The sequence below is a fragment of the Heloderma suspectum genome, chromosome 6 (assembly GCF_057233095.1).
Source record: "Heloderma suspectum isolate Gila_16-S chromosome 6, 16-S_ref, whole genome shotgun sequence".
Lineage (NCBI taxonomy): Eukaryota > Metazoa > Chordata > Lepidosauria > Squamata > Helodermatidae > Heloderma > Heloderma suspectum.
Genome location: NC_139463.1, coordinates 84,001,566 through 84,073,654, shown reverse-complemented (window position 1 = coordinate 84,073,654; position 72,089 = coordinate 84,001,566). Strand labels below are relative to the sequence as shown.

Here is a 72,089-nt window from a genome sequence, read left to right as displayed (position 1 = left end):
CTGGGATTGTCTGATATTTGGGAGCTGCAAATTTTACACTTTGTGGTGTTCCTTCTGATTTATTTGACAACTGTAATGAGGAATCTCCTCATAATCATACTTGTAGCCCTCAACCGTCAACTTCACACCCCGATGTACCTTTTTTTGATTAATTTATCCATGGCAGACATTGGCAAAATCTCAGTCAACATCCCCAAAGCCATGAGCAACTCCCTCATGAACACCAGGACGATTTCATATTCAGAATGTGTTTCCCAGGTCTTTTTCCTAATCTTCTTTGCAATGAGTGACCTGTTACTCCTCACATTCATGGCATATGACCGATACATTGCCATATGCAATCCACTACGGTATGAGACAGTGATGAACAGGGGAGCTTGCATTCAAATGGCAACTAGTCCATGGATCACTGGTATTTTCTGTGCTGTGTTACATACTGGGGGCACCTTTTCCATAACTTTCTGCTCCAATGTCATTAACCAGTTTTTCTGTGAAATACTACATCTGCTCAAACTCTCCTGCAGTGGTAGTTATATGATAGAAGATGGGGTCAATTTATTTGCAGCATGTGTAGCTTTTAGTTGCTTTAGCTTCATCATTTTTTCTTATGTACAGATCTTCACGAATGTACTGAGAATTCCTTCAATTCAGGGAAGGAAGAAAGCATTGTCTACCTGCTTGCCCCACCTTATCGTTGTCTCCTTGTTTATCTGCACTGGTACCCTTGCCTATTTGTGTCCAACTAGTGAGGCTGCAAAAGATGTGGTTATGATGATTTCTGTCCTGTATTCCGTGTTGCCACTAGGGGTGCACGAAAGTCTCTTACCTGGTCTTGCAGCTTTTCGCGGTGGGGGGGAGGCGCTTCGCTGCTCCCCCTGTGAAGTTCAGGCCGGGGGGGGGAGGCTTCCCGCCTCGCCTGGCCGAAATTCAGGCCGGGGAGGAGGCGCCTCGCCTCGCCCGGCCACGAAATTAAAAGTAAAAAAAAAAAAAAACACCCCCGTGATAAGCTACGTGATGATTAACGTAGCCTATCATGGCTAGATCTGCAAAGTCAGCCATGATAGGCTACGTAAATCATCATGTAGCCTATCACGGGTGACTTTAAAAAAAAAACACGCGCGTACACAAATGGCGGCCCCCATAGGGAGGTGCCATTCGCGTTCCTTATTTGGTCGCTGTAGTCTACGTAATTTTTACGTAGACTACAGTGACCAAATAAGGAACATGAATGGCGGCTCCCTATGGGGGCTGCCATTATCCGTATGTGCTTTTTTTTTTTTTAAGTCACCCGTGATAGGCTACGTGACGATTTACGTAGCCTATCACGGCTGACTTTGCAAATCTAGCCGTGATAGGTTACGTTAATCATCACATAGCCTATCACGGGGGCATTTTTTTTCTTTTATTGGAATGGCAGCGGCGGCAGCCAGTCGAAAGACCGGCTGCCGCTCCAGCCCCGGATGAAGACCCGACGAACCGCTGGCCAGACCCGCCGCTGGGAGGGACATTCACCAAGGGTAAGTCCCGTCCCGGGGGGGGTGCGGGGGCGGGGGGGTGCAGAGAATTTCTCCCCGAAACTTTTTCGGGGGGCCGAACACGTTGGCGCTCGGCCCCCCGAAGTTTCGGGGAGAAATTCTCCACCATCCCTAGTTGCCACCCATGATGAATCCAATTATCTATAGCATGAGAAATCAAGAGATCAGAACTGCACTGTCCAAATGTTTTGGATGGAATTCATACTCCAAGCATCAAATGGCATTCATTCTTATGTAATGTAGTGTATTTGTGGTATATAACCTTTAAAACCATATGTGCTCTGCAATAACAGCACTGAATTGTTATTTTTTTTTAAAAAAAAAAATCTATAGGCTTTCTTCTCTTCCATGAACAAATGGAGTATATATGCTTTCTTATTATAGGCCCAACACACTTATATTTAAATGACTATAGTTCTGCTGGGCTGGAATGCTTGTTCATACAATTTCTCATATATTTTGGATTTTTTATTTTGGTTGGTTAAAATGTTGATTGTTTCCCAAGCCATGGCAATGTTAATGTTTCATAGATATTTTAATTATTGCAAATGATTTGCAGCATGATCCAATAGTTGAAAATAAACCATTGAGATCCAGTGTGGTGTAGTGGCTAGAGTGTTGGACTAGGAGTCAGGAGACCCAGGTTCAAGTCTTCACTCAGCCATGAAGCTCACTGGGTGACTTTGGGACAGTCACAGAATCTCAGCCCAACCTACCTCACAGGGTTGTTGTTGTGAGGATAAAATGGAGAGGAGGAGGATTATGTACACTGCCTTGGGTTCCTTGAGGAGGAAAAAATGTGGGATATAAATGTAATAAATACATACATACATACATAAACAAAATAGCATAAAAAACAAAATATACCACAACAGCACCTAGGGATGGTGGAGAATTCCGCCATGGATTTCAATGAGGCTGAATGCACTGGCATTCGGCCCCCCGAAATCCGTGGCAGAATGGCCTGCCCCCCTGCCCCCCCACGGATTCCCCCTGGGATGAGCCTTACCTGGGGCAGATGTTCCGGACGGCAGCGGCTCTGGTGGCAGCTCTGCAGCCGCCATTTGCATCCTGGTCTTTGCCGTGATAGGCTACATAAGTATTTACATAGCCTATCACGGCAAGCCAAGCAAAAACAACAACAATGGCATATGCAAATGGCGGCGGCTACAGCAGCCGCCATTTGCATTCCCTATTTTTCGCCATTTTATTCTATGTAAATATTTACATAGGCTATTACAGTGAAAAAAAGGGGAACACAAATAGCGTAGTAGGCACTATTAGCGTTCCTTTTTTTTGCCGTTTTAGCCTATGTAAACATTTACGTAAGCTATTACGGCGAAAAAAAAGGAATGCAAATAGCGCCCACTACACTATTTGCATTCCCCTTTTTTTCACCGTAATAGCCTACGTAAATATTTACGTAGGCTAAAAAGGCGAAAAATAGGGAACGCAAATGGCGGCCACCATAGCCACCGCCATTTGTGTACGCTGTTTTTGTTTGTGTGTTTTTTTGCCCAGCCGTGATAGGCTACATATATACTTATGTAGCCTATCACAGCAGCCTGGCTGGATGCAAATGGCGGACACTATGGTGGCCGCCATTTGCGTCTGCAGCAGTCCCTCTGCGGCCTGAACTCTGGCTGCGGACGGGCCTGGCTGGCTGCTCCGCAGAGCCGCCGTGGAGTGGAGCCAGCTGAGCAGGATTCTGGGGGGAAGACTGGATCACCTTCCGCCCTGTTGAGGATTCTGGGGGGAGGGACGGAGTGCCTCCCCCCCACTGCGAATCAATTCCGTGAAAAGGTAAGTGACTTTCGTACATCTCTAACAGCAACTGGATACAAAAGCCGATAGATAATTAAGTGAAATATAGATAATAATACACATAAAGCATTCAGTAATTAGATCTGCATTATACTACATATGCAGATGCCTATATTTGGAATGGGAAGCATAATGTACTGTTACAGTCATTGAATCTAATAACGTGCATGTGTTGTGCAACAGTGATTAGGATCTACATATATGGATGCTGGAACTTGCCGTCCCAGTTCCGGGCAGGAAAAGATGTGCCAGGAGCTGGTAATAGCTGCAGTTACTGCCACTTCTACCTTTCCTTTTACCTGACTAAAGTTAAGTTTCTTCACTTTGGGGCTGGGACAGAGGAAGGAGGAAGTGACGTCTGCGGCTGCAGGGGTTTCTGAATCCCTCTGAGGGCTTTTCATGTGTTCACTTGGATCATATGCAAAGACCTTTTGTATCAGCCCTATTAGGGGATTCTCTTGGGTAGATCAAACACACAAAGAGGGAGAATTCTCAGGCCCCTCTCACTCATCACATCCATCACCCTTTACTCATGGAGAGCCAAGTCTGAAGAGGAGATCCTCTTGTATTTGCAGAGGCTCTCTGTGTGAGCCAGAATGATAATTTCCCACTCGATTCTGCCTACCATTAACTGCCCTGCCTTCCTCCCCGCTAGCCACAATATACAACAGCTGCCACTGGTATGTAGGAATATAAGAAACTGCAACTGAAGGATTTCACTAGCCTTATCAAAAAGGTGTGTGTGTGTGTTTAGCCTCTTGAAATTCTGGAGATACCTGTGTGGGAAAGACCTTCAAAGCTGTGGTTTAGGTGACATTCAGTGACACCTAAGGGAGATCTGATGTGGAACACTGCCAAGAAATGCTCACTTCATGCCAACTTTAGCATAGTGAGAACAAAGCACAGACTAGCTAATGATAACAAGACTTTAATAACTGTCCAGCAAATAAACAATAGTTAAACTTAAGTCTGAATAGGTAACTGTAGGAGACATCTTGGCCTTGCTGCAGCCTGGTTCTGCTGGCCAGGAGGAGAACTGTTGTCTGCTTAGCAGCTTGCTCTGAACTGAAGCCCTACTCCAATAGTGATGTGATAAGGCTTTAACAACCGTAGGAGGGGAACATCATTTAAGGGGGTAGTAGATGCTCAAATAAACAACACTAACATTATAAATCTTCAGGAAAAAAAGGGAAGAATGTTTCTTTTCTTTTCTTTTCTTTCCTCTTTTCTTTTCTTTTCTTTTCTTTTCTTTAGGCAAGCCTTTGGATAACATTATTTAACCTGAACTTGACAAGATAATGAATGAAAAGGTAGTTATTAATAGCTAGACTAGGGATGTGGGAACCCACCCTTGTCTGGGTTGTCCAGTCACCAGCGTAGCCCTGACCCCATTTGCCGGTCCCTGGACTGTGCTCAAGCCCTCCCGCCCTCAGTGAGCAGCCCACACTCACCCCAACAGCCTCATCGAGCTCCAGTCACCATTTTTTGAAAAATGAAATGGCAATTGAAAAAAATGCGCATAGTTGCATATGTGTGAAAATGCACATTTTTTTGTGAATGCATATATTTGTGTATGTGCAAAATGCGCATTTTAGCAAAGTGCCCATTTTCGTGCCTACGGAAATATGCACATTCACAAAAAGTGCATTTGGGGGCATATGCAAATATGAACATTCACAAAAAGCACATTTGCGCACATACACAAATATGCGCATTCACAAAAATGTGCATTTTCCTGCATATACAAATAAGCACATTTTTGCATTTGCCATTTTACTTTTCAAAAAATGGTGACTGCGGAGCATTCAGCGAGCCACCCACACTTTCCATGGTAGCCTCGTCAAGCTCAGTGATCACCATTTTTTGAAAATGCAAGCTCAGCCAGCAGATCAAGGAGCTGCTCCTCAAGTCACTGGCTGTCGCAAGCCAGCTTTTCTCTGCTGTCACATTCCTAGACTGAGGAAAGTGAAGGGGGCGCAAAGCCCACTGTGCTAAAGCCTTGAGGCCTTGTCCTTGAGGCTGCTGCTGAGTTGCTCTCCTACCTCCTCTCCCTTCTCTAGGGATGGTGCAGGTGCCCGATTAAATCCAGGAATCCAGTGAAAACCCCCCTGCCTGCACACCTCAGCCATGCTCTCCAAGCCCCTGCCCATGATCGCTCCCTGCCCACATTTGGCAAGTAGCCCACACTTGCCAAATGTGGGCAGGGGGTGATCATGGGCAGGGGCTTGGATCACAAAAGCCCGGTGATCACAAAAATCTCATATTTGGGCGGCCTGGCGAACACTTGATGAAGCTGAGGGGCCATCTGCCTTCACAGTGAGCTGCTATTGTTCTGCAACAATGGCGGCTCGGGCTCTTCCAGGAAGGTAATGTTGTGTAATTGGTGGCTGTAAAAGGGACATTCACACAACATTAACAGTTGCAACTGCTCCATTCATACCTGCAATGTTGCATAAATGGCTCCTTTTCAGCCACCAATTGTGCAACATTACCTTCCTGGAAGAGCCCGAGCTGCCATTGTTGTGCAAAATGGTGGCTTGCTATGAGGGCAGATGGCTGACAGGGGTTCGCCGAGGCACAGGGCACTTGACAAGCGGGTCCACGAGTGCCCCGCAGCTTGGCGAGGCGGTCTGGGAGAGTGGGTGAGGGGGAGTCTGTTGGAGTCCACTACACCCCTGGACTCTGATGACATCCCTAGATTGACTTATAAGAAATATGAAGAAGACCAAATACCTAGGGGTGTATGAATCCAACTTACCAATCCGTGGGGGGGCATCCACTGGGGGGGAAGGGGATCCGTCCCTCCCCCCCGGAATCCTCCCTGGCTGGCTTCGCAGCAAGGCCACGGAGCCGCCAGCCAGGGCCAACTGCAGCCGGACTTCTGGCCACTGTCAGGCTGCGGCCACTATGCTGGCTGCCATTTGCGTCCCTGCCAGGCCATGATAGGCTATGTAAGTATTCACGTAGCCTATCACGGCAAAAAGCAGGGACGCAAATGGTGGCCGCTACACCATTTGCGTCCCTGGTCCTTTTGTGATTGGCTTTGTAAATATTTATGTAGCCAATCACGAAAAGAGCAGGGATGCAAATGGTGGCCGCTACGACGGCCGCCATTTCGTTCCTCAGCCCGGCTGTGGAAGGAGACGACGACCTGACCTGGAGCAGCCACTGCTGACAGGTAGGGTCCATCCTGGGGGGATTTCGGGTGGGGGGGTAGTCTGTTCCACCACGGACCCTATAAATAAAGAAATCCAGCCACTTAGTATTCTTCAGAAGGTCATGACCCCTTCTTCCCCTGGCTCCTCCCCTTTCCCCAACCCAGATTCCTTTGCATCTTGCAAGAGTCATGCACCAACCTGCATAGTAGGCTACCTTGCAAATATTTATCCAAAATAAATAAAGGTATTTGTAGGGATGTTGGAGAAATCTGCCACGGATTCCAGTGAGGCCAGATTCTAAATATTCTGGCCTCACTGGAGTCCGTGGCAGATTTCTCCAACATCCCTACAAATACCTTTATTTTGGATAAATATTTGCAAGGTAGCCTACTATGCAGGTTGGTGCACGACTCTTGTAAGATGCAAAGGCATCTGGGTTGGGGAAAGGGGAGGAGCCAGGGGAAGGGGTCATGACCTTCTGAAGAATACTAAGTGGCTGGATTGGGTCCCACAGTGGGGCATATCTAGGCCCTGGGCCTAAGGTTCTCAGCTCCTGCTATAAATGGATCTGGATGAGGAGGATGAAAGTAAATCCAACTGGGTAAGCATTGTACGCTCCTGGTGATGACTAATGATGTCATGAGGGAGCTCAAGTTTGTTCTGGAAGGAGGTATAAGCCTATTATATAAGGATTATATAACAACTAATGAACACAGGTCTCTTATGAATACTAATACCAGTATTTTAAACTCTACCAAAACTTCACAAGAAGGAACTTCTACCACCAGGTTGCCCTATAGTCTCAGGTTGTCCGTCTGTCCATATTCCCTAAGAATATGCTGCACGTCTATAAGTGGGAGTCCTTGAGCCTAATCAATAACTACATGGATACAGCTGAAACATTTTGGCATAGGTATATAAACTACTACAAATTTAACATCTCACCACTCACAGGATTCATCATTTTCAGGGGTCTCTGCAGGCACTTTTAGAAATACTGTGTAAGTAAAACATATATTTACATGCACTTGTCCTTTTCTTCTTTGATTTGGCCCCCAAAGAAAGCCCATACATATTATTCAGGGACAAAATGTGTAGGGCTATTCTATTCCTTAGCGTAAAACGACGTACAGTTTTTCATCATCCTGAGACTTTGTCCCTTTATTCCATTTGGCATCCATAAAAGACAAAAGAAAGAAAGAAAATATAATTGGTCTATTATTCTGAAGAAGAACAGAAACAAAAAATGCAATCTGGAGTTTTTGTCAACAGCGAGGTTGTATATATGATATGTACAATGCATTCTTGATTATATAGTTGTTTGTATATTGAGTACTCACACCTGATGCATAGGCACTCAATTACCTACTGATAAATTGCTATGTTGTTCTATATGATGTGTATGGCATTCTTGCATTCTTATTTATATGATTCTTTGTATATTGAATATTCACACCTGATGCATAGGTGATCAATTATCTACTGATTATTATCAGTTTTCATTGACTCTTGTACTCTTTGTGCTTATAGTATATACATGTTTTTAATGGTCCTTGACATGTCTAATTTTGTATTTCTGAGGGACCTCTCCCTCCCCACTTTTTTTCCCACCTAAGTTGAGAAGTTCACCACTGCTCATACTATTCATTATTAATCTACTACATTGGAAGTTTGGCCCTCTAACCCATTTGCGTTCATTCCTATATTCAGATGATTTTAGAGACTGAAGTTCCAAAATACTTACATGAACATTTGCCAGTTATTCTTTAAAATTCTCCAGAATTAAATGAATTATGTTTTTTTCCTTTCTCTCACAGGTCTCATGAGTCTTAGGAATACTTACAAAATGGATAACCAAACCTACATGTCAGAGTTTCTGCTTCTGCAAGTTTCCAATATTCGAGAACTGCAGATTCTTCATTTCCTTCTGTTCCTGGTATTGTATTTGACAATTATTTCAGGGAATCTTCTCATAATCTCTGCAGTGGCATTTGACCAACACCTTCATACTCCTATGTACTTCTTTCTGATGAACCTGGCCATACTTGACCTTGGGCAAGTTTCAGTCATCATGCCCAAATCCATGGCCAATTCCCTCATGAATACCAGACACATTTCTTATTCTGGATGTGTTACGCAAGTTCTTTTTCTGACATTCTTCTTTGGTTCTGATTTCTTTCTCCTCACAGTCATGGCATATGATCGATATGTTGCCATTTGCAATCCTTTGCAATATGAAATAGTGATCAACAGGCAAGCCTGTGTCCAAATGCTTACTACTACTGGATCACTGGATTTTTCTATGGGGTGTTACATGCTAGTGGCACCTTTGCAGCCCCCTTCTGCTCTAATATTGTCAATCAGTACTTCTGTGAAATTCCACGGTTACTTAAGCTGTCCTGCTCTAATTTATATCTGATTGAAGCTGGGGCTGTCATATTAAGTAGTAGCATTGTGTTTGGTTGCTTCATCTTCATCATCATCACTTATGTACAGATCTTCACTGTCGTGCTCAGAATCCCATCTGCCCAGGGAAGGCAAAAGGCCTTCACAACTTGCCTCCCTCACCTCGTTGTGATCTCCACATTCTTATTTTCTGGATTCTTTGCCTATCTGTGGCCTACTTCCAACACCTCATCTCATCTAGATTTGGCAATTACTATCATGTATTCCATGGTTCCACCCATGCTGAATCCAGTAATGTACAGCATGAAAAACAAAGAAATCAAGGCTGCCTTGGCAAAACAATTAGGCTTTAGCTACTTGGCAAGGAGCACATTCTCTAGTTTTCTTCTGTAAGTGGTTGTTTCCGGTTGTTTCAGCCTTCACTTCAAAATCAACACTAGAGATCAACCCTGAGGGAACTCACTGCTTGAAAGTCTCAAGTTACTAAGAGCCCTACCTGTAACCATTAGTCTGTGTCTTCATAAGGATGGGGAATGAATTTATTCAGTTCATGTTTTAGTGTGAACTTAACTAATTTCACTTTTTGAAGCAATATGCCCAACTTGGCCATGGAAGCTCACTGGGTGACTTTGGGCAAGTCACACACTCTCAGCCCACCTACCCCACAAGGTTGTTGTGAGGATAAAATGGAGAGGATTATGTATGCCACCTTGGGTTCCTTAAGGATGAAAAAGGGCAGGCTATAAATGTAATAAATACATAGATAGATAGATAGATAGATAGATAGATAGATAGAATACAAAAATGCATATTTTAGGGGAATGTGAATGCAAATATGCATATATGAGTGAAAACAACATAAAAAACTTTACATTAGGACATTTGCTTGCAGAAATTGTGTATATTAAGCAAAATTGTGCTTAAAATGCATGTAATAGGAAATATGTACACACAAATACGTACACATTTTCATGCAAACTGGGTGTGGGTGGCAGGGAGAATGAAAGTTTGGGCCGAACACCATTTAAGATTGGTTCATCCTGAACTTTGAATTTTCCCAAACATAAAATTGGGAAAAATGTGAAACTGGGAGAAATCAAAATTGAGAGATTTGTCCTTCTCTATGTGTGATATTATTATTAGGTGTGACATGATTGAAACAGGAACATACAAAGCTTCATTATAACTGGAAATGCCAGAGATTAAACCTGGGACTCTACACATGCGAAGCATGCACTCCACAATGGAGGTACAACACTTCCCCAACATTATACCACCTTTCTTCTCCTTCTCCTTCTCCTTCTCCTTCTCCTTCTGTAAATACATTTTAATTTATGGCATTGCAATAACTTAAGCTGATAGTAATAGAATTAAAAGTCATTATAATGTGCTTATTTAAATATGCACAAATTCGGGCTGGGAAAGCTTGATATATGGAATATTAGAGGCATAAATGGGGTGTTAATGCCTCTGATATTGTGTAGATCAGTCTTTCCCAGCTCAAATTTATTTACATAGCCTATCACGGCAGGGGGGAAAAAAGCCCCAGCGTATGTAAATGGTGGTAGCTGCTGCCATTTTCATACGCTGTGGTTCCCCCCCCCCGCCGTGAAAGATACTTATGTAAATACGTAAGTATTTACATAGCCTATCACAGCCTCCACAGGGATGCAAATGGCGTCCCTGCATTAGCCGTGATAGGCTACGTAAGTAATTACGTAGCCTATCATGGCTGAAGAAGGAGGAAGCGAATGGCAGCCTCAGGACGGCCGCCATTCGCACAGCAGCGTGGACAGGAGCAGGTAAGTGCTCCGTTTCGCACGCCTTTCGTGGGATGGGGGCGGCGGGCTCTTTGTCCTGTGCGCCTTTCGTGGGTTGGGGGGGCAGGGGCTTTGTTCTGCAACGGGTTTCTGGGGGCCGAATGCACTGGCATTCGGCCTCACCGAGATCCATTGAGGAATTCTCTGACATCCCTAGCAAAAAATAAATGAACGCAAATAGTGTCCACTATGCTATTTGCGTTCCCCTTTTTTTCGCCATTTTATCTTACGTAAATATTTACATAAGATAAATCGGCAAAAAATAGGGAACGCAAATGGCGGCTGCCGTGGCCGCCGCCATTTGCGTACACTGTGGGTTTGTTGTTTTTTTGAGGTTAGCCGTGATAGGCTACGTAAATACTTATGTAGCCTATCATGGCTGTCTGGCTGGATGCAAATGGCAGCCGTTACAGCAGCCGTCATTTGCGTCCACACCAGGCCGTCCGTGGCTGGAAATCCGGCTGCGGACGGCCCTGGCCGGCTGCTCCGCGGCCTGGCCATTGAGGATTTTGGGGAGGAGGAGTGGATCGCCTCCCCCCACATCGAGGATTCCAGGGAGGAGGGACAGAGTGTCTCCCCCTGCACCGTGAAAGATTCCGCAAAAAGGTAAGTGACTTTCGTACATCCCTATTTTAAACCCAAATGCTGGTTGGGTTTAAATATTGTATCCATATTATTATTTATTTTTTTTTTATGTCACAAATAAATACATAAGCCATTAAATTATTAGAGTTGATGACTTCGCTACTGCCTAAGGGCTCCCCCCTCCCTGTTTACTTGATGCCAGCAAGCCTCAAAACACAGCAAGCGTGTAAAACAACAACAACCAACCAACCTCCCCCTTCCCACCGCAGTCCCCCCCTCAACAGGCTAATTACAAAAAGGAAGTAGTGACATGAAAATACAGGGGGGGGGAAGGGAATCTAGGAAAATACCTCCACCTCCAGGAGGAATCCTCACCGGCCAAATCCTCCCACCAGCCAGCTCCAGAGCACCAGCGATACGGCCGCCATTGCCATATCCCTGGCTGGGCAGATTGACTGCAGATGCAAATGGCATCCACTACTCCATTTGCGGCCATAAAGGTCTTAGTTTAAGGCAAATGCAGCCGTAAATGGCTTCGGAGCCAGCCGGCGGCTCCGCGGAATTGCCACAGAGTAGAGCCAGCCAGCTAGGATTCCAGATGGAGGGAGGATCACCTCCCCCCCCGGAACCAGAGGTAAGCCTTCTGCCCATCCCTAGTGTATGAGCATCTATTTATAACACAACTGTGTTGTCTGAGCCCAAGGGTAAACCATCCCCAAAATCTGTTTTCCCTATACTAGTCAGGGGCTGTATAGACCTGATCTACCAGGAACTCTACTCAATTTCAAAGAACCCAAATTAGGGGTGTACGAAACCCCACTTACTTGGCTTCACTGGGGTATGCAAGTGGGTGGAGGTGATCCATTCCTTCCCCCCGGAATCCAGCCCGGCCAGCTCTACTCCACGGCCAGTCTGCGGAGCCGCCGGCTGATAGGGATGGCAGAGAATTTCTCCCCGAATCTTCAGGAGGCCGAATGCCAATGCATTCGGCCCCCCAAAATTGGTGGGGAAATTCTCCGCCGGCCCCCTTCCCCCCCCCCCAGGATGGGACTTACCGTGGCCGAATGTCCCTCTGGGCGGCTGGTCCCGGCGGCGTTTCGGCAGTGTTTCATCGGGGGCGGGGGCGGTGGCTGATCTCCCAACCAGCTGCCGCCGCCGCCATTGCAAAAAAGTAAAGTAAAAAAAAAACAAAAAACCCGTGATAGGCTATGTAACGATTTACGTAGCCTATCACGGCTAGATTTCCAAAGTCAGCCATGATAGGCTACGTAAATCGTCACGTAGCCTATCACGAGTGACTTTGAAAAAAAAAAAAAGCCCGTATGCAAATGGCGGTGGCCCATGGGCGCCGCCATTTGCATTCCTTATTTTGGCATGTCTAGTCTACGTAAACATTTACATAGACTACGGCGAAAATAAGGGAACGCTATTTGCGTTGCCCTTATTTTCGCCAGAGTCTATGTAAATGTTTACGTAGACTAGACGTGTCAAAATAAGGAACGGAAATGGTGGTCCCCATGGGAGCCGCCATTTGCGTATGCACTTTTTTTTTTTCAAAGTCACCTGTGATAGGCTACGTGATGATTTACATAGCCTATCACGACTGACTTTGGAAATCTAGCCGTGATAGGCTACATAAATCGTTACGTAGCCTATCACGGGTGTGTGTGTGTGTTTTTTTACTTTTTTTTTCGCGGCCGGGTAGATGGGGTGCTTCTACCCAGCCTGAATTTCACCAGCGAGGGATGGGGTGCCTCCCCCCCGGCCTGAATTTCGGGGGGAGAACCGAAGCGCCTCCCCCCCACCGCGAAGCAAGCTTCGAGAACAGGTAAGGGACTTTCGTCCATCCCTACCAGCTGAGCCAACCCACAGCAGGGCCTCCAGCTGCTGCCGGGCTGCTGCGGATGCAAATGGCGTCCTGCTTAGGGATGTCATTTGTGTCCCTATGCCAGCCCGTGATAGGCTACGTATATATTTACATAGCCTATCACGGCTAAAGCAGGGACACAAATGGCATCCCCTATGCCGTTTGCATCCCTGCTTTAGCCGTGATAGGCTACGTAAATATAACATAGCCTATCACGAGCTGGCATAGGGATGCAAATGGCGGCCACTACGATGGCCACCATTTGCGGCCTCAGCAGCCCGGCAGTGGCCGGAGCCGCCTCCGTCACTGCCAGCACCGCTTTATCGGCCGCCAGAGCCGTCGCTGCCTCTGGAGCTGCATCCAGTTAGGGTCTGTTCATGGGGCTTTCTTGGGGTGGTGGGTTGCCCCCTTCTGCCACAGATTCCGGGGGCCCGAATTCACTGGAATTCGGCCTCCCTGGGATCCATGGCAGAATTCTCTAACATCCCTAACCCAAATAGATTTTTGGACCAAATGTAATTCCTACAAGCAACAAGATATTAGTTTTGATGCCTTTTTTATTGCATCTGAAATGGATCTGTATGGTTTGCATGCCTGATTAAGCCCCATGGTAAAAGATAATAAATTTGATTGCATGGATCTAATTATGGACAACCCCATGCACAATTTGCTGAATGGACACTGATGTTGTAAGCATTCTTACAAATATACTGCCACCATTACTACTACTAGATAATGGTGGTGCTGCTGCTGCTGGTGATGGTGGTGGTGGTGATGATGATGATTATATACCACACAGGTCAGTGTTGCCAGATTTACAAATAAAGTTGAGCCATTCTTACCATTTGTTTAAACCATTGAGTGGACAGTTGAGTAGACAGTAAGGATGGCGGAGAATTTCTCCATGAATCTCCGGGAGGCCGAATGCCAACGCATTCGGCCCCCCGAAATTGGTGGTGAAAGTCTCCGCCCCCCCCCGCCCCCCAACCCGGGATGGTACTTACCTCTGTCGAATGTCCCTCTCGGCATCGGGTCCCGGCGGCGTTTCGGTGGCGTTTCGGTGGGGGCGGCGGCCGGTCTTCCAACCGGCTGCTGCCGCCGCCATTTCCCCATAAGGTTTTTTTTAAAAAAATACATGTGATAGGCTACGTAATGATTTACGTAGCCTATCACAGCTAGATTTTCAAAGTCAGCCATGATAAGCTACGTAAATTGTTACATAGCCTATCACGGGTGACTTTAGGGGGGAAAAAAAAAAGCACGTATGCATTTGCGTTCCTTATTAGGGTACGGGTAGTCTACGTAAAGATTTACGTAGACTACAGCGTTGCCCTTATTTTCACCGTAGTCTATGTAAATCTTTATGTAGACTACCTGTGCCCTAATAAGGAACGCAAATGGCGGCGCCCATGGGCGCCGCCATTTGCATACACACTTTTTTTTTTCAAAGTCACCCGTGATAGGCTACATAACAATTTACATAGCCTATGATGGCTGACTTTAAAAATCTAGCCGTGATAGGCTACGTAAATCGTTAGGTAGCCTATCACGTGTTTTTTTTTCCCCATAACTTTTTTATTTCGCAGCCGGGGAGACGGGGCGCTCCCCCCCCCGGCCAAAACTTCGGCGGCGATGGATGGGGCACCTCCCCCCTGGCCTGAATTTTGGTGGGGAGGGGCGGGGTGCCTCCCCACCCGCCAAGAATTTTCAGGGGGAGAAACGAAGTGCCTCCCCCCCACCCCGAAAAAAGCTGCGGGACGAGGTAAGGGACTTCCATCCATCCTTAGTAGACAGTCCATTTCTGGCCTTTCCTGAGCCGAGTATCCCCTAATATGGCTGCCTGGGTTCCCTGTCCCTAAACCCAGCTCTGCCCCTGGGAGGGATTATGGCTGCATATACTACTACTGATGCGTATTATGGATATATTCACCTATAGCAGGTTCCTTAGAGGACCCTTTTTTAATTTTACATATTCACCTGTAAGAGGTATTTGAAGGACCCACTTCCTCCCACATATACCTATCTGTCAGTTGCTATTGTCTCCAGAGGACCTGTTCTGAGTTCTTCCATAAGGACACGTATGCTTAGTAGGGACCCATGATAGGGTCTTTTTAGTCACATCACCCAGATCGTGGAACTCTTTCTTAAGGGAGGCCCCATTTTCTGATGTCTTTTATTTATTTATTTATTAAATTTATTAATCGCCCATCTGACTGGTCACCCAGCCACTCTGGGCGATGTACAACCCACCATAAAACAATTTAAAACAATAAAATTTTACCATAATTTTTTTTTTTTAAATACCCTAACCCACCCCAAATGCCTGCCTGAACAACCACGTTTTTAATGCACGACGGAAGCTCATTAAAGAGGGGGCATGACGGAGTTCCCTAGGGAGGGAGTTCCACAGAGTGGGGGCCACCACAGAGAAGGCCCTCTCCCTCGTCCCCACCAGTCTAGCTGTCCTGGCTGATGGGACAGAGAGAAGGCCATCTGAGGCTGATCTTGTTAAGCGGCCTGTCTGGTGTTGCTGGAGGCGCTCCTTAAGATAGGCTGGGCCGCAACCATATAGGGTTTTAAAGGTCAAAACCAACACCTTGAATTTGGCCCGGAAAACAACTGGTAGCCAGTGCAACTCCTTCAGCACTGGAGTGATGTGATCTCGCCGGCGGCTGCCTTTAATCAGGCGAGCCGCCGCGTTCTGTACCAGCTGCAGCTTCCGAACCATCTTCAAGGGTAACCCTACGTAGAGCGCATTACAGTAGTCTAAACGAGAGGAGACCAGGGCATGTACTACCGATGGGAGCAGATGGTCGGGAAGGAAGGGGCGCAGCCGCCGTATCAGATGGAGTTGATACAGCGCTGTCCAGCTCACAGCTGACACCTGAGCCTCCATGGACAGCTGGGAGTCCAAAATGACCCCCAGGCTGCGGACCTGGTCTTTCAAGGGTAGCCGTACCCCATTCAACACCAGGTCAACATCCCCCAGCCTCCTCTTGTCTCCCACCAAAAGTACCTTGGTCTTGTCAGGGTTCAGCTTCAGCTTATTCCTCCCCATCCAGCCACTCACTGTCTCCAGACATTTGGACAGGGATTCTACGGCCAACCTTGGTGAAGATTTGAATGAGAGGTAGAGCTGCGTGTCATCCGCATATTGATGACACTGCACCCCAAACCTCCTGATGATAGCCCCCAGTGGCTTCACATAGATGTTAAATAGCATCGGGGAGAGGATGGAACCCTGTGGCACCCCACAAGTAAATGGCCACGGGTCTGAAACCTCCTCTCCCAGTGCTACCGTCTGGTACCTGCCGGAGAGGAAGGACCGGAACCACCGCAATACAGTGTCTCCAATGCCCAACCCCTCCAGGCTGTCCAGGAGGATACCGTGGTCAACGGTATCAAAAGCCGCTGAGAGGTCGAGGAGAACAAGGAAGGAGCATTCACCCCTATCCAGAGCCCTCCTCATATCATCCACCAGAAAGGCCGTTTCTGTCCCATGCCCAGGCCTGAAGCCCGACTGAAATGGGTCTAGATAATCAGTTTCTTCCAAGTGTGCCTTCAACTGCACCGCCACCACCCGCTCAATCACCTTGCCCAAAAATGGCAGATTTGAGACTGGGCGAAAGTTGTTCAGAACTTGAGGATCCAAGGAGGGCTTCCTTAAGAGCGGTCTTATCACTGCCTCCTTGAGGGCTGATGGCATCACTCCCTCCTCAAGGGAGGCGTTCACCACTGCCTTCATCCCCTCACCCAGTCTCTCTCTGCAGCTCATAATGAGCCAAGATGGGCAAGGATCAAGTAAGCAGGTGGTCGGCCTTACAGATGAAAGCACCTTGTCCACTTCATCAGGAGGAAGAAGCTGGAACCGATCCCACAAAACCGGTTTGCCACAGGCCACCTCTTGCTCACTAACTGTATCCACAGTGTGCAGAGTAACACACCTAATCTGATCAATTTTAACTGCAAAGTGCCTTGCCAAAGCCTCTCAGGAGGCCTTAGAATACTCCAGTGGTTCCGGAGCCACAGGACCGACTAGGCTCCGGACCACTTGGAATAGCCTCCTGGAGCAGCACTCTGCAGATGCGATGGAGGCAGCATAATATTCCTTTTTTGCTGCCTTCACCACCACGTGATAGGCTGAAGATACAGCTCTAGCCCGTGTCTGATCGTCTTTGGAGCGAGACTTCCGCCACCGGTGCTCTAGCCGTCTCACCTCCTGTTTCAGAGCTCGTAACCGCGGATTGAACCATGGTGCAGTCCGAGCCCTGTTCAGGGGGAGAGGGCGTTTCGGAGCCACCCGATCTAATGCCCCAGTGATTGCGGCATTCCAGCCACCCACCAGGGTCTCGACCGAGTGACTGTTGGCATGCCCCAGAGAATCCCCAAGCGCGTTCAGGAATCCATTTGGATCCATAAGATGCCTGGGGCGGACCATTTTAATGGGTCCTCCACCCCTGCAGAGCTTTTCCCCCCCTTTTTTTTCAAAGTCACCCGTGATAGGCTACGTGACGATTAACGTAGCCTATCACGGCTGACTTTGCAGATCTAGCCGTGATAGGCTACATTAATCATTACGTAGCCTATCACAGGGGCATTTTTTTTTTCTTTTGAAGTTCGTGGCCAGGGAGACGGGGCGCTTCTCCCCAGCCTGAATTTCAGCCGGGCGAGGCGGAAAGCCTCCCCCCCGGCCTGAATTTCAGCTGGGCGAGGCGGGAAGCCTTCCCCCCCGGCCTGAACTTGGGGGGAGCAGCGAAGCGCCTCCCCCCCATCGCCAAGCAAGCTGCGAGACCAGGTAAGTGACTTTCGTGCATCCCTAATGACAATGTGAAGACCTTGGGTGCAATCCTAAGAATCCCCTCAGCACAGGAAAGGGAAAAAGCCTTCTCCACATGCCTTCCCACCTCATTGTTGTCTCTGTCTTCATATTTACAGGATTATTTACCTACCTGAAGCTTCCCTCAATCTCTTAATCTGATATGGATTTGGTATTTACTGTTATATATTCCCTTGTACCACCCATTCTGAATTCAGTGATTTACAGTATAAGAAACAAGGGCAACAAGACAGCCCTGTCAAAAATGTTAGGCCTGAGGTTCTCTTCTACAAATGCATCCTCTACCTTTCTTCCATAAATATAGATTCTGTATTGCTTCAATAAGTTCATTTCTTACTTATTGTAAGAAAGGAAAGGAAAGAAGGTGGAAGGTAGAGGTGAGGTGCAGGCCAAAAACCATATTCTTTCACTCCAGACAATGGTGAGCCCTGTGCCTAGGATGTGTGGAGAGATCAAAGTCTTTGAAATGCAGCCCCATTAATATAGGTCAATGGGAGCCATCAAACTGTATGGGAGATGTATAGGAAAGGGCTCTCATTGGTGGCACAGTTGACGAAGAGGTAAACCCTTCTCCTTCCCAAGATACTGGAAGTAATTTGCCCTCTATTCAACTATCTTCTCATTCACAGCCCCGTTAGCACCTTCCATATAAGTTGTAGAGGACATGAATAAAAATTAACTGCTCCCCCCCACACACACATTATCTTCTTCCCACCTCTTGTTTCACTTTTGTCTTCTATCTTGTTATTTATCATCATTCCTATCTGACTAAAAACAAACCCAGCAAAAGAAAATGAAAGCATTCTTGATATGATCATAAATGTATGTATTTATTTAAGCATTTATTTGGTGCTTTTCAGGCTACACCCTCATAAAGCACCATAAAAACAAAAAGCATGGTCAGAATGAAGACATAAGAGCCATAGAAGCAAGCACTCAGAATAATTTGCAAAGGAGCAAGCATACATAATACTCTGCAAAGCTGTGTTGAGCACACACTGTATTGAACACACAACTGAAACTCATACAGTTGAAGGTACTATAAAAAAGAACGGCCATTTATGGTAACCTAAACACCTGCACGGAATGGGGTAGTCACGTATCAATAGTAAATTAGTTCCATAGTGTTGGGGTCACTGCTGAGAAGGCCCTATCTTTTCTACGTGCTTGCCTAATAGATCTTAGTGGCAGGCACAAGAGAAGAATGAATTTGTGCTACATTTTCTGTAGTGACAGTGTACTCACACAGGACAGGGAGAGTTATATAAATCTTCCCATCTTTGCTACAGATACAGTTGTTGTTTTATTCCAGAATAACATATGACATAAATACTAAACGGTGGTGGGCGATGGGGGGAGAGATTCCAGAGTGCTTGTGTAAGACACCTTTGGAATCTCTTAAGCAAACATCATAAGGGAATGTTGGGCAGAGCTAGGGATGTACGAAAATCACTTACCTTTCATGGATTATGCTGATGGGAGGGAGGGAGGAGTTCCGTCTAGGGATGGACAAAAGGGACTTACCTGGTCCCGCAGCTTGCTTCGCAGTGGGGGGGAGGAGCTTCGGTTCTCCCCCTGAAGTTCAGGCGAGGGGGAGGAGGTGCCCCGCCTCGCCCGGCCGAAATTCAGGCTGGGGGGAAGGCGCCCCATCCCTCGCCACCAAAATTCAGGCCGGGGAGGAGCACCCCATCTACCCAGCCGCGAAAAAAAAAGTAAAGTAAAAAAACAACAACACACACCCGTGATAGGCTACGTAACGATTTACGTAGCCTATCACAGCTAGATTTCCGAAGTCAGCCGTGATAGGCTATGTAAATCGTCACGTAGCCTATCACAGGTGACTTTGAAAAAAAAAAGCGCTTACGTAAATGGCGGCGCCCATGGGGCGCCACCATTTGCGTTCCTTAGTTTGGCACGTCTAGTCTACGTAAAGATTTACGTAGACTACGGCGAAAATAAGGGAACGCTATTTGCCTTGCCCTTATTTTCACTGTAGTCTACGTAAATCTTTATGTAGACTAGATATGCCAAACTAAGGAACGCAAATGGCGGCGCCCCATGGGCGCCCCCATTTGCGTACGCGCTTTTTTTTTTTTCAAAGTCACCTGTGATAGGCTACATGACGATTTACATAGCTTATCATGGCTGACTTTGGAAATCTAGCTGTGATAGGCTACGTAAATCGTTACGTAGCCTATCACGGGTGTGTGTTGTTGTTTTTTTACTTTACTTTTTTTTTCGCAGCCGGGTAGACGGGGCGCTCCTGCTGTGATAGGCTATGTAAGTATTTACGTAGCCTATGACGGCAAAGTCAGCCACGCAAATGGCGGCCATCATGCCATTTGCGTAGCTGCCTTTGCCGTGATAGGCTATATAAACACGTAGCCTATAACGGCAAGCTAAACAAACAAAAAAACAGCGTATGCAAATGTAAATATTTACCTAACTTATTTTGGCAGAGAAAAAGGAACGCAAATAGCGCCCACTACACTATTTGCGTTCCTCTTTTTTTCACCATAATAGCCTAAGTAAATGTTTACGTAGGCTAAAACGGCTAAAACCGCCGTAGCTGCCGCCATTTGCGTATGCTGTTTTTTGGTGTGTTTTTTGTAGGGATGTCAGAGAATTTCGCCACGAATCTCAGGGAAGCCGAATGCCAGCACATTTGGCCCCCCGAAATTGGTGGCAAATGATCTGCCGCCCCCCCCACACCCCCCGGGATGGGACTTACCTTGGGCAAATCTCCCTGGCGGTGGCAGCTCCGGCGGCGGTTCGGTGGCGGTTCGGTTGCGGTGGCTGCAGTGGCCGGTCTTCCGACCTACGGCTGCCGCCATTTGCAGACCCGGCCAGCCAGGATTCGCGGTGGGAGGGACGGGGTGCCTTCCCCCTGGCCAGAATTTTGGGGGGAGGGACGGAGCGCCTCCCCCCCCATGAATCAAATTTCGTTAATGGCAAGTGACTTTCGTACATCCCTAGTTTTTTGGCTTGCCATGATAGGCTACATAAATACTTACGTAGCCTATAATGGCAGCTTCCCTGGTCACAAATGGTGGCTGCTAGGGGGGCCACCATTTGCATCTGCAGCAGCGCATCTGCGGCTGGAACTCCAGCTGCAGACGGCCCTGGCCGGCAGCTCCACAGAGCCGCCACAGAGCAGAGCTGGCCCAGGGAGGATTCTGGGTGGAGGGACGGAGCCCCTCCCCCCCTCTGTGAATCCAACCTGCAAAAAGGTAAGTGACTTTCATACATCCCTAATTGCACTTTGAGGACACTGAATAAGTGTTCCTTATTTTTGGCCATCTTAGTCTACGTAAATATTTACGTAGACTAAGACGGCGAAAATAAGGGGGAACGCAAATAGCGTCCGCTACGCTATTTGCGTTCCCCTTATTTTCTCCGTCTTAGTCTACGTAAATATTTACGTAGACTAAGATGGCCAAAAATAAGGAACACAAATGGCGGCGGCTGTAGCCGCTGCCATTTGCGTACGCGTTTGTGTTTTTTTTAAGCCAGACGTGATAGGCTACATAAGTCTTTATGTAGCCTATCACATCTTGTAAAATAAAAAACAATAAAGTGACAAGACTGCAAATGGTGGCTGCAGCAGCCGGTCGGAAGACCAGCCGCTGCAGCCGCCGCTGCAAAAGCCGCTGCCGGAGCTGCCACCACCCGGAAGATCCACCCCAGGTAAGTCTCATCCCGGGGGGGATATGTGGGGGGGCGGGGGGCAGGCCATTCCGCCACAGATTTCGGGGGGCCGAATGAACTGGCATGCGGCCTCACCAAGATCCGTGGCGGAATTCTCTGCCATCCCTAAAAAAATCCCCCGGGGAGTTTAGGTTAATTCATAACCTCTCTTTCCCCAAAGGCCAGTCCATTAATGATGGGATTTCTGATCATCTGTCCTCAGTGTGTTATACCTCTTTCAGTTTGGTGGTTGCCATGATCCAGGATCTCGGCCATGGGGCACTGATGGGCAAGTGTGATATGAAGTCTGCCTTTTGCATTTCGCCTATCAACCCAGCGGACTTCGATTTATTGGGATTTTGTTTTCAGGATAGGTTTTATATCGAACGCACCCTCCCAATGGGATGCTCCCTCTCTTGTGGCATGTTCAAGAGGTTCAGCACCTTTCTGGACTGGGCCATGAGGGATAGGTCGGGCTTACAGAGCGTGGTCCATTATTTAGATGACTTCCTGTTCACTGGGCCTAAAGACGGCAGTCAATGTTCTGACTTAATGCAATCCCTTTGTATCCCTTTCCTCTGACCTCAGTGTCCCTTTGGCTCTTGAGAAGACAGAGGGCCCGTCTGTTACTTTAACATTCTTAGGGATCAAATTGGAGACCCTCATGCAATGTTCACACCTTCCTCAGGACACACTTCTGGTCCTTCGGGCTAAGCTCCAGGCCATTTTACAGCTTCGCAAAGTCTCCCTCTGGGCCCTGCAAGAATTGGTGAGGCATTTAAATTTTGTGTGAAGGGTAGGGGCCCCTGGCCATGCCTTCCTGCACTGGCTATGTCGGGGAATGCAGGGCCTTCAGCTGCCACACCATCGAACCAGGGTCACTTCCACCATGGGCATGGATCTCTGGGTATGGCTTAAATTTCTGTGGGATTTTAATGGTGTCTCCTTCTGGAGGCATGAGCTGCTCCTCAAAGCCGACCTACAGATTCATTTGGATGCTGCCGGTGCCCTTGGTTTCGGACTCATATGGCAGGATCGGTGGGGCCTCAGGCAATGGCCAGAGAGTTGGGCTCCTACCAGAATTTGTCAGAACCTTACCTTTCTGGAGTCCTTCCCTATTTACATAGCTGTTTACATCTGGGCTGACCTAATGGCCAATTCGTTAGCCCACTTTTGGTGCGACAACATGGCCACAGTACACATTATTAATTCACTCTCCTCCAGAAACCAAAGGGTCATGATGTTCGTCAGAGCATTTATGCTCCAGTGTCTGCATCACAACATCTGGTTCTCCTCCCACCATGTGCCTGTTCTACGCCTCCAGGTAGGCGGGGGTGGCGGGGCGGTGGGGGCGGTGGGGCGATGGCGGTGGCGGGGCGGTGGCAGGTGTGGCAGGGGCGGCGGGTGCGGGGGGCAGCGGCGGGTGTGGCGGGGCGGCGGTTGGTCTCCTGGATGGCCGCAGCTGGGCGTAGCATCTGCAAATGGCAGCGGCTATGGCAGCTGCCATTTGCGTTCACTATTTTTCACCGTTCTAGCCTAGGGATGGCAGAGAATTTCCCCCCGAAACTTTGGGGGGCCGAGCGCTAACGTGTTCGGCCGCCCGAACAAGTTTCTGGGAGAAATCCTCTGCCCCCCCGCCCCCTGCCCCCCCCGGGATGGGACTTACCTTCCCTGAATGTCCCTCCCGGCGGCGGGTCCGGCTGGCAGTTCGTCGGGTGTTCGAGCGGGGCGGGAGCGACAGCCACCATTGCAATAAAAGAAAAAAAAAAAAAACATCCCCTGATAGGCTACATGACGATTCACGTAGCCTATCATGGCTAGATCTGCAAAGTCAGCCGTGATAGGCTACGTCAATCGTCACGTAGCCTATCACGGGTGACTTAAAAAAAAGAAAAAAGTGTGTACGGATAATGGTGGCCCCCATAGGGAGCCGCCATTCCCATTCCTTATTTGGTCGCTGTAGTCTACGTAAATGTTTACGTAGACTACGGCGAAAATAAGGGCAACACTGTTTGCGTTGCCCTTATTTTCGCTGTAGTTTACGTAAACATTTACGTAGACTACAGCGACTAAATAAGGAACGCGAATGGCGGCTCCCTATGGGGGCCGCCATTCGCGTACGCGCTTTTTTTTTTTTTAAAGTCACCCATGATAGGATACATGACGATTGACGTAGCCTATCACGGCTGACTTTGCAGATCTAGCCGTGATAGGCTACGTGAATCGTCACGTAGCCTATCAGGGGGCGTTGTTGTTTTTTTTTTAACTTTCGCGTTCGCGGCCGGGCGAGGCGGCAAGCCTCCTCCCCGGCCTGAATTTCGGCCGGGCGAGGCGGGAAGCCTCCCCCCCGGCCTGAACTTCGCAGGGGGAGCAGCGAAGCGCTCCCCCCCACCGCGAACAAGCTGCGAGAAAAGGTAAGTGACTTTCGTCCACCCCTATTCTAGCCTACGTAAATATTTACGTAGGCTAGAACAGCGAAATATAGCGAATGCAAATGGCGGCAGCCATAGCCGCCGCCATTTGCGTACATGTTTTTTTTAACTTTGCTGTGATAGGCTACGTAAATATTTATGTAGCCTATCATGGTTAAGTACAGGGTCGCAAACAGCGGTGGCTATGGCCGCCGCCATTTGTGTCCCTGCTGCCCAGTGGCCGGATGTCCGGCTGCGGGTGGAGCCGGCCGGCGGCTTTGTGGAATCCCCGCGGAGCGGAGCTGGCTGGGCAGGACTCTGGGGGGAGGGATGGAGCACCTCTCCCGCCACCGTGAAGCAGATCCGCAAAACAGTAAGTGAATTTCATACAGCTCTACGCAAATGGCGGCCGCCGTAGCAGCTGCCATTTGTGTCCCTGCGGTAGCTGTGATATATTTATGTAGCCTATCACGGCAAATGCAGGGACGCAAATGGTGGCCACTACCCCATTTGCGTCCCTTCCTTTCACCGGGATAGGCTACGTAAATATATACGTAGCCTATCACAGCTACTGCAGGGACGCAAATGGCGTAGTGGCTGCCATTTGCATCCTTGCATTAGCCGTGATAGGCTACGTATATATTCACGTAGCCTATCATGGCAAAAGACAGGGATGCAAATGGCATCCCTACATTAGTTGTGATAGGCTACATAGATATTACGTAGCCTAGTATGGCTTGGAAGGGATGCAAATGGCGGCTGGCGTAGCAGCTGCCATTTGTAGCCGCAGCCTGACAGCAGCCAGAAGACCACCCGGAGCCCCCGCCGCCACCACAACTGGCGGAGCTGCAGCCACCGCCAGGTAGGCTCTGTCCTGGGGGGATTCCACGGGGTGGCGGGGGGGATTGCCCCATTCCACCATGGACTCTGGAGGGGCAGATTCTAAAGAATCCGGCCTCACTGGAGTCCATGGCGGAATTCTCAAACATCCCTATGGAAGTTATGTCTGAGTGGACAGGATTGCACTGTTGACTATGAATCAGGAAGTCACAGTTTGAATCATTCCTTTGCCAGGAATTGAGTAGGTGGCCTGAGGCAAACCCCTCTCTCTCTCCACCACCCCACCAAATCTGCAGTATGGGGGATAATAATATTGACTGATGTAAGAGGATATTTATAAGGATTGCAACCAAAAAATGTGTATGAAGTGCTTTGAATATTTGAAAATTCTATTGAAATGTTATGTTGTTGTTGTTGTTGTAATGCTCATTTGGTTCAGTTTTATTGTCTGTACTTCTACGGCACCACAGTATAACAGATTTCCCCCCCCCCAGAACATTACAAATGGAGAATTTAAACATCAGTCCAAGGCCCAGTCTACACAGGTGACTTAGTGCAGAGTGAGAGCACATGAGGGTCGTTTGTGACACATGTCATTGTTGCCAACCCTGTTGCAACTGTGACACTTCCCTCTGAAAAAGATGCAATTTTCCAAAGTCCTCTTAGGGCATCTTTTTGCCTGAATGAGGGTCATGCATAGTTCCTCTGCTTTATGCCCCGCTCCCCTAAATAAAGTCTTGCATAGTGGGCATGCGCTGGGGTGTGTCCGTGACCTGGCTGTGATGTTCTCAAGGGGTAGGGCCATCCCCTTCTTTCTCCATTCCTCCCCCCACCCCACACATTGGAAGTAGCCAGTTTGGACACAGGCTTCTCTTCCCACTGAGCTCTATTAGTCAGTAGCTGTCAATACTGATTCTGAGCTTATGGAGATAGTTAGCAGTTCAGACTCAGAATGGGAACAGCCAGAACCGGGGGAGGCATGTTTCCGAGCGAGTTGAGATATGGATAGGCGTGCTTCTCAGGATGCTAACACAGAGAAGCCTGGGCCTGAAGCCCAGCTCCCTCTCCCTCCTCCATGAGAAACCAGGAGGAGGAGGAGGAGGAGGGAGGAGGAGGAGAATGTGTGGTGTGACTTGAGGGATGCTAGACTGTAGCACAGAGGGAAGAGGGGAAAGTTAGAAGCAGAGCTCAGACACTTGACCCAATTGGCTGCGTGAGGGAGCATCACAGGAAGGGAGGGGCATCCCTCGCTAACCTATTCTAGCCAGCAAGTTCTTGTTTCAAATTGCTGGCAATGTACCTCCCATTTGGATCCCATGTAGCAATTCGTAAATGTATGAAGCAGCTGTATTCCTTCGTAGCCCTAGAGTCTTCGAGGATTTGCATCTGTAATGAACATGACTGATAGTGAATTAAAGGCATGAGAGTGAATCATAGAATCATAGAATCATAGAATAGTAGGGTTGGAAGGGGCCTACAAGGCCATCGAGTCCAACCCCCTGCTCAATGCAGGAATCCAAGTCAGAGCATCCCTGACAAATGGCTGTCCAGCCTCGTCTTAAAGGCCTCCAGTGTGGGAGAGCCCACCACCTCCCCAGGTAATTGGTTCCATTGCCGTATTGCTCTGACACTCAGGAAGTTTTTCCTGATGTTCAGCCGGAATCTGGCTTCCTGTAACTTGAGCCCATTATTCCGTGTCCTGCACTCTGGGATGATCAAGAAGAGATCCTGGCCTTCTTCTCTGTGACAACCTTTCAAGTACTTGAAGAATGCTATCATATCTCCCCTCAGTCTTCTCTTCTCAAGGCTAAACATGCCCAGTTCTTTCAGTCTCTCTTCATAGGGCTTTGTTTCCAGTCCCCTGATCATCTTTGTTGCCCTCCTTTGAACCCTCTCCAGCTTGTCTGCATCCTTCTTAAAGTGTGGTGCCCAGAACTGGACACAGTACTCCAGATGAGGCCGAACCAGTGCTGAGTAGAGGGGAACTAGTACTTCCCGGGATTTGGAAGCGATGCTTCTATTAATGCAGCCCAAAATAGCATTTGCCTTTTTTGCAGCCACATCACATTGTTGGCTCATATTCAGCTTGTGATCGACGACAATTCCAAGATCCTTCTCGCTCGTAGTGTGGTTGAGCCACTCTTCTTGTGTGTGTCCATGAGGAAGGAAGGGCCAAGGGAATGTGACAGTAGCCATATTTGGCTGATGGCCTTTCTTGTTTATTTTTACTTTGCACTACAACATTGCTAATTCACAGTCCTATAATTGCACAGTTGTACAATGTTGCCTCAGCAAAATAGTCAGAACTGAATTGTACTGGGGCAGTAACTCATACAGGCAACAGGGCTTCAATAGTGCTGATATACTGTCCTTTAATCACACAATTCTGCAATTCTGCATAGGGATGTCAGAGAATTCCACCACAGATCCCAGGGAGGCTGAATTGCAGTGAATTCGGCCCCCCGGAATCCATGGCGGAATGGAGCAACCCGCCCCACCACCCTGTGGAAGCCCCCCGGAATGGAGCCTACCTGGCTGTGGCTCTGGGTGGTGGCTCTGGCTGCTGCCGGGCTGTGGCTGCAAATGGCAGCCGCTACACCAGCCGCCATTTGGATCCCTTTGCTGAGCCATGATAGGCTACATAAATATTTATAAACTACGTAATCTACGTAATATTTATGTAATATCTATGTAAATATTTACAGACCTGCCACAGCCGGATGTCCGGCTGCGTATGCACCTGGCCGGCGGCTCCGCGGAGTCATCGCGGAGCAGATCCAGCTGTGGAGGACTCCGGGGGGAAGGACAGAGCGCCTCCCCCCCACCGCAGATGCCACTTAAGAAACAGGTAAGTGGTTTCGTACATCCTTAATTCTGCAATGTTGCATTAGCACGCTAATGTCACAACAGTGGACTCCTGCTTGTCACATTGAACTTTCCCTTTCTCTCCCTACACCCCCTGCTAGGATTTCCCCCCCACACACACACCAACAGTGTTGTAGCTCTGTCTATGGCCTTGGAGGGGAACCTCACCAGCATCCCATGGGCCCTCCGATGCCCTGATAATGGAGCATCCACAAGGGTTTTTTTGGCCTTTCTTTGCCTGTCTTTTAATAAAACCTTTTTGCTTTTGATGGTACTGAAGTCTTGACCTTGTTCTTCCTTGCTGACTGTCGTATGGCAGGAAGCGAGCCAGGGTCTGCAGCAGGAAGAAGTTTGTCTAGCACCAAATGAATTCCCCAATCACTTTTTTTATTCTGGTGGGAGCATTCAGAGGACATGGAACTCGATTCAGGTATGTGTTAGATGTACATGTCCACAGCAAGCAATGTAACAAGAATTTACAAGGATTCAGCCAATGTCCCAGCTGAGCCTTCCAGAGATTCCCATTGCTGGCTATTCTGAAGCTATTCATTACCTCACTTGGTGTCTTCAGAGGATGGTCCAAATGGAAAATTGCACTCACCTCTTGCCTGTACTTTAAACCCTTCAACTGGACTCAGTCAATACCACTTGAACCTTCCCTCCTTCAATGACACCAATTGACCAACCATGTTGGGGGAGAGGGTAATGTCTCCTAAATTTGGGAGGTTCCAACTGTAATGTTCTCCTTATGTTTGTTCAGAAAAGTTAAACACAAAGTTTCTGTCCTGTAGAAATCCTAACATAGGCCACCACACACACCCCTTATTTTCATCAGCTGCACTGGACTCCTGGGAGTAAGTCTCTGGGCAGCTAAAGAAGACTTGCATAAAAATCCCTTCCAAGCAGAAAATGCTTTAAAGCCAGTATTGATAGGAAGACACTACACACACAGTGCCAAGGCTCAAGGAAAGAATGAAAGTGCTTCAAACACCTGATGATAGAAAAGCATCTGGAAGAGGAATTGCATCTTTTGCTGAACAATCCTGAAGAAGAAAAGTAAGTTAAAGCTTCTCAGTTTTGTTTCCTTTCTTGTCTTAACTCTCAGCCCCATTCTCCCATCTCTCTGATTGCCCATCCAACTATCTTTCTATCCATCTGTCTCTCTTTTCCAAATCCCACACCCCACTCCCACCCCATACATACCATTCTCTCAGCTACTGAAAACAGGCCCAATTCATATCTTGCTTCATTTATGAGGTAAGCAGTGAAAAGCTACTTCCATGGGACTGGGTTCCCACATTACTGTGTTGAGCTAACTTGAAGGCAACCATTTGATTGACCAGTTCTTATGGTTGCTCCTTAAACTAGATCCAAGTAGCCCCAGATGGTGATACAGCAGTGGCAGAAGAAGTGACCACCAATTTCATGGACTACACAATTTGACTGCCACTTGCATATATAAGTGCTGCAGTTCTACACATTCATGTAAGGCAGCACCCAAATTCTTACAGGTGAAAGAGTGAATTGTGTCCTTTCAAATCTGTTGTGATATGAAATAATGTAATTTTCTGCCTGGAATCGATGATTATTTCATAAATGGTCAATAATGATAAAAGAAAAGTCTTGTGGCACCTGAAAGACTAGTATATTTATTGTAAATGACACTTCTATGGATGATAAATATCCTACTTACACACATACGCACACACACAAGCTCACCCACTAGCTGTTTTGTTGTAAGGGCTAATGATCCACCCACCAGGTATCTTCTAAACGCCCTAGCACATTTTGTCTTCTTTGCATGATCAAATAGGATATTCGATAAGTTATTATTTTTCCCCAGAGCTGTTCATTGGGTGCATTCCTTCAGCTCACACCCCACTGAAATTCAAAATTGACAATGCGCTAAATTTGTCCTTCTGAAGCCTCTGTAGCACTTTGCCACCCGATTTTGGCAATAAACTACTATTCATTTATTTTTATTTATCTATTTACTATTTTGCTGTCATGGTGGTGGCAAAGGAAAGCGCAACAGGGGACATTCAGGGTTATACTTCAGATGGCACGGACACATACCTCCACCATCCCTAGTACCTGATCGATCTTGTTTATTTGTTCCTTTCTCTTCTCTGGGTTAGTACCTAAGTACACCAGTTGCTGGGGAACATGGGCAGGATGGTGTTCTTACACTCATGTCCTCTTTGTGGTTTCCTGGTTGACAGCTGATTGGCCGCTGTGTGAACAGAATGGTGGACTAGATGGACTCTTGGTCTGATCCAGCAGGGCTCTTCTTATGTTCTTATGTTCTTGTAGTCCATCTGGACATATGTCATATAGTACCATACATTCTGCACATCTCAGTTTCATATTCCTGTGGCACCTGACATTTCAGATGTACCATTTACATTTTAGCATTTACAGTTTGGAAACCTGTCAGATTCATATGGACTGGAGGGAGGGGGTGACCATTTTAGAGAGGAAGTGAGGGTTTACATACTTATTTGATTTGATGTGCATATCGTCTTTCTCCCCTCCCAGCCCCACCCCTACCCAAAATGGCACTCAAAGTGCTTGGCGTCACGTCACCTCAACCCTGAAATGACTACTTTGGGAAGGGTTTTCTTACTTTTTGCTCAGACACAACAGAAAAATCTACCCCTCCTGCACAGTTGCTTTACAGGTGAAATAGACAAGCACTCTCCATTCACTTCTTCTGTGATCACTTGAGCAAGAGATTAATGGTGCTTCATGTTGTTGCCTCAAGGAAATTAGAAGCATTCCCTTGTTTCAACCAACAAATTAATCCCCTCCTATTCCAGACCAGATCTGATACTTTTGCATTATCCTCTCATGAGGGGGTGTTTTACTAAGCACTGCAGTGGATGGTTCATGGGATTTAAGGGAGAGGGGGAGCAGTACATTAATTTGACCCACCACATTTTTTGTTTCCCTGCAAGTGCAGGGGACATTATCATAGGTGAAGGTGTTTTTCTGCTCTGTGGCAGATCCATGGTGCCACTTAATGAAGAGACAATATTCAGGTAAGGGGTGACAGTGGCATCTGAATATGTTGAGCCAACAAGGTGGTTAGCTAGATAGGAGCTTCTAGCACTAACAAACTTGTTTTGAAGTAGCCATTCAGGTCATGTTCCCCTCTCCAATGATTTTACTTAACTGCTGTAGGGATGTACGAAAGTCACTTACCTGTTCACGGATTATGCTGATGCTGGGGGGGAGGAGCTCCGTCCCTCCCCCCGAAATTTTGGCCGGCTGGCTCCGCTCCACAGTAATTCTGCGGAGCTGCCAGCCGGCTCCACCAGTGGCCGGACATCCAGCCGCTGGCTAGCAGGGACGCAAATGGCGGCGGCTGTAGCCACCGCCGTTTGCGTCCCTGCAGTCAGCCATGATAGGCTATGTAAATATTTACGTAGCCTATCATGGCTGATTTTAAAACAAACAAACAAACGCGCGTAAGCAAATGGCGGCGCCCATGGGCGCCGACATTTGCGTTCCTTATTTTGGCACGTCTTGGCTACATAAACATTTACGTAGACTACGGCGAAAATAAGGGGAACGCAAATAGCGTAGATGGTCTTCCGACCGGCTGCTGCCGCCGCCATTTCCAGGCTTGTGGGAAAAAAAAAAAAGATGTGATGGGCTCTCTGTAAAGATGTAAGTAGCCTATCATGGCTAGGTTTTTAAAAAAAGGAAAAAAAGACGTAATAGGCTATGTAAATCTTTATGTAGCCTATCATGGTTGGGGGTGGGTTTAAAAAAAAAACGCGTACGTAAATGGCGGCGGTTACGGCCGCCGCCATTTGTGTTCCTTCTTTTTGGCCATCTTAATCTACATAAATATTTACATAGACTATGATGGTGAAAATCAAGGGGAACGTAAATAGCGTAGTGGGCGCTATTTGCGTCCCTTTTTCATTCACCGTTGTAGCCTACATAAATCTTTACGTAGGCTAAAACGGGGAATCAAAAGGGGATGCAAATGGTGCCCGCTACGCTATTTGCATTCCCTTTGATTTTTGCCGTCACTGTCTATGTAAATATTTATGTAGATTAAGACAGTAAAAAGAAGGAATGCAAATGGTGGCGGCCAAAGCCGCCGCCATTTGCGTACGCGTTTTTTTTTTTTTACCCAGAGCTCTCCGCGGCCGGAAATCCGGCTGTGGACGGCTCTGGCCTTTCGAGGATTCCGGGGGAGGATTGGAGCGCCTCCCCGCCCGGCCAGGATTCCGGGGGGAGGGATGGAATGCCTCCCCCCCCATCAACATAATCCGTGAAAGGTAAGTCACTTTCGTACATCCCGAATATACAGTTGTGGGAATAATCTCTATCAGCGTTTCCAGAGTATATCTGTGTGGGCTAGTAATGTGACAAGAATTTCTCCTGCACAAACACACATGCACACAGACACACACACATGCATACACACGTGTGTGTGTGTGTATGTGTATGTATGTATATGTGTGTATGTGTGTGTGACCATTCTCATTCAATCTGATAGAAAAGGAATTGCTTTCAAAAAGAAATTCAAAGGAGAATACAATTTCAGAGAAATTCTCATGTTTTGAGTTCAGAGTTCTTGCATTTACCTTACTTCTGAGGTGGCCAAGAAGTGTGTGTGAGGCTGAATCTACACATAGCATTTATACCATTATCATACCATTTTCATAACTATTAGTACAGATGACACCAATGGGCACCAATAGTTAGGGGTGTACGAAACACTTACCTTGTTCTGCTGGGGCCATCCATGGGGGGGTGCTCCATCCCCCCCCCCCCCAGAATCCTCCCCAGCTGGCTCCACTCTGCAGCTACTCCATGGAGCTGCCAGCCAGGGCCACCTGCAGCCAGACCTCCGTCTGCTGCTGGGCTATGTGTAATTCAGCCTGAGTGACCTGTCTTTAATCATACAATCATCTCTCTGGCAGCCTGTAGCCTCCTCAGCTCCCTGCACTTCAATTAAAGCCCAGAGAAAGAGATCATGAGGTAATTCCTCTCATAGGGCTTTTCAAGTCAGGAAGTGCAGGCAGCCTGGGAGGCTGCAGCACAAAGGAGAGTTGTATAATACTCTTGACCATCTCAGAGTGCAGAGGTATGCTCAAAAACACCAACAAAATAAATGCAAAATGAACTATACAATGCCCTGATAATGAGGCAGAAAATGGGCACCACTTTTATGTGGGGAAAAAAGCTTTCAGGAATTTGGAGGACAGATTTGGGCACAACACTAGTTCTACCTCTTCCTTGGTGCTAGAGACATCACTGCCCTCCTCAACCAGCATTGTGGAGGATTAGGGATGTATGAATCCCTTACCTGGTTCCGGTCGGGGCATCCGCTGGGGGGGGGGAGGCCCTCCATCCCTCCCCCCGGAATCCTCAACGGGGGGGAGGCAATCCGGTCCTCCCCTCCGGAATCCTGCCTGGCCGGCTCTGCTCCGCAGTGGCTCAGCGGAGCAGCCGGCCAGGGCTGTCCGCAGCTGGACTTCCAGCCACCATTTGTGTCCTTCCAGGCTGCCTTGATAGGCTACATACGTATTTACATAGCCTATCATGGCATGCCCCCCAAAAAACAAAAACAAAACAAAACATGGTGTATGCAAATGGTGGCGGCTACGGGGGCTGCCATTTGCATTCCCTATTTTTTGCCATATTTAAATATTTATGTAGGCAATTACGGCAAAAAAAAAAGGGAACCGCAAATAGCATAGTGGGCGCTATTTGTGTTTCTTTCTTTTTTTTCACCGTAAAAGCCTACATAATTTTTTTTCTTGGTTTGCTGTGATAGGCTATGTAAATACTTATATAGCCTATCACAGCAAAGACCAGAATGCAAATGGTGGCCACGGCAGCTGGTCAAAAGACCAGCCGCTGCCGCTGCCACCGCCGAAACCGCCGCTGGAGCCGCCGCTGTCCGGAACTTCTGCCCCAGGTAAGCCTCGTCCTCGGGGGAATCCTCAGGGGGGCGGGGGGCAGGCCGTTCCACCATGGATTTTGGGGGGCTGAATGCCAGTGCATTCGGACTCACTGAAATCCGTGGTGGAATTCTCCGCCATCCCTATGGAGGATACACAATAGGGGCAAGGCTGCCAACACAGGTGATGCTGTTGCAGCTTGCAGTGGAAGTAGGGGTGGCAGAGAATTCTGCCACGGATTTCAGTGAGGCCAAATGCACTGGCATTCAGCCCCCTGAAACCCGTGGGGGAACGGCCTCCCAGCCCCCGCCACCCCACGGAATCCCCCCCAGGATGAAGCTTACCTGGGGTGGATGTTCCGGTGGCAGCGGTGGCAGCGGCAGCTGGTCTCTCGGCTGGCTGCTGCGGCCACAAATGGCAGCCGCCGTAGCAGCTGCCATTTGCGTCCTGCCAGGCTGCCATGATAGGCTATGTAAGTATTTACGTAGCCTATCACAGCAAAGAGCAGGGGCGCAAACGGTACTACGCTGTTAGTATTTACGTAGCCTATCACGGTAAGGGCAGCCATGCAAATGGCAGCCACTATGCCGTTTGCGCCCCTGCTCTTTGCCATGATAGTCTATGTAAATACTTACGTAGCCTATCATGGCAGCCTGGAAGGACACAAATGGCAGCCACTATGGTGGCCGCCATTTGCAGCCACAGTAGCCAGCTGTGGACGGAACTCTGGCTGTGGATGGAACTCTGGCCCTGGCTTGTGGCTTCGTGGAGCCGCTGCGGAGCAGAGTTGGCCCAGGGAGGATTCTGGGGGGAGGGACGGAGCACCTCCCCCCCCCACCGTGAATCAAAGCTGCGAAAAGGTAAGTGACTTTCATACATCCCTAAGTGGAAGTGCAAAAAAGCAAAAACAAAACCCCTTAGGAAAAAAGAAGGAAGCTGTGCAATGACACCTGCCAATGGTGAGCTCTACCTGGGAGAAACTGTTGGAGAAATTCTACTCCCCTTGGAGAAACTCAGCAATTTCTTGGCCCACAAATACTGTGGAGAATGTTGAGAGGCCATTTGTGCACTGCTGTAGTGTAGGCCAAAGGAAGATTACGGGCCTTCCCCATTCATCAAGTTCAGATATACTGGTGGATTGTGCTGCTGCCCATCTCATTTATTGAGATGAACTGCATTGGTCTTCATACAACCCTTTCATCCAGGCTGAGGAATTGGTGACCTTCCCGATGTTGATGGAATGCTACTGCTCCCATTACCCTTCACCATTGGCCAGGCTGTCTTGGGATGATGGGAATTAGAGTCCAGAAATTCCGCAGATTCCCCACTTCTTTATTACATTATCTAGAGAACCAGATATGGGTAGTTTACTGATGGTTATTCCTCTTCCTCCTACAGGTAACAGCACACAATTTAATATTGAGTACAGCATGCTGAATATTACCTCTTCCACCTCTGAATTTCTGCTTCTGGAATTCTCTCCATTCCGAGAAGTACAGATCCTACACTTCTTTGTGTTCTTAGCATTGTACCTGACAACCCTGATGGGGAATTTGTTCATCATTATTGCAGTAATCCTTGACTATCGCCTGCATACCCCAATGTACTTCTTCTTAATGAACTTGGCCATTTGTGATCTTGGCACTATTTCTGTCATTGTACCCAAATCCATGTTTAATTCACTCATGAACAGCAGGCTCATTTTATACTCGGAATGTGTTGCTCAGGTTTTCTTCTTCCTCCTCTTTGCAGCCTCAGATCTTGCGTTGTTAACAATTATGGCACATGACCGGCATGTTGCCATTTGCAATCCACTACAATATGAAACTATTCTGAACAAAGGAGCCTGCATTCAAATGGTCATTACTGTGTGGGTCAGTGGTCTTCTTTATGCCATATTACACACAGGTAGCACCTTTTCACTGACCTTTTGTTCCAATAACGTTGATCAGTTCTTCTGTGAAATCCCCAAACTGCTAAAACTCTCTTGCTCTGACCTGTACCTCATTGAAATGGGACTTCTTGGGCTTAGTTCTAGTGCTGCATTTGCATGCTTTGTATTCATTGTTGGAACTTACGTGGGGATCTTCAGTACAATCCATAGAATTCCTTCTGTACAGGGACGGCATAAGGCTGTCTCCACTTGCCTTCCCCACCTTGCAGTTGTCTCTGTGTTTATGTTCTCTGGCCTCTTTGTCTACGCCAGACCTCCCAGTGATATTCCATCTGATCTGGATCTAGTCATTGCTGTCATATATACTACACTTCCTTCAATGTTGAACCCATTTATCTATAGCATGAGAAACAAAGAGATTCGGACTGCGTTGTGTAAGTTATTGAATCTTAAGCATTTTTCAAACACAGCTCCCAGATTTATGCTGAAATTGTTGGTATTGTAATATCCTTTTTTTCTCTCTATCACACACAACTCCACCATGAAATGGTCAACCATGCTTGTATGAAATACTTTTATACTCTTTAAACTGATTTTATCTGTATCCCACCCTGAGATCTTAATGATATACAGTGGGATAGAAATGTTTTAAATAAAATAAGGAAACAAATAAGCTTTCGGGCAACTATTTATACATCGTTTTCAGCCACTCATGTGTAGGCTGCCTCTCTGGACTCCACACCTGGTCTATTAACATTCATGTATTACTGCATCTAGAGTATCACAAATATAGATTGTATGCAGTGTATTTCAGTCTGTGCATTTATTTTTGTCAATAATAAGAAGAAAACCATTGCTCCTATGCAACATTAAATATCACACCCACCCACCCACCCACCCACCCCAAAAAACGAGAAAAGGAAACCTCTCAAAAATTAATCTCAATGGCAGATTTTTTTTTTCCAGTTCTCTCACCCAAGCAGACAATGTTTGAAGGGATTGGGTTTGTTTATTAATTTGGCTGAAGTGCTTATTTTGCACATGATCATATACAAAACATTAACATATTGTTAAAAATCAAAACATTTATTTTTTTTGAAAAAATGATTTTGGCCCAAAATATATATAAAAAAACGTATTTGGCCAAACACAATGGAACACTATATATACACATTTCTGCCTGTTCTATTTATGTAGTACTTTAAACTGTGCTAGAAAATGTACTTGAAAAGCAACTCTCTTTTCTTTTCTGTTCCTTGTTGGGAGGAAACAGAGGAATGGAATACCCTCCCTCTATTTTTCTCTATCTATGAGGAGCTTAACATTTATCTTACTGAACTCCTTAAGTACATAGACAATTGACACTGAGATAGTGCTGAAAAGGTGGAATGGGGCAAATGTCAACTACCCTCCTTAAATATCTATATCTATATCAATACATATATCTATATCTATCTATATCCTTCCTTCACAGAGATTAGCATGGAGATATGAAAGGGATCCTGGAACTCGTAGTTAGGGATGTACGAAAGGCACTTACCTTTCGCGGATTATGTTGATGGTGGGGGGGGAGGCACTCCGTCCCTCCCCCTGGAATCCTGGATGGGGGGGAGGCGCTCCGTTCCTCCCCCCCCTGGAATCCTGGCCGGCTGGCTGTGCTCCGCAGGGATTCTGTGGAGGCGCCGGCCGGCTCCGCCAGCAGGCGGACATCCGGCCACTGGCTAGCAGGGACGCAAATGGCGGCGGCCGTAGCCACCGCCATTTGCGTCCCTGCAGTCAGCTGTGATAGGCTACGTAAATCTTTACGTAGCCTATCACGGCTGACTTAAAAAACATCAACGCACATACGCAAATGGCGGTAGCCCTAGGGATGTCGGAGAATTTCTCCATGAATCTCTGGGGGGCCAAATGCCAATGCATTTGGCCCCCCGAAATTGGTGGAGAAACGGTCCACCCCCCGCCCCCCCTGGGATGGGACTTACCTTTGGCGAATGTCCCTCGCGGCGGCGGGTCCCGGCAGCGTTTTGGCGGCATTTCGGCGGTATTTCGGCAGCATCTCGGCGGCCGGTCTTTCGACCGCCTGCCGCCGCCGCCATTTCTAAGTGAAAAAACAACAACAACGAACAAACGTGATAGGCTACGTAAAGATTTATGTAGCCTATCATGGCTAGATTTTCAAGAAACACCGTGATAGGCACGTAAAGGTTTATGTAGCCTATCATGGCTGACTTTGAAAAAAAAAATAAAGTGTACGCAAATGGTGGCGCCCATGGGTGCCGCCATTTGTGTTCCTTATTTTGGCATGGGTAGTCTACGTAAAGATTTACGTAGACTATGGCGAAAATAAGGGCAACGCTATTTGCTTTGCCCTTATTTTCGCCGTAGTCTACGTAAAGATTTACGTAGACTACAGTGACCAAATAAGGAACGGGAATGGCGGCTCCCTATGGGGGCCGCCATTATCCGTACGCACTTTTTTTTTTTTTAAGTCACCCGTGATAGGCTACGTGATGATTTACGTAGCCTATCACAGCTGACTTTGCAGATCTAGCCATGATAGGCTACGTTAATCATCACGTAGCCTATCACGAGGGCGTGGTTTTTTTTCTTTTATTGGAATGGCGGCGGTGGCAGCCGGTCAAAAGACCGGCTGCCACTCCCGCCCCGCACGAAGACCCGCCGAACCGCCGGCCGGACCCACCGCCGGGAGGGACATTCGCTAAAGCTAAGTCTCGTCCCGGGGGGGGTTTTCAGGGGGCGGGGGGGTGAGGAGAATTTCTCCCTGAAACTTGTTCGGGGGGCCGAACACGCTGGCGCTCGGCCCCCCGAAGTTTCGGGGAGAAATTCTCCGACAACCCTACTTAGTCTACGTCAAGATTTACATCAAGATGGTGAAAAGAAGGGGAACGTAAATAGCGTAGCGGACGCTATGCTACTTACGTTCCCCTTATTTTCTCCGTCTTAGTCTACGTAAATCTTGACATAGACTAAGACATACCAATATAAGGAACGCAAATGGCGGCGGCCGTGGCCGCCTCCATTTGCATATGCACATTGTTGTTGTTGTTTTTTAAGTCAGCCGTGATAGGCTACATAAACATTTACGTAGCCTATCATGCTTTTTTTTAAACTTAGCCGTGATAGGCTATGTAAATCTTTACGTAGCCTATCACTTTTTTTTTTTTTTTTTTAACTGGAAATGGTGGCGGCGGCAGCCGGTCGGAAGACCAGCCGCTGCAGCCACCGCCACCGCCGAACCGCCGCCGGAGCTGCCGCCGCTGCCGCCGCCAGGAAGACCCACCCCAGGTAAGTCTTGTCCTGGGAGGGGCAGGGCGGCAGACCGTTCCGCTACCGATTTCAGGGGGCCAAATGAGCTGGCATTCGGCCTCCCCGAGATCCGTGGCGGAATTCTCTGACATCCCTACTCGTAGCATATTTACAAGATCAAACCTGGTATGCTAAGAGACCAATCCTATGGCCCCCTAGAGGGCATCTGAAGGGCTATAGGATTATGTAGATTTTCTGCTCTGTGATTTGCGATGTGATTTGCAGCCCCACCAAAATGTGCTCAAAAGCATGCAGACATCTGAAAATGCACATGAAAAAAGTGTAATTTTGAATAATGCACACAAAACGCTTTAATCCATGGGAGAAGCATGTGTACCTTTAAAAAAAATCCACACAATCAATAAGTACATTTGGGAAAATGGGAACAAAAATACACATAGATTTGCCAACAAACAAACAAAACCCCCAAAGAAGTTCACAATCTAATATGGACTCAAGCTGGAGCAATCTTGACAATGTAACTGAGAAGATCAGTGAGCATCTGCAGATTTGCACATCCATAGAATATTTTCAGGTTCCCAACCTTACATTGCAGGTGGTGCCAGGTATGTGAGGCAATGTCTGAGTGTGGCCCCTGGATCTCCTGTCCTACCATACCTTCAAGATCCAGAAGCAGTGCAGACAGGCTTGGGTGCCATTTCAGTGTTCTTCATAGGGCGGGATGGGAGATGGGGAGGACACATTCACAGCAATGTTGGAAGGCCTCATCTTCAATCTATTCGTAACTAAGTTGCTAAAAGGAGTGCATTTTTTGAGCATTTACAATAACCCATAATAGATGCTCCTGAGAAATAGTCAAGCCAGCTGAAACTCAGTGAACATCCTCCTGCAAAGTCCTTCTTAACATAGGGTGGTCATTAGTCTTTCAAGAGCTTCAATATATATAATTATAAGCCCTTCCTCAAGTGTACAGCTTATTCTCTCTCTTTGTGTTTCTTTTCTATCTTGAATCTGAAGGTTCAACAGATTCAATTGAATCTGGAGTTTGATAGACAGCTGGTGTAGCACAGTGGCTCAAGAGACTGAGGTAGCAATCCTATACACATTTACCTAGGAGTAAGATAACTGAACTCAATGGAAGTTATGTCTGAGTAGACAGGATTGCACTGTTGGCTATAAATCAGGAAGTCACTGTTGGAATCATTCCTTTGCCAGGAACTGAGAAGGTGGCCTGAGGCAAACCCCTCTTTCTCCACCTTCACCCCACCAAATCTGCAATATGGGGGATAATAATATTGAACGATGTAACAGGATTTTTATAAGGATTACAAGTAGAAAATGTGTATGAAGTGCCTTGAATATTTGAAAATGCTATTGAACTGTTATGTGTTGTTGCTGTTGCTATTGTTGTTACCAATGTTCAGTCAGTTCAGTTTTATTGTTTACACTTCTGCGTCATCACCATATAACAGAATTTCCCCCTCAGAACATTACACAGTTCCTCTGCAGTGTGCCTGGCTCCCCCAAATTAAGTCTTGCACAGTGGGCATGCCTAGGGGTGTGTCCATGACCTGGCTGTGATTTGCTCAAGGAGTGGGACAATCCCCTTCTTTCCACATTCCTCCTCCCACCCTGCACACTGGCAGTAGCCAGTTTGGACACAGGCTTCTCTTCCCACTGAGCACTATTAGTCAGTAGCTGTCAGTACTGATTCTGAGCTTATGGAGATAGTTAGCAGTTCAGACTCAGAATGGGAACAGCCAGAACAGGGGGAGGCATCTTTCCCAGCGAGTTCAGGTATGGATAGGCGAGCTTCTCAGGATGCTAACACAGAGAAGCCTGGGCCTGAAGCCCCGCCCCCTCTCCCTCCTCCATGAGAAACCAGGAGGAGGAGGAGGAGAATGTGGGGTGACCTGAGGGATGCTAGACTGCGGCCAAGAGAGAAGAGGGAAAAGTTAGAAGCAGGGCTTCTAACACAATCAATGAGTACATTTGGAAAAATGGGAACGAAAATACACATAGATTTGCCAACAAACAAACAAAACCCCCGAAGAAGTTTACAATCTAATAGGGACTCAAGCTGGAGCAATCTTGAAGATGTAACTGAGAACTTCAGTGAGTGTTTGATGATTTGCACACCCATATAACATTTTCAGGTTCCCCAACTTACATTGCAGGTGGTGTCAGACATGTGAGGCAATGTCTGAGTGTGACCCCAGGATCTCCTGTCCTACCATACCTTCAAGATCCAGAAGCAGTGCAGACAGGTATGGATGCCATAACATTCGAGTGTTCTTCATAGGGCAGGATGGGAGATGGAGAGGACACATTCACAGCAATGTTCAAATGCCTACTCTTGGATCTCTACGTTACTAAGTCACTAAAGGGAGTACATTTTTGCAGTATTTATAATAACACATATTAGATGCTCCTGAGAAATGGTCAAGCCAGCTGAAACTCAGTGAACATCCTTCTGCAAGGTCCTTCTTTACAAAGGGTGATCATTAGTCTTTCAAGTGCTAATATATATAATATTAAACTGTTTCCCTAGTGTATACCATATTTTCTTCCTTTGTGATTCCTTTGTACCTGAAGGGTCAACAGATTCAGTTGAATCTGGAGATTGATAGACAGCTGGTGTAGCACAGTGGTTTGAGAGACTGAGGTAGCAATCCTATACACATTTAGCTAGGAGTGGTAGGCGGCAATATTGCAACCGAAACTCTCCCCATGACCTGAGTTCGATCCCAGTAGAAGCTGGGTCTTGGGTAGCCGGCTCAGGTCGACTCAGCCTTCCATCCTTCCGAGGTCGGTAAAATGAGTACCCAGCTTGCTGGGGGAAAGGTAGTCACGACTGGGGAAGGCAATGGCAAACCACCCCGCTATAGTCTGCCATGAAAACACCAGTGCAAGCGGCATCCCTCTAGGGGTCAGTAATGACCCGGTGCTTGCACAGGAGGAACCTTTCCTTTTTTTCCCAAGAAAATTGAACTCAATGGAAATTATGTCTGTGTAGACAGGATTGCACTGCTGGTTATGAATCAGGAAGTCACTGTTGAAATCATTCATCTGCCAGGAATTGAGTAGGTGGCCTGAGGCAAACCCCTCTTTCTCCACCTTCACCCCACCAAATCTGTAGTATGGGGGATAATAATATTGACCGATGTAACAGGATTTTTACAAGCATTGCAATTAGAAAATGTGTATGAAGTGCTTTGAACATTTGAAAATTCTACTGAAATGTTATGTGCTGTTGTTGTTTTTGTTAATGTTCAGCCAGTTCAGATTTCCTGTTTATGCTTCTACGTCATCACAATATAACAGATCCCCCCAAAAAAACATTACACAAATGAAAATGGACAAGTTAAACATCAATCCAAGGCCCACTCTACACAGGTGACTTAGTTCAGAGTGGGAGCACATCAGGGTTGTTTGTGACACATGATGTTGTTACTGACCCACAGCAACTGCGACACTTCCCTCTCAAAAAGATGCATTTTTCCAAAGTCCTCTTAGTGCATTTTTTTTTGGGGGGGGGGTTGAATGAGGCTCCCACACAGTTCCGCTGCAGTGAGACCCATTCCCTCAAATTAAGGCCTGCATTCCTAAGAATATGTCTGTGACCTGGCTGTTATTTGGTCAAGGGGTGGGGCCATCCCCTTCTTTCCCCATCCCCCCCCCCGCATTGGCAGTAGCCAGTTTGGACACAGGCGTCTCTTCCCACTGAGCACTATTAAGCAGTAGCAGTATTTGGCTGTTGGCCTTTCCTGTTTATTTTTTCCTTTTCACTACAACATTGCTACTTCACAGTCCTATAATTGCACAATTGTACAGTGTTGCACTTACAAAATAGTCAGAATTGAATTGTACTGGGGCAGTAACTCATGCAGGCAGCAGGCCTTCAATAGCGCTGATTTACTGTCCTGTAATCACACAATTCTGCAATTGTGCAATTCTGCAATGTTGCAGTAGCACACTATAGTGACTAATGTCAGGAGCAGGGCTTCAATATTGCTGCTTCACATTGGTGGATATGAGGGGAGAGGTGTGGGATAAACTCTGGGACATAATTCATTTCTTCTGTTAAACATCCCTGAGCAGGGGAGCATTGAAAGGGGCAGGGAGCAAGCCTCTCTCATTTGCCGAGCAACGTCCAAGCAGTTGATGATGTGCAGTTCTATTGGCTGGACTCCTCCCACCGAAACCCAAAGTATGGCGGCTTCAAGTGCTGTTTGACCTGTGAACGCGGGGTTTTACATATTGCATACTCCACTTTTCTTGTGTCATGTCATGTGCCACTGACAGACCTAAGCAATTTCATGAAAATCCGAATATAACCAGAAAATGCTTCTGAAACCATTTCCATGTAGATTGGGTCCAAGAAAATGACTAATAATTCAGAGCTACAAAATAAATTAAACATTTCTCTGATACTAAGTTCCAGCTTTTGGGAGAGTCTGTATAAACAAATAAAAATTGTTGTTTTTATTATCCTATCTTGTAACTTATACCATGAGAAATGAAAGTTCCTTTGTTTTTATATGTTGCTTAGGATTAATTGGATCACTTTCTTAAAGTTTGACAATATGTGCTTTCATCTTTTCATTTTAAAAAAGTAGCAATTTACATGTCAAATGTCACAACAGTGGACTCCTGCTTGTCACATTGAACTTTCCCTTTCTCTCCCTATACCTCCTGTTAGGATTTCACCACCACCACCAATGTCGCAGCTCTGTCTATGGCCTCGGAGGGGAACCTCACCAGCATCCCATGGCCCCTCTGATGCCCTGATAATGGAGCATCCACAAATTTTGCCTTTCCTTGCCTGTCTTTTAATAAAACCTTTTTGCTTTTGATGGTACTGAAGTCTTGACCTTGTTCTTCCTTGCTGGCTGTCCTATGGCAGGAAGTGAGCCAAGGTCTACAGCAGGAAGATGTTTCTCTAGCACCAAATTAACGCCCCAATCAGTTGTTGTTGTTGTTTTTATTCTGGAGGGAAGCACTCAGAGGACATGTAACTCAGTTCATGGACATTATGTGCTAGATGTACATGGCCCTAGCATGGAATGTCACAAGAGTGTACTAGGATTCAGCCAATGTATCAGGTGAGCCTTCCAGAGATACCCACTGCTGGCTATTCTGAAGCTATTCATTACCTCACTTGGTGTCTTCAGAGGATGGCGCAAATGGGAAATTGTACATACCTAATGCCTGTACTTTAATCCCTTCAGGTGGAGAGGAGTGGTCACTACCACTTGAACTATCCCTCCTTCAGTGACACCAATTGACCAACCATATTGGGCGAGGGGGTACTATCTCCTAAATTTGAGAGATTCCAATGCTGACGTTCTCCTTAAGTATCTTCAGAAAAGTCAAACAAAAGGTTTACATTCTGTAGAAACCCTAACATAGGCCAACACACACACCCCTTATTTTCATCAGCGGCACTGGACTCCTGGGAGTAAGTCTCTGAGCAGCTAAAGAAGACTTGCATAAAAATCCCTTCCAAGCAGAAAATGCTTTAAAGCCAGTATTGATAGGAAGACACTACACACACAGTGCCAAGGCTCAAGGAAAGAATGAAAGTGTTTCAAACATCTGATGACCTAAAAGCATCTGGAAGATGAATTGCATCTATTGCTGAACAATCCTGAAGAAGAAAAGTAAGTTAAAGCTTCTCAGTTTAGTTTCCTTTCTTGTCATAACTCTCAACCCCATTCTCCCATCTCTCTGATTGCCCATCCAACTATCCTTCTATCCATCTGTCTCTCTTTTCCAAATCCCATGCCCCACTCCCACCCCATACATACCATTCTCTCAGCTACTGAAATCAGGCCCAATTCATATGTTGCTTCATTTATGAGGTAAGCAGTAAAAAGCCACTTCCATGGGACAGGGTTCCCACATTACAGTGTTGAACTAAGGTGAAGGCAACCATTTGATTGACCAGTTCTCATGGTTGTTCCTCAAACTAGATCCAAGTAGCCCCAGATGGTGGTACAGCATGACAGAAGAAGTGACAACCAATTTCATGGAGTACGCAATTTGACTGCTACTTGCATATATAAGTGTTGCAGTTCTACACATTCATGTAAGGCAGCACCCAAATTCTTTCAGGTGAAAGAGTGAATTGTGTCCTTTCAAATCTGTTGTGAATATGATATGAAATAATGTAATTTTCTGCCTGGGATCAATGATGATTATTTCATAAATCATCAATAATGATAAAATAAAAGTCTTGTGGCACCTGAAAGACTAGTATATTTATTGTATAAGACACTTCTATGGATGATAAATATCCCACTTACACACATACATACACACAAAAGTTCACCTTCTAGCTACTGTCATCAGGGCTAATGATGACACGTATGTTCTAAATATCTTAGCACCTTTTATCTTCTTCACATAATCAAACAAATTATTTAACCTCCTTTTTCCAGGATCCACCCTATTCTCTTTCTCTCTCCTTTCCTTCCATCTCCTTCTTTGTCCTTTCATTTACAACAAGGGTGTAGGGGTGGACGAAAGTCCCTTACCTTTCGCCGAAGCTTTTTCGCGGTGGGGGGGAGCGCTTCGCTGCTCCCCCCGTGAAGTTCAGGCCGGGGGGAGGAGGCTTCCCGCCTCGCCCGGCCGACATTCAGGCCGGGGGGGGAGGCTTCCCGCCTCGCCCGGCCGAAATTCAGGCCGGGGAGGAGGCTTCCCGCCTCGCCCGGCCGCGAACTTGAAAGTAAAAAAAAAAAAAAAAAAACGTCCCCTGATAGGCTACGTGACGATTCACGTAGCCTATCACGGCTAGATCTGCAAAGTCAGCCGTGATAGGCTACGTGAATCATCACGTAGCCTATCACGGGTGACTTAAAAAAAAAAAGCACGTACGCGAATGGCGGCCCCCATAGGGAGCCGCCATTCGCGTTCCTTATTTAGTTGCTGTAGTCTACGTCAATGTTTACGTAGACTACGGCGAAAATAAGGGCAACGCAAATAGCGTTGCCCTTATTTTCGCCGTAGTCTACGTAAACATTGACGTAGACTACAGCGACCAAATAAGGAATGGGAATGGCGGCTCCCTATGGGGGCCGCCATTCGCGTACGCGCTTTTTTTTTTTAAAGTCACCCGTGATAGGCTACGTGACGATTCACGTAGCCTATCATGGCTGACTTTGCAAATCTAACCGTGATAGGCTACGTGAATCGTCACGTAGCCTATCAGGGGACAGTTTTTTTTTTTTCTTTGATTGCAATGGCGGGGGCGGCAGCCGGTCGAAAGACTGGCTGCCGCTCCCGCCCCGCTCGAACACCGGATGAACCGCCAGCCGGACCCGCCGCCGGGAGGGACATTCAGGGAAGGTAAGTCCCGTCCCGGGGGGGGGCGGGGGGGTGGAGGATTTCTCCCTGAAACTTGTTCGGGGGGCCGAACACGTTGGCGCTCGGCCCCCCGAAGTTTCGGGGAGAAATTCTCCGCCATCCCTACAAGGGTGGGAAATTTTTCATGATCTGGTGACCAATTCCTGGACCTCCGCAGAGCTCTTAATGGGCTACACTTCTACTGCTTCCGCCCCATTTACATTCCCCATAAATTAAAGAAAAAACATGTCCCCCCCCCTCCTGAAGCCTCTGTAGCAGTTTACCACCAGATCTTGGCAATAAACCACTGTTTCTTTCTTTACTTTTTTGCTTCCATAGCACTGGCAGCGGAGAACAGGGGACATTGAGGGTTGTACTTCAGATGGCACGGACACATATCCCTGCCATCTCCAATACCTCTAATTTACAAGATTGATCTTATTTATTTTTTCCTCTCTGATCTTCAGATTAGTGTCTATGTACACCAGTTGCTGGGGAACATGGGTGGGAGGCTGCTATTGCACTTGTGTCCTGCTTGTGGTTTCCTGATCAACAGCAAATTGACCACTGTGTGAACAGAATGCTGGACTAGATGGACTCTTGTTCTGATCCAGCAGGGCTCTTCTTATGTTCTTATAGCCCCCTCATTCAGCTTCAGGACATATGTCATATAGTAACATACATTCTGCACATCTCAATTTCGTATTTCTGTTGTCTCTGATATTTCAGATCTCCTTTTTTTAAGTTTTGGTATTTAAAATTGGGAAATCTGTCAGATTCATATGGGCTGGGGGGAGGGGGATGACCATTTTAGAGATGGGGGTAGGGTTTATTTATTTATTTTATTTGATTTGTATCTCAGCTTTTTACCAAAGAATGGCACAAGGCATTTGGACTGAATTCAACCCTAAAATCACCACTTTGGGAAAGGATTGCTTATTATTTGCTCAGACACAACATAAAAATCTACCCCTCCTGCACAGTTGCTTTAAAGGGGAAATAGAGAATCATTCTCCCTTCATTTCTTCAGTTATCATTTGAGGGAGAGATTCATGGCTCTTTATGATGTTGGCTGAAAGAAATTAGAAGCTCTTCCATGTTCCAGCCAACACAATCATTCCCCTACTATTCCAGATCAGGTCTGATATTTCTGCATTGTGCTCTCATGCAGGGATATTTTTTATTAATCATTGCAATGGATGGTTCATGGGATTTAAGGGGTGAGGGTGGCGGCTATACAATAATTTAGGGTATATATTGTATAAACCAACCACAATATTTTTTTATGCAAGTGTAGGGGACTTTATCATAGGTAAAGTAGGAATGGCGGAGAATTCCGCCACGGATTTCAGTGAGGCCAAATGCACTGGTGGCTCCGGCGGTGGCTCCGGCGGTGGCAGCGACAGCTGATCTCTCGGCTGGCTGCTGCAGACTCAAATGGTGGCCGCTGTAGCGGCCACCATTTGCATCCGGCCAAGCTAGCTGCTGTGATAGGCTACGTAAGTATTTAAGTAGCCTATCACGGCAAAGGCAGCCACGCAAATGGCGGCCACCACGCCATTTGCGTAGCTGACTTTGCTGTGATAGGCTACGCAAATACTTACGTAGCCTATCATGGCAAGCTAAAAAAAACACCAGCATACGCAAATGGTGTAAGCTACGGTGGCCGCCATTTGCGTTCCCTTTTTTTCGCTCTTTTAGCCTACGTAAATATTTACGTAAGCTATTACAGCAAAAAAAGGAGAACACAACTAGCGTAGTGGGCGCTATTTGCATTCCCTTTTTTTCGCTGTAATAGCTTATGTAAATATTTACTTAGGCTAAAAAAGCGAAAAAAAGGGAACGCAAATGGCAGCTGCCGTAGCTACCGCCATTTGCATACACCGTTGTTGTTTTTCCAGAAGGCTGCCCAGCAGCCGGATGCCTGGCTGCAGGCAGCCCCAGCCAGCAGCTCCGTGGAATCTCTGCAGAGCAGAGCCGTCCGGATTAGGATTTCGGGCGGAGGTGCAGAACACCTCCCCCCCACCGCGAATCACCCCGTCGAAAAGGTAAGTGACTTTCGTACATCCCTAAGGTAAAGGTTTTTTCTGCTCTGTGGCAGATCCATGATGCCAATTAATGAAGAGACAATATGCAGGTAATTGGATGATGGTGGCATCTGAATATGTTGAGCCAACCAGGTGGTTAGCCAACTAGGAGCTCTAGCTTTAACAAACGTATTTCCAAGTAACCATTCATGTCATGTTCCCCTCTCCAATGATTTTAATTAACTGTGGCCAGCCAAGGCTGACTGGAATAGACAGTTGTGGGAATAACTTCTATCAGATTGTCCAGAACATATCTATGTAGTCCAGAACATATCTGTGTCTTACCTTTGTTGCTGTTGTTGACCATTCTCATTTAATAGAAAATATATTACTTTTGAAAAGAAATTCAAGGTTGAAGAAAATGTCAGAGAAATTCTCATGGATTGAGTTCAGAGTTCTTGCATTTACCTTACTTTTGAGGTGGCTGAGAAGTGTGTGTAAGGATCCATCTTTAATTATATTATCATCTCACTGACAGCCTGTAGCCTCCTCAGTTTTCTGCACTTCAATTAAAGCCCAAAAGAGATCATGAGGTAATTCCTCTCATAGTCTTTCTCAAGTCAGGAAGTGCAGGTAGCCTGGGAGGCTGCAGAGCAAAGGAGAGTTGTATAATAGAAAGACAAAACATACACACACCCTTGACCACCTTGGAATGCTTAGGTATGCTCAAAAACACCACCAAAATAAATTCAAAATAAATTATACAATGCCCTTAGAAAGAGGCAGAAAATGGGAGCCTCTTTTAAGTGGGAAGAAAACTTTCAGGAAATTGGAGGACATATTTTGGCACAGTACTAGTTCCACATCTTCCCTGGCCCTAGACACAGCACTGCCCTCCTCAACCAGCATTGTGGAAGATGCACATCAGGGGCTAGGCTGCCAACACAGCTGATGCTGTTGCAGCTTGCATGGAAATGCAAACAAACAAACAAACAAATAAACAAACACCATTAGGAAAAAAGAAATAAGCTGTGCAACAACCCTACCAATGGTGAGCCCTACCTGGTTGAAACCATTGGAGAATTTCCCCTTCTCTTAGAGAAATTCAGTGAAATGGTTTACACAGTTTCTCTGTCCACAAATAGGGTGGACAATTTTGAGAAGCCATTTGTGCACAGCTCTAGTGTAGGCTAAAGGATGATTACAATCCTTTCTCATTTACTATGTTCAGATTTACTGGTGGATTATGCTGCTGGCTGCTGCCCATCTCATTTATGAAGATGAACTACATTGGTCTCCATACAACCCTTTCACCCTGGGTGGAGAATTGGTGGCCTTCCCGATGTTGATGGACCACTACTGCTCCCATCATCCCTCAACATTGTCCAGGCTTTCTGGGGATGATGGGGATTAAGAGTCCAACAATTCTGCAGGTTCCCCAATACTGTATTACATTATCTAGAGTATCAGACATGTGTAGTTTAGTGATGGTTATTCCTCTTCCTCCCACAGGTAGAAGAACACAATTTAATATTGAGTACAGAATGCCGAATCTTACCTTTTCCACCTCCAAATTTATGCTTCTGGAATTCTCTCCAATCCGAGAACTGCAGATCTTACACTTCTTTGTGTTCCTAGCATTGTACCTGACAACACTGATGGGGAACCTTTTCATCATCATTGCAATAGCCCTTGACTATCGCCTCCACACACCAATGTACTTCTTCTTAATGAACTTGGCCATCTGTGATATTGGCAATATTTCTGTCACTGTACCTAAGTCCATGGTTAATTCAATCTTGAACAGCAGGCTCATTTTGTACTCGGAATGTGTTGCTCAAGTATTTTTCTTCCTCCTCTTTGAAACCTCAGATATTGTCCTCTTAACCATTATGGCACATGACCGGCATGTTGCCATTTGCAATCCACTGCAATATGAAGCAATTCTGAACAAAGGAGCCTGCATTCAAATGGTGGTTATTGTGTGGATTACTAGTCTTCTTTATGCCATATTACACACAAGTGGCACCTTTTCCATGACCTTTTGTACCAATAATGTCAATCAATTCTTCTGTGAAATCCCAAAACTACTAAAACTCTCTTGCTCTGACTTGTACCTCATTGAAATGGGGCTTCTTGTGCTTAGCTCTAGCGCAGTGTTTGGATGCTTTCTCTTCATTATTGCAACGTATGTGCGGATCTTCACTGCAGTCCATAGAATTCCTTCTGCACAGGGACGGCGTAAGGCCCTCTCAACTTGCCTCCCCCACCTCACAGTTGTCTCTTTGGTTATTTTCTCTAGCCTCTTTGTCTATATAAGACCTCCAAGTAATATTCCATCTGATTTGGATCTAGTCTTTGCTATTATATATGCTATACTTCCTTCAATGTTGAATCCATTTATCTATAGCATGAGAAACAAAGAGATTCAGACTGCATTGCATAAGTTATTGAATCTTAAGCACTTTTCAAACACTGCTCCCAGATTTATTCTGAAATAGTTAGGTTTTAAATCCTCTTCCTTTCTCTTCTACTCCCCCACCTAAAATGGTTAACTATGCTTGTAAGAAAACATTAGCTGGCAACTTTTACACCGATCATTTTGCCCCATTACCTACAGCCTGCCTCCCTGTGTACTCCACACATATTGTTAGCATTAATGTATTATTGTATATAGAGTGTCGTGAATGTACATTGTATACAGTGTAAGTAAACCAGTACATTCATTTTTGTCAACCTGTAAAAGGAAACTATATACAACATGAAAAAATCACAATTTATTGAAAAATCCAGAAAAAGGAAATCTCTCCAAAAATAATCTCATTGGCAGATTTTTTAAAAAAGTTTTCTCATGCAAAGGGGCAATTTTTGAAGGGGTTGGATTCTTATATTTCTTTGGATGAAGTGCTGGTGTTGCATAGGATCATATTCAAATTATTAACATATTATTTAAAATGAAAACATGCAACTGAGAAATAAAAAATGTTTTTGGCCAAAGGGTTATTTTTGAAGATTTTTCTGTAGAAAACAAAACAAAACACTAGATAGACACACTTCTGGCTGTTCTGGTTATTTAGTGTTTTAAGCTGTACTGGTAAATGTACTTGAAAAGCAATTCACTTATTTCCACTTGTTTTCCTATTGGGAAGGAAACACAAGGAATATGAAGATCTCAACATTTCTCTAGCTAAATCTACTGATTCACACTAAGTTAGTGATGAACATGCGGAGAGGGGGCAAATATCACTCACCCTCCTTAGACTGCACACACACACACACACACACACACTATAGGAGCCACAGCTGTGACTCCTATGTTAAGGCTGACCTGCTTAAAATGGATTCCACCATTATAAAGGGTAATTGGGAGTTGGTCATTCTAACCTTAATACAATTGAAAAGGTGAAAAGGTGTCAGCAATCTTCCTGAAATGTAGATGTGCCAGAAAGAAATGTCAGTTTTATATAACCTGAACATTTCAGGGAGATTACGAAAAGACTGAGGGAGGGAGGGAGGGAGGGAGGGAGGGAGGGCGGGCAGGCAGGCAGTTTAAAGTGGGAAAAGGGTATTGTACATTTGGAAAAAGTGCAGGGAAGAGTAACTAAAATGATCAAAGGGCTGCAGCAATTCCAGTATAAGGAAAGATTACAACATATGGACCTGTTTAGTTTAGAAAAATGGTGAGTGAGAGGAGACATGACAGAGGTGTACAAAATTCTGCATGGTTTGGACAAAGTGGATAAGGGGATGTTTTCCCCTGCTCTCATAATACTCAAACCCAGGGTCATCCTATGAAGCAGATTGATTTGGGACAGGTAAATAGAAGTACTCTAGTCTTCACACAGTGCATAGCTAAATGGAATTCACTAGCACAAGATGTAGTGGTGGATACCACTTTGGATGGCTTTAAAGGAGGGTTGGACAAATTTATGGAGGATGAAGGTATCAGTGGCTACCGTTCATGGTGGCTAGATGCTCCCTCCAGTATGAGAGGTAGTATGCCTATGTATACCAGTTGCTGGGGAAAATGGGTGGGAGGGTGTTGTTGCACTCATGTCCTGTTTGAGGGTTTCCTGCAGACACCTGGTTGTCCACTGGGTGAACAAAATGTTGAACTAGATGGACCCTTGGTCTGATTCAGCTCCAGCATGGCTTTTCTTCTTTTTGAGAATGCAGCCACAGAACTAGGTCTGTGAAACAAAGACAGCTGAGTTTAAGATGTGAGCAGCTCATCATGCATGAACAGGAACAAATCCTCTCTCATAAAGGGTGGAAGAATGGAAATCAAAAAGCTCCAAGACATAGAACCTCCATGTTCAGAGGCATTGTACCTCTGATTACAAACGAGAAACATGGACAGATCTCTCTCTCTCTCTCTCTCTCTCTCTCTCTCTCTCTCTCTCCATGTGTGTGTATACATAAGAAAAAGGAGAGAGATTTTAAAAACTAAAAACTTGCAATGATTCAAACATTTGTTTTCGAAAAGCAGCCTTCTGGTGGTGGTGTTTACATTTTGCAAACCACATTTCGGACACACTTCTGTGGCTGCTAGACAGGGGCTAGATGGCCATAGGATTTTTCATTTTCTGGGAACCAAGCTCGGAACCAGGGCTCCAAGGTTGGTTCCCAGAAAACTACCTCCCTGCCCAATCCCCTGCTGCCATGTAGGCAGTGTGGCTCATCCCTGGGTCCACGCTCTGAAAAGCAGCGTGGGGCAGTGGAAAAGGGGGCATCCCTGTGGGCAAGGAAGGGATGGTGAAAGTACCATTATGATGCTTCCTATGCATCATTCAGCCTGCCCCCCACCCACACTGAGAAACCTGGCTAGACTGTTGAAATTGGCCACAAATGCAGGGTGGCCATAGCACAGAGGAGAAGATCCCCTCTGTGCTCTGCCTGCCCTGCATTGTGTAGTCAGTAAGGATGTATGAATCCCACTCACTGGAGTCCGCAGGAGGGTCTGCGGGGGGGGAAGGTGGTCTGTTCCTCCCCCCCCCTCCAGAATCCTCCCTGGCTGAGTCCACTCTGTGGCAAGTCCACGGAGCTGCTGGCCAGGCCTGTCTGCTGCTGGACTGCCAGAAGGCGGACACAAATGGCGTCCAGCATAGCAGACACCATTTGCATCCCTGCTCTTTGACGTGATAGGCTACGTAAAGATTTACGTAGCCTATCATGGCAAAGAGCAGGGATGCAAATGGTGTCCACTACGCCAGACACCATTTGCATCCACAGACCGGCAGTGGACAGACTTGGACCGGCCAGCGGCAGGTAGGATCTGGCCAGTGCAGACTTCGCGGGGTGGCTGAGGTGAGTGTTTTGTTCCGCCATGGACTCCCGCCTCATTGGAGTCCATGGCGGAATTCTCCGCCATCCCTAGTAGTCAGTCACCTTCAAGTTCAGAAGCTGCCAACTATCCCCATAAGATTGCATCCTTAGAAACCTTAGCACACCCTTCCATCAGGAGGAGCAGCAAGAAAAAAAAAAGTAGGATGTTCCTTCCTTCCTAGTCTCTACAAAGGTTTCTACCCATGCAGGGTATTGGAGTTTTACATATACTTTACATCTTTATTATTCTATCGAATATTTTTTTAGCCAGACTAACAGTCCCCTATGCATATTTTCTCAGGAGGAGGCGTGTGGATTCTTGAACAGTAATGTGAAAAATGGTAGATTCTCTGATTTTAGGGGTGTATGAAACCCCACCGGGTTCTGCAGGTGGGAGGAGGCAATCCATTCCTCCCCCCAGAATCCTCAATGGGGGGGAGGTGATCCGTTCCTCCCCCCTGAAATCCTGCCCGGCTGGCTCCGCTCCATGTCCAGGCCACAGAGCCACCGGCCAGGCCAACCCACAGCGGGGCCTCCAGCCAGTGCCGGGCTGCTGCGGATGCAAATGGCATCCTGCCTCGGGGACACCATTTGCGTCCCTACGCAAGCCCATGATGGGCTACGTAAATATTTATGTAGCCTATCACGGCTAAAGCAGAGATGCAAATGGCATCCCCTATGCCATTTGCATTCCCGCTTTAGCCATGATAGGCTACGTAAACATATACGTAGGCTATCATGGGCCGGCGTAGGGACGCAAATGGTGGCTGCTTTGACGGCCGCCATTTGCAGCCACAGCAGCCTGGCAGCGGCTGGAGCCGCTGCTGCTAGAACCGGAGCTGCAGCCAGATAGGCTCCATTTCGTTAGGCTTTCGTGGGGTGGTGGGGCGGGGGTCTCTGTTCTGCCATGGATTTCGGGGGGCCTAATTCACTGGAATTCAGCCCCCCTGGGATCCGTGGCGGAATTCTCTAACATCCCTATCTGATGTGCACTTGATGTAGGGATGTTGCGAGCATCCGTTTGGGGCCTCCAGCTTGGCAGGTTCCCATCAGTTAAGCCCCCCGGATGCCGGTCCGTGACTTCTTGCTCTTGCCTGACTCAGCGCATGCTGAGCCGGGCAAGTGCAGCAGCCCCCACCCCTTGCCCAAGTGCTGATGGCAGGATGGGAAGCCTTCCCATCCTGCTGCCCAGAGCAACTGCGCCCCTCTCTGCCGGTGCTTGGCAGAGAGGGACACAGTTGCTCACAGTGGTGGCAGCAACAGTGCTCGCTGGGCCCCTGCAAACCACCAGCTGGCTTGCATCCCAGTGCGAGACAGGTCTGGCAGTTGGCAGGGTTTCAGCAAGCAGGTCGGGGGTAGACTCAGGTGAGTTCGCATAACTACAACCTGATGTAGGTGGATTCTTTCATCTTAATCTAGTCAAAATTTACAAATGTTTGCATTAAATTAATGAGTGTATTAGCGGTAAGTTTAGCTGGGAAACAAATTAATCAAGTAGTGCAAAACGTGAGGTTATTGCATCATTTCTCATGGACATCTGTGTTCACATGTGGTTTATGGTATGTAGTAAGCTATAATAAGCATAACAATCATCATCATCATCATCATCATCACTGAAAAGGTCAAACCCAAGGATGCCTGTGTGTGTATATGTGACATTCACACACACACACACACCCACACACTGGGCCAGTCATAGACTCCCAACCTAACCTGTTTTACAGGGTTGTTATGAGGATAAAAAGTAGCAAATGCCACACAGGCAAGCGTTACCAAACATTTACTTTACATTTCTATGAAGGTGAGCAGGAGAAGCTCACTGGGTGGTTTTGGGCCAGTCATAGACTCTTAGCCTAAGCTACCTTATGGGTTTGTTGTGGGGATAAATATAACAACCAAGCAGATTCACCTGTAATTCTTAATTCCAAGACAACAATAATTTAAGCAGTCTCTAAACACAGACACAAAAGGCAAAATGGATCCTTATGAGGTACTATTCAAAAGCTTTAACCACCACCACCCCGCCCTCGGAGGGGGAGATTCACAGAGCTATGACCTCAAAGAGCAAGTCTGAGTGGGGATTTCCCCCCCCACCCTGCACTACCCAGCCATTGCTGAAATCTCTGTGGCAGCTTCCTTCCTGAGATTGGTGTCAAAAACTTAGGAGGGTCGGAAATAGCCATATTGGGGGTAGGCCAATTGGTGTGCCCATGTGTGGGGGTGTTACAAAAATTGTGTTCTTTTCCCTGGTAGACCTTCCAATTCGTTTACCAAGAATGAGAGGAGGCAGAGATCTGGTCCAACACGATTTTATTCTGCAGAATAAGGCAACCCTTGGGGCTAACGCTCCATCAAAGGTTACAATCAAGTGATGTGATTCAAAAGTTTATATAGGCAAGACCTTTGGGGCTGTCTTACGCTTGCGCTGTACTAATCTCTTTGACTAGCTGAGAGGGAAACAGAAGACAGGCAGCACCTTTGACATATCTAGGCATGCGCAGAGAGGTAGCCTTGTACTCTAGTAAACACATTCTTGGCATTCCTGAGTCTCTGATAAGACGCTGTGTCTTTGTTTAGCATGGCAGTCTCACACTGAGGTAAAACAGACATAGCCTAGCTTATAAAATCATGGGATAACAGACATATTACAACTGAAATTTCTATAACAGGGGGAGGGGATAGGCTGTGGATAAGCCAGACCAACAGGCCTCTCTGCTCCTGTCCCCATTCCCCAGCAAAGTAACCGAGTTAGACAGGCTCAGAGGTGCATCTAATGTTAAATGCATTTTAGGAGGAACAGGTGGTGAAAAAGCATCTGACCTGGTTTGCACTATCACCATAGCCCACTGTGGCTTAATAGCCATGGTAGGTTGCAGCACCTGTGTGCCAGGTTCATGATCTAACCCCCTGCCCCCCACAGCTTTTTGTTACGTGCAATCCAATGAAGTTGGGTTGTTGGGGTGGTTGACAAGTCACCCAGAATCCATGGGCTGTTTTAGGGTTGTGGATGGCTTTTCAACCACTCCAACAACCCACCATTGCCAGGTTTGCACATAACAAGAAGCTATGGCAAACCTCACCATGCCCCAAATATTCAAAATCGTGGGTGCCACATAGGGATGCTGGAGAAATTTGAGATGGACTAAAATAAGCTTGGATTTCTAAGAATCTGACCTGTGGAATCCACTGCGGAGCGACCCCGCCAGTACATGCAGAGTACGTGGACATTTGGATCTTTAAAAAAAAAAAGAAAATTCCTGAAATTTATGCATATTTATTCAGAGGGAAATATGTGAGTTTCTGCTGAGGAAAAGTGGAATGGGATAGGGAACAATAAGCTAAATGTTATGTACTGAGGTAAATTATGTGAATTGTTATGAAACCTCTTATATAATTATTCACATTTTTTTTTGCATGATGAAAGAAAAAATCCACATCCATCTGTGAGCAGGCGATGAACACCATTCACCTATTATGGCTTCTTATTACATGTGAACTGTAACGAGAAGCCAGGCTTATCTTCTGTTTGATTCTCCAGAGTATATCTGTGTAGGGTGGTGGTGAATATAGGAGAAATATAAGATGTAATGTAATGCCTTCCGAAACTTTCACACTCATTTAACCAACTGTTCCATTTTGCAGATGCTCCAGCCTGATCTGAATGCTATCAAAAGTATTTGGTTGTTATCAGACCCTTTCCTGTACCATCAGGATAAATTTGACCAGGCTGAAGGACGATCACAGCCTTTCTCCCTTCATGGGGTTCAGATTAGATGGAGATTGTATTGCTGCCAGTCTTACATATCAACATGAACTAAACTGGTCTGCGTACAAGGCTTTCATCAGGGCTGGTTAATATGTGGCCCTCTGGATGTTGCTCAGCTACTATTGCTCCTATCATCCCTCACCTTTCTCCAGGCTGGCTGGGGTGGATGGGAATTAGAGTCCATCAACGTTCATGAGTTGATGGACTCTAAGTCTTGATTGGTATAGTGATGGCTTTTCTTCTTCCAACAGGTAAGATGACACACTTTAGTACTGCGTACAGAATGCCAAATCTTCCTCTACCACCTCTGGATTTCTGCTTCTGGAATTCTCTCCAGTCTGAGAACTACAGATCTTACACTTCTTTGTGTTCCTAACATTGTACCTCACATCCCTGGTGGAGAACCTCTTCATCATCATTGCAATAGCCCTTGACTATCACCTGCATATGCCTATGTACTTCTTCTTAATGAACTTGGCCATTTGCGATATCGGCAATATTTCTGTCATTGTACCCAAATCCATGGTTAATTCACTCTTGAACAGCAGGCTCATTTCTTATTTGGAGTGTGTTGCTCAAGTTTTGTTTTTCTACTTCTTTGAAGTCTCAGATTTTGCCCTCTTAACAATCATGACACATGACCAGCATCTTGCCATTTGCAATCCATTACAATATGAAGCAATTATGAACAAAGCAGCTTTCATCCAGATGGTACTTATTGTGTGGGTTGCTGGTCTTATTTATGCCGTATTACACACACAGGTAGCACCTTTTCAATGTCCTTTTGTTCCAATAATGTCGATCAATTATTCTGTGAAATCCCCAGACTATCAAAACTCTCCTGCTCTGACTTATTATACCTAGTTGAAGTAGGACTCATTGTGCTTAGTTCTAGTGCAGCATTTGGAGGCTTTGTATTCATTGTTGGAACTTACACGTGGATCTTCAGTGCAGTCCACATAATTCCTTCTGTACAGGAGTGACAGATAGCCCTCTCCACTTGCCTCCCCCACCTCATGGTTGTCTCTATGTTTATGTTCTGTTCTGTTCTGTTCTGTTTATGTTATGTGGCTTCTTTGTCTATGTAAGACCTCCCAGGAATAATCCATCTGATCTGGATCTCATCATTGCTGTTATATACACTATACTTCCTCCAGTGTTGAATCCATTCATTTATAGCATGAGAAACAAAGAAATTAAGGCTGCATTGTATAAGTTATTGAAGCTTAAGCACTTTCCGAACACTACTTCCAGATCTGTTCTGAAATTGTTGGGATGGTAACATTCTTCCTTTGCCATCCCCCCTCCCCACAAATGGTGAACTATGTTTTTATGAAATTATTTTTATGAAATCAATAACAGGGAATTATTCCCACCTGTAGCCTTCACTCGTTCATGCAACTCATATTGATCTCATATTGATTGGATCCAGGATCTGCCTCTTCAAAACAGAAGATGTCACTCAAGGGTGCCCATGTTTGATTTTGGGGGATTGATTCCTCTCCACTCTGCATCATCATAGCTCACGCCATACAACAGAGTCCCATGACCTCTGTGTACCATGTTAAGAGGGGCTGTATGGGAGGAGGAGGCAGCAAGCCCAGATGCGTGTTCCTAAATCTGGACCCAACCCATTATATTTGTTTGTTTTATTCATCAAATATAATGAGTTTACATTGCAAACAGTGAAATCTAGCCAGTCTAATATTTTTGATCAAGCTGAAAAAGTAAGCCAGTACTCCACTGAACCATGAACAAAGAATCAAAGAAAGGGGAAAGAAACCTCTTCAATAATAACTTTAGTGGCAAATTCCTTATTTATTTATTTATTTATTTTTTATCAGACAGAGAGAATATTTCTGAAAGAGCTTATTTATTTATTTGGTTGAAATGGTGATGTTGGACAAGACCATATATAGAACATTAAAATACTATTTTTAAAAAATCTTTTTGATGAAGGGTTAGTTTTGAAGATATTTACATAGAAAAAAAATAATACATTATAAAGATAGAAGACCTTTTGTTTTGTTTGTATGGCACAACACATTTGATTCTTTTTTGGTCTTTTATTTATTGTGCATTTCAAGCTGTGCTGGGAAATGTGCTGAAAAATTAAATCCTGCCCTATTTCAGCAGGGCCAGCCCTATCATTAGGCAGAAGGAGGCAACTGCCTCAGGCAGCAGATGTTTGGGGGAGGGCAGGGAGTGAACTGTTTGAAGACACAAACTGCCCTGCACCTCTGTCACATCACCTGTGCTGAAGTAAGATGTTGTTGTCAATCTGGTTAACTTCTGTTATGTGGAATATGGGGCACCATCCTTTGCCTCAGGAAGAAGAGAAATGTATTTGGCCATCCTGACCATTTAGGAAGGGAAACAATAGAGGGAAAGAATGAAATCTCTGCTTTTCTCCCTCTGTGGAGAGCTCAGTTTTTCTCTAGCTGAGCTCTGTCATTAGACTGACATTTCACAATGAGATAGGGATGAAGGTGTGGGATGGGGCAAAGGTCAACCAGCCTCCTTAAACAGCAAACTTAAAATTAAATATTTTTTCTCATTTATTTTATTTTCAATATTTGTATACCACTCCACATTCAAAGATTTTGGAGTGGTGAACAGCAGATAGAATAAAAGAATAAAAAGCACATTAAAATAATTACTTTTTTAAAAAAAGAAAGAAAAGAAACAGAGTTCTGATAAACCCAGTTATGCTAAAAAAAATCAAGGCCAGTTACTCAAGGAAGGATTCCTAAAATAACAGTGTTTTCAGAAGGCTCCAGTCCAGATGCAACACAATGTTGGCGCCTGCCTGGCCTCCAAAGGCAGGGGATTCCATAAGAAGGCTCTTCATCTGGTGGACTCCATCTTGAAAATCAGCATGACTATACAGTATGACACCAAAACTACATCTCTACGTTTCCTTACAAGGTCAAGCTTGTAATTCTAATTATAAGTAAGTTATTACGATTGGCTTCTGGTATGTCCCACTGAACAGCTGATGAAATACCCACATGCCAACCTTCACAGATGAATAACTTGAAACTATCTACCCTGCTGAACTGGAACTATCTCCTGTGCTACTTTTTCATAGAGAGTACAATGGATTTGCTCTGCCAAAACTCCAGAGTGGATTATCGAAGTCAGAAACTCTGTGTATGTCTAGCCACAAGGTACCATGCTGCAGTAGTATGGGAGGTTGTGGACATCTTTGCTTATATTGCAGGTGGTGTCAAGTTTGAATACGACTATGGGATCACCTGTCCTACCTTAATTCAAAACCCAGAAGCAGTGCACCTAGGCATGGGTGTTATTTCAGTATTCTTTAGGGGTGGAATGGGACATGAGGATGTGCTTCCTAGCAAATTTGAAAGGCATGCTCTTGAATATGTTCATAACTTTATTGCGCTAAATGCCGTGTATTTTAGGATCATTTATTATACCTCATAATAACTAAAGGTCTAGGTGCTCTTGAGACATAATAATATCAGCTGAAACTCAACAAATCCTGCACAGAGGGTGGCTCTTTATGGTTGTGAAAGGTTAAGTGCTTGAATATGTAACCATTTGCAACCCTTTCCATATGTACTGCTTTTTCTCTGTCTTTCCTTTGCATCTTGTCTCTGAAAGTTCAACAGATTGCATTTAATCTGGCAACAGGAACAGCTAATGTAGCATAGCGGCTAACGAGGATAAAGCTGTGATCATATACACACTTACCTTGGAGTAAGTCCTATTGAACTGAATAGGAACTACTTCTGAGTAGACAAGTATTGGAAAACACTGTTACCTACGAATCAGGAACTCTGCACTTTGAATCTTTCCTTTGCCATGAACTCAGTAGGTGGGTGCAGGCAAGCCACTCTTTCTCACCTTCAACCCCCCTCATTTGCATTAGGGATATTATTACTGTCCTACCCTATAGGATTATTGTAAGGACTGTATCTAGAAAATGCACATGAAGCACTTTGAGTACTTAAAGATGTTATACAAATGTTAGGTATCATCATCACCATCAAATTTGGTAACTGATATAACGAGAAATGAAAATTACTTTGTTCTTCATACTTTACTTAGAATAAAGTCAGTGAGGGAGCAATCCTATGGCTGCTAGACAGTTGGCTAGACAAGCCATAGGATATGCTGTTTTCTGGGAACCGACCTCAGAGCCTGCGCTTCAAGGTCAGTTCTCGGAAAACCAACCCACCTCCCCCACATCCGTGCTGCCTCGGAGGCAGTGCGGAGAAGCCCTGTCCTCTGCTCTTGGAAGAGGAGCATGGAGTGGCTGAAAAGGGGTGGGGATGGGGGCGTTCCAGGGCGGGGAGAGCGGATCTGCGTGTATGACACATCCTATGTGTCATACAGCAGCCTCCTCTCCCACTCAGTCCCCCTGAAAAAGCAGGGTAGGAGAGGCATGGAGGGAAAGATCCCCCCATGCTTCTCCTGCCTTGTTTGGATAGGCAGTCATCTCCAAATTCGGAGGCGGCCGCCTATCTATATAGGATCACGCCCTGACTCTCTTATTTAAACTTTGACTCTTCTTTGACTCAATTTAAACTTATCAGGCTTCCACTTTGATAAGAGGATCACTTATTTACATTTTGACTCATGGTGTCTTTGTTTGTTTGTACTTTTCTCACAATAAGAGGGGGTTGCACATCAAATGCATTACAAGTTGGACACAATGGTCTTCTAGGCCCTTTCTATCCCTATTATTCTATGCTACTATGATAAGTGGACTCTTGATCATGCAATGACAATGTCCCTTCTACTCCTCTTTCCTCTAAATCCCCTCCCTCCTAAATTCACTGCAGATGGTCCTCCAGCCCTCTGGAATATGTATGGGGGAGCACAGTGGACTGCAGTTTGGAGGGGGAATCTATTCCTATGGCAGGAGATGTTAGTCAGATATGGACCAGTCATAATCATGAGTACCATAAAGATTAGGTTTCTCATGCCTTCATACATTGAGACTTTCTAGTTCAAGAGAGAAATGATTTAAGCCACAATTCATGCTGAATTTTTATTTTAAGAACAAAGTACCAAACAAGAGATCATAGTGAAGATTTTGCTCAGACTTTACTTTTTACCATGTATTTTGATCTATTATGTATTTATTCATTACATTTCTATACTGCCCAATAGCCAAAGCTCTCTGGGCAGCTCACAACAATTAAAACTGCAAAATGCAGCACAAATACAATATACAATGTAAAAGTTTAATGCTGCAGTATAAAAGTAAAAACCAGAATAAAACCTAACAGCAATGCAGAGATTTAAAATACAATAACAAATTTAAAATAAGAGAACTAAAAGACTGAAATGGCTGAGGCGGGGGGAGTTCTTCACTTTTCATTGGAAAGATCACAGTGTAGGTGCTAGGTGAGCCTCTCTGGGAAGCTCATTCCATAACCAGGTTACCACACCAGAAAAGGCCCTGTTCTTGGTAGCCATCCACCTCACTTCCTTTGGCAGGGGCTCTCAGAGGAGGACAACTGAAGATGATCTTAGGGTCTGGGCAGGTGTATATAGGAAGAGACTTCAAGTGACCTGGCCCTAAGCCACCTAGGCCTTTGAAAGTTAATACCAGCACTTCAAGTCAGGTCTGGAAATGGATGGGCAGCCAGTGCAGATGGAAAAGTACTGACATAATATGATCAGGTTGGCCAGTCCTCTATACAAAAGGTTATTAGAGCATGGATAACTGTAGCTAGGCTATCTCTATCCAGATAAGGGCAGAGTTGGTATATCCGCCTAAGCTGATAAAAGGTGCTCCATACCACCGAGTCCACCTGTGCTTTAAGTGACAGTTTTGTATCAAGAGCATCCCAAACTATGAACCTGATCCTTTAGAGGGACTGCAACTCCCTCCAAAATGGGATGAACATCACCTAGCTGGCAGACAAAACACTCATTAACAGTACATCCATCTTGTCTGGATTGAGTTTCAGTTTATTGGCCCTCATCCAGTCCATTACCATGCCTAAGCTCTGATTCAGAACAGCCACTGCCTCACCTGGATTTGATGAAAAGGAGAGAGACAGAGAGAGAGAGAGCAAGGTGGGTGTCATCCACATATTGACAATACCTCAGCCCACACCTGTAGATAACCTGCCCCAACAGTTTCATGCAAATATTAAATAGAATGGGGGATAAAAAAAGAGCCCCGAGGAACCCCACAGCATAGATGCCAAGGCACAGAGCAATAATCCCCCAACACCACATTCTGGAAATGACATCAATATATTGATGACACTCATCTCTACTGCTGGTTTCCATCTAATGATCCTAGGGACACTGAAGAACTCTTGAACTGTTGTCTGAAGGTGGTTTGGGGATGAATGAAGGAAAACAAGCTGAGACATAATCCAGTCAAGATGGAGGAACTGAGGGTAGGGAAACAGATTGATTTGGATGGAGGAACTGATCTATTCTTAGATGGTTTGGCCCTTTCTCTGAATGATGAAATACTCAGTTATGAGTAGTCCTGCACCTGATGCCAACTGGGGAAGCTCTGGTGGCAATAGTAGCCAGAAGTACAATAACTTTCTACGTGGGGGGTCTTGGTTGACATTTTGGTATTTATAATGGTAATGAACAATGGTAACAAGTTGCATGGAAGCTTCAGTTACATAGTCTCCATATATCTATTCCAGTGAACAGAAACATCTGGGACTTAGGTTCACCACTCTGCTACTGACAGCCATCCAGCTGCAAGGTAATGGTGATGTCAGAACTAATCACAGCAAAGGATATCATACCATATCCATTCTTTCTAAATAGCATCTCTGTTAATGGCGTTAACAGCCATAATGGCCTTAACAGCCAAAATTTCTGAGAATTTTGGAGGTTGAACACCCAGGAAGATCATCAACAAACAGCAAATATTAATAAAATACAGCTATGCTACTTCTTGCACGATGTGGAGTGGAGGGTGGGAGGACACTGATTTTGACTATAAAGTCTTCATTGGCATTTGAGTTCTCCATACCTTGGACAAAAACCTATTGAACTTAGTGGGGCTTCTGAGTAGACAAGTATAGAATTGCACTATACTTGTATCCAAAAATGCCACTGGCCTTTTGATGAAGGACTTGGAGTTCACTGTGTTTTTAGTAGATGAGAAGATATATACCAAAATATTTATATACATCAAACTTACACTTTCATATGAAGAGCTCTCCTTCTCTCATGTGCATTCACATGCATGTACTATCATATAATGTTTGTGCTTATGGATATAGTTGAGATAATGGATTCTCAGAAGAATCCTTCAAATTCAGCATTTTCCAGAGGGCAACCTTGATCTCTTTATTTCTCAAACTATAGATCAATGGATTCATCATGGGTGGAACCACAGAATACATTACTGCAAAGACCAAACTTAAGTGTGATGGAGAATTAGAGGGCGGTATAAGGTAGGCAAAGATCCCAGTGAATACATACACAGAGACCACAATAAGGTGGGGCAGACAAGTAGAGAAGGCCTTTTGCCTTCCCTGCACAGAGGGCATTCTCAGCACTGTAGTGAAGATTTGCACATATGTTACAATGATGAAAATGAAGCATCCTAGAACTATACTGCCACTGAACAAACTAACACCAGTTTCAACTAGATACAAGTCAGAGCATGAGAGCCTGAGTAACTGGGGGATTTCACAGAAGAACTGGTCAACAACACTGGAGCAGAAGGAGATCGCAAATGTGCTCCCAGTGTGTATTACTCCATAGAGAAGACCACTGATCCATGCACTGACAACCATTTGCAAACAGGCAATTTTGTTCACTATTGTCTCATACCGTAGTGGGTTGCAAATGGCAATGTATCGATCATGTGCCATCACTGTGAGGAGAGAAAAATTGGATGCTAAAAAGAAGATGAGGAAGAAAACCTGTGCAACACACCCAGAATAAGAAATCAACCTGGTATTCAAAAGTGAATTAACCATGGATTTAGGTATGGTTACAGAAACTGAGCCAAAGTCCAGCATGGCCAGGTTCATCAGGAAGAAATACATGGGGGTGTGCAGACGATGGTCAAAGACTATTGTAAAGATGATGAGAAGATTCCCTGTCACGGTTGTCAAATACAATACCAGGAATACAAAGAAGTGTATGATTTGCAGGCCCCGAATCTCAGAGAACTCCAGCAGCAGAAAGTGAGACACAGAACTTGTGTTAGCTATATTGTCCATCATTCTAAGTTCCATGCTGCCTGGAGGAGGAACAAAATACAGATACATTACAACTCACCAAGATCTACTAAGTAGTTAAGCTGGAATTACTTGATTCGAATTTTTGTACTAGTTTGAATTCAAAGAAATGGGCAAACTGGCCTTACCCAGAGATACAATATCCATGAAAGAGAAAAGAAGGAGTTAGTGAAGCTGTTTTAACTATTTCTATAACATCATTCTTCCCTTCTCACAGAAGGCAGTGGTTTCTGTGCTTGGGTCAACAGCTTAGTTTTCTGCCATTCTCTCTGCTCTCAAGACTACATTGGTGTGACCTATGGAATATGAAAATTAGCTTGACACAGGTGCAATTCTGAAAAAAATCAATTCATTGGTGAATCTCGCAGCTGCATTAAGATAATTATTTCCAGAGGGTAGCCATGTTAGTTGGATACAGAAGAACAAGAGTTTTGTGGTACCTAAAAGCCTAACTTATTCATTCATTCATTAATAATACTTTTATACCACTTAATATATTAAAAAGCTGAAGTGGTTCACATTAAAATATAATATAGAAATATAAAATCCAAATAATAAATAATTGAAATATTACAACAGCATAACAATCAAACAAGATAGCAACAGAGTCCATCACAGGTCAAAGAATGCCAGTGTGAACAGGTCTCTTTCTTTATAGAGGCATTTTAAATTGCCAATATTTCTGCCTCTGGAACCAGATCGTAGACTGTTCCAAATGGTGGATGCCTGTTCAATAATATCAGAGCTCAATGAGATATATACAGGGGAAGGTGGTAAGCTAGGTATCCTAGCCCTGAGGGGTTTTTTTTTATGTCTTTGAAGTCAATAAGAAAACCTTGCACATGGCTTGACTGTTAATAGCAGCCAATGCAGTTCATTTAGAACAGGTTTATTGTGTGTATATGTAGTTGCACCTCTGAGACCCTAACTGATGCATTCTGCACTAGGTGCTGCTTCCAAACCAGTCACAAGGGAAGGTACATTGCAGTAGTCCAGTCATGAGGTTACTGGTGCATGTATCATGGTGTCTAGACTATCATAACTTGGAATGGGCATAGTTGGCACACCAGCTATTTCAGAATGGGCATTACCTTCTCTTGAATGAATCAGATGTTACAGATAACAGAGTTAAATGTCATCAGTTTACTCATGACCCCTTTCCCCAAATCTACTAAGGACAGTTCCAAACAGTTTCATATGAGTGTTGGACAACATTTGGGACATAATACTGTGCTGTGACACCTCAAAGTTCAACTCCCAGTCACCCAGTTGTTACAAAGTAGTTCAACCTGAGTGAACTAAACAGACTGTATTTTGAGGCCTGAACAAGAAGCTTCACCCTCAGCATTGGCAAAACAGGGCAAAACACAGTTACAAATGGTCAGGTATGAATCGTTTGATCAGCAATTCAGTCTGTAATAGACTTCCTAAAAATCCATGCCTACAAGCAGAGGTAGAGGGTAGGATTATGCAAAGCATAAATACATTGAATACAAAGAGCAATACCTGCCCAGGTACATGGTCAGTGCATTGAAGCTGCTCCTATTATTGTGTGCTTAACATGTGTAGTTAAGGCAGCCATCAGCCCAAAGCACCTCCTTTGCCAGAAGGGAAGAAGAGCATCAGGTCTTTTGTTTCTTGTAAGTATTGCCATACTTGAGGAATCTTAGCAAAGGTTTGTGGGCCTTGTGTTGTAGTCATTTGGGCTGCAATGTCATTTATTTCATTTGAAGGGTGTATAAGAAGAAAAGGTTTTCACCAGTAAAATGTCATTTTTTTCCACCTCTGGAGAACAGGTGTCCAACCATGGCTGACTCGCAATCCGTTGGGTCACCTCACCACAGGATCTTGCCTAGGCTTGGAGGAACCCACTTCTGTGAAGCACTCAAGTGCTATTCTCCACAGAAGAGAACAGCAAATTCAGCATCCCACTACTACTTTAATGTAGTAGTAATCCTCCAGTAATTTTCTTGCCATTTCCCCCTGCCTATCCCACGTTAGCCCCAAATGCGGGGGGGGGGAATGGAGTATTTTTTCAGCCCACACAACAGGACCACCATGACCTCCCCATGCATTTCTCCCATAATGTAAAGGAACCACTGTGTGTGCGCAGTTGTGGGCAATTGTTTTGGTTTGTTGGGGGTGTGGTCATGATGATGATGGCAGTGACATCAGGGTGGTGGATGTGTTGGCATACTGACCTGCTGGCTTGCCACCATGCCGGCTTGCCTCCATGCCGTGTTTAAATGCAATGGACAGACTTTTACTCCTGACTTTGGCTGCTTACTCTGCAACACAGAATGGCCACATGCCAGCATGCCAGCAGTTCACCGGGAAGCTGGTGCCTGTGGGAGTGGAGTTTGGACAGTTTGGCGGAGGTTGCTGTTCACCCGTATTGCATGTCGATCACAACCAAACCACCAGTAATTGGTGAGGGGAGGGAAAAGGGCAGGAACCAGGGAGGAAATTTTGTGGTGCCCACAGTGCATGTAATGGCTTTTTATGGAAAAGTAACCACCCTGTGGAAAGATAAGGAATGGAGACAGAAACAACTGTGTAAAGGAGCCCAATCTAATCCCATGATGGAACCGGATGGAGAAAGCCCCAGTATTGATGTGGATTTCTGCCCCTGTGTGATGAACCCCCTAGTCTTTAGGAAAGGGCTTGTTAGTTCAGGTGTAGGGAAAGATATATTGCTCTTGGAGGCCCTTTTACATTGTAGCCTCTGCCGCTCTATCCCTTCTCTTTGCTAAATAAGTGTGAATGAGTGTGTGTTAATTGGCTCTGTTTTTCAACTGGTCAGAGTCCCAGTCACTTAGTGCAAGACTGCCTGCTTAGCAGAGATAATAGGCAGTGCTCCTTTGTAATTGATGCATCACTGATTTATCTTGCCTTTAACTCTCTCCTCATGCTCAAAATCACCTCACTATAGAGCTTTAAGCATGGCAATGGCTGTCTCACAAACAGGATCATCAGAGGCAGTAATGGGCAGAAGACACTGGAAGGACATACACATTGGAATGTGTATGTGATTCAAGCCTTGGGTAGATTGCTGCAGTCAGACTTGTTGGATCCATATTTAATTATACTTTGAGTAGACCCACTGAAATCAATATATGGGGTCAAACCCAGGTAGATAGATAGAGATAGCGATAGCGACAGAGACAGAGACAGAGATAGAGATGAGGATTCAACCCAGCCATGGATAACCTCTAGAAGTCTGACAAATTCCAGTGAGAGAATGAGCATGCACTTGAATATCTCCCCATTGGAAGAAACAGATACAGAATTGCTTAAAGTGGCTGAATTGTGCCCATTGTTGCACAAGTATGCAATTCAGATTCAAAATCCAGGATTTTAACTTGAAATACAAAGTTGTCCATGGGGAACTATTCTGGCAATCTCCACAGTATATGAAGAACTTCCTATTCTTATAGATGTTGGGATCTCCAGGGGCACTTTCCTCTGCAACTTTGTGAAAGACAAAGTGGTCCACAGAAACAGATCCCTGCAATTCTTTAAAAATATATATAATGTACTTACTATTTTCATTAGAGATGTTGGGATCTCCAGGTACACTCTCCTCTGCAGCTAATTTCAAGCACTGTGTATCTGTCTAGCCATTTAAGAAACTGGAGAATAATCCTTTCTAATCCTTTTTGTTTGTTTGTTTGGAGATGTGTAAAAGTCTTCTTATAGCAGGAATAAGAAATTATTACCAGGGGGCAAAGGTTGCCTATAATTCTATGTGCTTCAAGCCTTGGGAAGACTCCTGCTGTCACACTTGCAAGCTACAGTGAATGAATGCTGGAATAGCCAAAGGACAATCCTCCTTCCATTTAGAATCACTTCCCCAGCAACCCACTCCTTCAACCTTAGTCTCAACCCCTAATTTTATCCCCTGGCTTCCCTTTCTTTTCTGCTTCTATGAGTATTAGGGACTCCTGAATTCCCAGTCCCTTCACCCCAACACACAGACCCTGTTGTACACAGACAGATGGCCCATATTTGCAGCTTCACTCTCTGCCCAGGAAGAAGCAGCTTCCCCTGAGAACAGAGCTAATTTCTCCCAAATTGACTGTTCTCCCTGGAAGGCTACAAAGCCTCCTGCAACCACCAAGACATTATCTCTGTAAACTGCTCTACCATGCTGACTTCCCCAAATCAGAAACATATATTTGTTTCAAAACAAACTCAGTAAATGTGTTGATTCTGTATCATCCCCATTAACCTCGTCATTGTGTGTGGGCCTTTGGAAAAGGGGGAAACAAAACATGGAGAACTGCCTTCCCATCTTCCCTTTGGTTAATGACTCCCAGATGGAAGATTTCCCAAGAGTCTGGACTAAAGATAAGGCAGAATGTGGGAAGGTAGATGGAGAAGTGCTCACTGAAGGAGAAGATCCCCCTCCCCAATAGCAGTGCAAGTATCCCACTGAAGCAGAGGAGGGGACAGGAAAGGCAATAGATCAGGTAGGGATGTACAAAAGTCACTTACCTTTCACAGGGGTGATTCGCGGTGGCGGGGAGGCATTCTGCACCTCCCCCCGAAATCCTAACCCAGACGGCTCCGCTCTGCGGCAACTCCATGGAGCCGCCGGCTGGGTGCAAATGGCATCTGGAGCCTGCGGACCAAATGGCGGCGGCTATGGCAGCTGCCATTTGCATTCCTGTTTTTGGCCGTGATAGGCTATGTAAATATTTACGTAGCCTATCACGGCAAAAAAAACCAGGAACACAAATGGCCGTGACTACGGCGACCGCCATTTGCATTCCCTTTTTTTGCCATGATAGGCTATGTAAATACTTGCGTAGCCTATCACGGCCTCTGCAGGGACGCCAATGGCATCCCTGCATTAGCCGTGATAGGCTACGTAAGTATTTATGTAGCCTATCATGGCCTAAATGGGGAAGCGAATGGCAGCCACAGACACGGCCGCCATTCACAAAGCAGCGCGAAAGGCACCAGGTAAGTGCTCCATTTCGCACGCCTCTCGCGGGGTGGTGGGGCGGGGGGCTTCGTTCTGCCACAGATTTCGGGGGGCCAAATGCATTGGCATTCGGCTTCACTGAGATCCATGGTGGAATTCTCTGACATCCCTAAGGTCAGGGCGTACTAGTGGTACTGGTGCTACATCAGGGTGTACTAGGGCCCGTGCAATCTGTGCACAATGCCCTCATGTGGCCAGTGTTAAAATGTGACAATGCGACTTAAAGGATGACGATACTACCCTGCTCTCAATGCGGTCACTCCTTCCTTAGGTAGTTCCAAGCATGGCTAAGGAAGTGAAAGAATATAGGAGCAGTGTCCACAGGATCATGCTGGTATCCAGTCACTGATTAAGCCAACCTCCCCCCTTTTTTCTTTCTTTCTGTATTTTGCTGTACCCATCATGCTGTGCCCATCTTCATGCTGGAAGATGAAATTCATCTTCACATACCATAGACACCAGTTTAGCTTCACTTGAAAATCCCAGAATTCAATTCTTCTCCCAATATGTACTCCCAATTCTTCTCTTATTCATATGTGGCAAATATGTGGGAAAGCTTGAACCCAGAGCACCAAAAACATGACCTCTGATGAGGATGATGTCTACACTCTGGACTCTACAACACTGAGATATGGATAGTCTGGAGTGAGTATGCATTCATCCCACTCTCCTCTTAAAAATATTTGTCAGCAAGCCTAGAATAGCTAAGTTGACTCTAGCATAGTCAACAGAGGTGTCAAATTTAAAAAGGAAGCCCAAGACTCCTCAGCCCCCTATGGACTCATTGTAGAAGGAGAGGAGTATCTCTGCCCACTTCCTGATCTACAACAAATCCAATCACCTGTTATTTTCATTATTTTCATTATTAGTATTCATCTTTTACTGTGATTTTTTTACAAAACAAAACAAACTGAAAACATTACAAAACGTAAAAAGAAAAAAAGTGAAATGAAAATACCAACAACTTATTCAAAATCCTCAGTTTCTAATATTACAATATTTGGAAAAAAAGTGGAGGAGGAGGAGGAGGAGGAGGAGGAGGAGGAGGAGGAGGAGGAGGAGGAGGAGGAGAAGAAGAAGAAGAAGAAGAAGAAGAAAGGTTACACATAAACTTCAGTAAAAGCAGACCAAATATCCACATATAAGTCCATTTGCAAGTTATGCCATACCACTCTTTCAGATGTTGCTAGTGTTGTGAAATCTTCAGTTTATAGCATTATAGGCGGTGAGCTTTTATCTTTTCAATATTGTAGTATCAGTCTTTCAGCAACCAAAAGGGCACGAAAAATCCATTTACGCTGACCATGTGTTACGTTCCAAGAAGCAGGCAAGTAATTTAAGAGAACATTTACATCAGTAAATATTAAAGAGCTTTCCAATATGAAATTTATCTGTACAATGACTTCCTCCCCAAAGGAGGCAGCCATTGGGCATTTCCAAAACATATGAATAAAAGAAGCATTGGCTGCATTACACCTCC

The 72,089-nt window shown here is 45.7% G+C and overlaps 3 protein-coding genes and 2 pseudogenes across 3 annotated transcripts; 4 read left to right on the top strand and 1 right to left on the bottom strand.

Moving 5' to 3' along the window:
* The first annotated feature begins 8,363 nt into the window (after positions 1–8,363).
* Positions 8,364–9,316, top strand: LOC146341606 (olfactory receptor 14I1-like; annotated as a pseudogene).
* A 25,876-nt stretch (positions 9,317–35,192) lies between these two features.
* On the top strand, positions 35,193–36,161 carry LOC146341605 (olfactory receptor 14A16-like). The gene has a single exon (XM_084807570.1). It carries the CDS (start codon positions 35,193–35,195, stop codon positions 36,159–36,161), a length of 969 nt encoding a protein of 322 aa, XP_084663696.1.
* A 13,701-nt stretch (positions 36,162–49,862) lies between these two features.
* Positions 49,863–50,819, top strand: LOC146341604 (olfactory receptor 14I1-like). Its single transcript, XM_084807569.1, has one exon. The coding sequence runs from the start codon at positions 49,863–49,865 to the stop codon at positions 50,817–50,819; it is 957 nt and encodes a 318-aa protein (XP_084663695.1).
* Positions 50,820–55,618: 4,799 nt separating this feature from the next.
* Positions 55,619–58,691, top strand: LOC146341603 (olfactory receptor 14C36-like; annotated as a pseudogene).
* A 5,947-nt stretch (positions 58,692–64,638) lies between these two features.
* Positions 64,639–65,601, bottom strand: LOC146341602 (olfactory receptor 14C36-like). The gene has a single exon (XM_084807568.1). It carries the CDS (start codon positions 65,599–65,601, stop codon positions 64,639–64,641), a length of 963 nt encoding a protein of 320 aa, XP_084663694.1.
* Positions 65,602–72,089: the final 6,488 nt, after the last annotated feature.

Excerpts from the sequence above, each read along its gene's own strand:
- LOC146341605 (XM_084807570.1), top strand. The coding sequence starts at position 35,193 with ATGCTGAATATTACCTCTTCCACCTCTGAATTTCTGCTTCTGGAATTC.
- LOC146341602 (XM_084807568.1), bottom strand. The coding sequence starts at position 65,601 with ATGGACAATATAGCTAACACAAGTTCTGTGTCTCACTTTCTGCTGCTG.
- LOC146341604 (XM_084807569.1), top strand. The coding sequence starts at position 49,863 with ATGCCGAATCTTACCTTTTCCACCTCCAAATTTATGCTTCTGGAATTC.